The 72,089-nt window shown below is 36.0% G+C and overlaps 1 pseudogene; it reads right to left on the reverse strand.

Annotated features, from left to right (window-relative positions):
• Window positions 1–40,145: 40,145 nt before the first annotated feature.
• Window positions 40,146–41,449, reverse strand: LOC100613656 (dihydroxyacetone phosphate acyltransferase-like; annotated as a pseudogene).
• Between the last annotated feature and the right edge of the window lie 30,640 nt (window positions 41,450–72,089).

Below are 72,089 nucleotides of genomic sequence, written 5' to 3' on the forward strand. Positions count from 1 at the left end.
TCCAAAGGAAAATAAATCAGTAATCAAAGGGGTACCTGCACTTGCAATGTTTATTGCAGCAATATTCACAATAGCAAAGATACAGAATCAATCTAAGTGTCCATCAACAGACAAATGGATAGAGAAAATGTGGTATGTATATATACGCACAATGAAACACTATTTGGTCATAGAAAAAGAATGAAATCATGTCATTTGCAGCAGCATGGGTAGAACTGGAGGTCATTACGTTAAGTGAAATAAGCCAGGCACAGAAATACAAATATCACATGTTCTTACTCATATGTGGGAGCTAAAAACCTTGATCTCATAGAGATGAAGAATAGAATGATATATACTATAGGCTGAGAAGGGTGTGAAGGTGGGAGGAAAAATTAAAGAGATGTTGGAGAATAGTTACAAACTTACAGTTAGATAGAAGAAATAAGTTACAATTTTCTACATCAGAGTAGGATGACTATAGCTAGGAACAATAGTTGTATGTTTCAAAGTAGCAACAAGAGAGGCTTTAAAATGTTACCAACACATAGAAATAAGTTACTCAGGTGATGGATACCTCAAATACCCTGACTTGATCATTATGCATTCTATGCATGTAAAAAAATACTCAAAGTTACCCCATAAACATGTAAAATATTAAGTGTTAACAAAAGAAATGAAAAAAGAAAGCCAGATGTGGTGGCTCATGCCTGTAATCCCAGCACTTTGTAAGGCTGGGGTGAGAAGATTGCTTGAGCCCAGGAGTTTAAGACTAGACCGGGCAACAAACCAAGAACCGATATCTACCAAAAATTTAAAAATTAGCCGGGTGTGGTGGCATGCATTGCACTTGTAGTTACAGCCACTTGGGAGGCTGAAGTGGAAGGATCTTTGGAGCCAGGAGTTCAAGTTTGCAGGGAGTTATGCCACTGCACTCCAGCCTGTCTCAAAAAAAGAAAAAGAAAAAACAGTATTTAGTTTAGTGATTGTCTTTCCAGGGTTATTTAGTTTGAACTAACAAATGCATTTTAACTATGGCCAAATTATTGACTCCCTGAGCCATAATTTACAATGTGATTTTCATTTGATTGAACTTTACAAGGCTGCAGGATTTGGAATCCAAAATGTCAAAACCTACCATCTGCCTATGTGTTTTGAAGACAACAAGACAGTGAATGCTTTGGGTTGTGTTTCCTTATTACATGAGAACTGCTCACTCTCTTCTTATGCCTCTTCATTGTCTGAAGATGGAAACTGCGCTCTTGTAGAAGGTAGATGAATTTATGAGTCCAACGGGCTGAATCTAGATGCAAGGCTAAGCAAGATCTCTTTATTATCATTAAGATTAATAAATTATAACAATGGCTGCTAACATACATTGAGGACTAACTTTGGACTAGACAGTTTGCTAAATACTTCCTGTGGACTCAATTAACCATCGAAATAACTGTATGAGTTTGGAACTCTTATCACTCAAATTTTCTAAATATGACAGGCTAGTCACAGAGAAATCAATTAACTTGTCTGAGGTCACATAAATAGAAGTTACGGATTTGGATTTGAAATTAGGAACATCTAACGCCAGTGCCACAGCCAAGCATTTAATCTGTTACCATATTACTGCTACTTTTCTACATAGTCTACATATTAGAATTCAGTCAAGAAATGGTTGAGATATTTGAAACCATTTGTCATCAGTGATGGGGCCTATAAAATTTTCAAGGTATCATATTTGAAGTATATTTGCTTGACTCATGGGTCATTTCAGTCACAGCATAGAACAAAATGGGAAGGATGACACTGGGCAACACATCTCTTTCCTCATTCCTACTCTTTCTAGTTATGTGAACTTACGCAATTCCCTTGACCTTCTTGGCCTGCAGTTGGCCTCATCTTTATAAATGAAGAGACTAGACTAAACTATGTCTAATTCCTTTCCAAGTCTGACCTTCTGTTTCTACAAAACCATATCCTTTATGTTCACACAGGGACAAAGACATAAAAATAATAGTAAAATAAATGTGTGTAAATACCCTTACAGATTTGCTAACCTTGCACTCCCTGAATAGCATCTTCATTGCATTGCCTGAAATATCATCATGCATTTTTTCCCCTCAGCCCTTTTTGACACTTGCTAATTAGAAAAAAAAATGCCATTCTAAGCGAAAGGGGCCTCTTCATCTTCCACTTCACTGTATGACTCCTGGGCTCAAAGAAACATTTTTATGGGCATTTCTTAATATGTTACTGTTTTAACTTCTTGACCTTGTCTTGGGCACTTTATTTTCTGTCTTCAGCTTCAATATTCATTAGTAACACTGTGACAAAAAGGAATATGAATGGCATTAGGAAATTGATCCCTACTCAAGCTAAGAAAACTATGCTAATGCTCACACATTGAAATAGAGCAAAGACGTTTGATGTTTCTATACCAAGGGCTGGTTTCAAATGATTGTAAAAATGTGCTGAGACTTTTCATGTGAACAGTACGTTTAAAGACTAACTCATTTTTAAAAATGACAATAAATGTGGAGTTTACTTCTCCACCCCAAGCTAGAACTTCATTATGGGCCAAATATATTATTGGGACTGGTATGGAGCATGACATACTAAATGTTCTGACCGTTGTAACATATGCATAGATAATATATGGCTCATACAACTTTCATAACCCTCTCTGCTGATTCTCTTCTAATATCTCTCTAAAGACATCTGTGGTATCATTCTTCATTTATTTTGCATGCTGCTTTCACCCATTGTGGATAAACATGAATATAAAATTCTAGAAGTACGAATAGTTATATTTGCTGATGCTTGGTGAGGTTTTAATAAAATATACATGACACCAGTGGTATGTATCTGGGAGTTATATGGCAGTGAAGAAATCCAGAGATAATTATAATCTTTTATGCTGATGGAGGAATTAGCACCTCAGTAATAAGCAATGTGAAGTAGCATAGACAGAGTTTTCTATTCGCCCTTGAACCATTTGATGTGAATGCAAATAACACATATAATTCTATTTTTTATGGCCCTATTCAGGAAAATAAATCTAGATGGAAAGAAAAGAGGGCACCTGTATAAGTTTAGTGGAGAAAATCCTCAAGCTAGTTAATAATTGTTGCCTGCATCTTTCACCTGAATACAAGGGTTTCAAAAATAAAGTCTATTTGATGGCTTAACAAAGAAATTCACTTCCTTTCACTACTTCACCAGTGTCTTTCAGTCTTGTGTATAAAAGAAAACTCCTGGTTTACCATGAACTACATTCTTTGAAGGCATCTTATTCCATTTTGTACTGCTATAACAGAATATCTGAAACTGGGTAATTTATAAAGAAAAGAAGTTTATCATCTCACAGATCTAGAGGCTGGGAAGTTCAAGATCAAGGTACTAGTATCTGGTGACAACCTTCTTTCCCATCTTCACATGGTGGAAGATAGAAGGGCAAGAGAAAGCTAATGCTGTGTCCTCACATAAAAGAAGAGCAGAGAAGGGAGAACTCACCACTGCAAGCTCTTTTTATAGAGACATTAATCTATTCAAGAGAGCAGAGCCCTCATTAGCTAAACACCTCCCAAAAGGCCACACCTCCCAATACTGTTGTATTGGGGGTTAAGTTTCAACAAAAGTTTGGAGGGAACAAAAACATTCAAATCATAGCAGTAGGTTATTTATTGATGCTGCCTAGATTTCTTGAATTTGTAAAATTAAATCAAATGCATACGTATAATTTGTGACTTCAGAGATACAAGGGCCATTTCCAGTGACAGACATTTCCAGTTTGGTGAAGATTAAGACGTCTGAATCATTACACAAGACCATGCTTACAGCACTTAGCAGACCAGGAATAAATGAAGTCTTTGCATTGGGAAAAGAGATCATTGTATCCTAAAATCTGGCGAGGTATACAGTGCCGCGTTAACAGTGGTTGCTTTTGTGTCTTCAGCATTTTTTTCATATTTGATACAGTTGCTCTATAACTTTCTATAACAAATTTACAAAAATCACAAAGTCTATTAAAAACAAGTTAACAAAATTAATGAAGGCTTTGTGCCAGTAAGTGTATCTTTCTTTCATTGCTCAACTTTGAAAAACTGTGAGTATGTGGTATGCTATTCATTGACATGTATAAAATAAAAATACATAGTATGTACCATGTACCAGATACCGAAGAAGGTCTATGTGTGAATTAACTTGTATCGGTATGGTATTTCTGAAAAATAGTCCTTATTTTCCTGTATTTCTGGTAAAAAAAAAATAACAGAGATTCAGAAACTGTGTAACTTGTAAGCAGCAGAAAAACTAGATCTATTAAAATCTGTGATCAATCATTTTCAACATTCTTTTTTATTTTTTTCTTAGAGGACACTCAAGAGCATGCTCTACTGATGTACCCTTCTATGGGTAACTCGAGGCCATAGTGTCACCAGAAATATTTAAGTCACTTTTGCAGTTCATTTTCATTTCAGGTGAAGCTTGCTCTTTCTTTTTTTTTTTTTCTTTCTCTTTCTTTCTTTCTTTCTTTCTTTCTTTCTTTCTTCTTTCTTCTTTCTTTTTTGATGGAGTCTCACTCTGTCATGCAGTGGCGTGATCTCAGCTCACTGCAACCTCTGCCTCCTGGGTTCGAGTGATTCTCCTGCTTCAACATCCTGAGTAGCTGGGATTACAGAAGCCCGCCACTGCACCCGGCAAATTTTTGTATTTTTGGTAGAGAGGGGATTTCACCATCTTGGCCAGGCTGGTCTTGAACTCCTGACCTCGTGACCCACCCGCCTCAGCCTCCCAAAGTGCTGGGATTACTGGCATGAGCCACCGTGCCTGGCCTCAGGTGAAGCTTTCTAACCAATGTTACTTTATGTTATTGTATTTCTTTAACATTTTTACACTGAAATCTATTAACTGGGGTCAGCCATATGATTGTGGTGGATGGCACACCACTTGCAATTTTGGTCATCTAGTACTGGCTTACCAAATAATGATGGAGGAGATTTTTAAAAATCAATGCATCCCATTATTATTGAGTCAATTCTGCCTCTTATAACTTTGATATTTCACTCCTAAGTATATTATGTGGAATCACATAAATGTCTCTTGCATGGGATAAATATTTTGTTCTATTGCAGTATTTAAATGTTTTAACCATGACCCTCACCAGCTCAGATACTCTCAGGGTGTCTAACATGGAGATAAGTAGACGTAATTTATGTGTCTCCTCCTGAATAATGGTTTTTGCATCCTCACCCCCTTGTTAGCAGAAAGGTAGAGCAATAGCTAAAAGTGTGGGCTCTAAGGTTGACCCAACTGGCCTGTAGCCTGGCTCTGCCATAATGGCTCTGTGACTTTGGAAAATGACTTACCTCTGTTTACCTCCCTGCTTCATTGTAAAAGAGAGACTAAACTATGGCAATTGCCTTGCAGAGCTGTTGTTAAAACAATGAAATAAAGTAATTTACAGGACATATATGTACTTGGTATGTTCATTGTTTATATTTTTACTATTGTTGCTTGCCTTTACACGTAGTTTTGATTGTCAAAAACCAACATAAAGCAAGCAACCTTTGAAAGTGTAGCACCACTTCTCATCTCAGAGTGTTCTTTAAAGCCATCTTGATCAGGGAGTATTACATATTATTGGAAGAAAAGGTAAAAATTGAATTGGGTATCTACCCTCTGTACTCTCTGTCCTCAGCCCACTGTACATGGTACAATGAGAACACTTATAGAAAGTGTTGCAGTTTCTGTTCTCTGCTATAGCTATTCAACTCTGAGCCCTTTCAGAGTTGGAACTGTATCTTTTTTCTATTCCCACACAAAGTACTTGTTATACCAGTTGAAAATATTGAATAAGTATGTAATTGTTATAATTGATAGGGTCTGATATAATCAGAAGAAGAAATTAAAACAGAGTCACAATCTCTAGGGTCCCCTTGACCAAAAGGAAGATCCATTTGGTCAGTTTTGGGGCTTAGCATTTTATTTTTGATTTACAAAGTACCAAGAACTGTCTTCAGCCAACTGATATGAGCAAAGTCCCTCACATTGTTGATTGTAATAAACAATGATGTATTTATTTTTACCTGAAAATGTTGAGTTAATTGTAAGGTAGGAGAGTGCTAGAATGATAAGCAGTAATAATGTAGTACTAAATAGTTTGATTTTTTTTTTTACGTTTCTCATGTTGCACTTTTATGAAACAACCTACACCACGGCTGCTACTTTAAAACGCAAAGCATGTGTCTCATTAACAAAATCGAATTTGAAGCAAACCAAGGCCTTTTATTTCTTGAGTCAGCAAACTATTTTGGGGTAAATGAGGCTTTTGGTGGGAAGTGCAAAAAACATTTCTGAGAATCAAAGTCTATGATCATTTTATTTTTTCTTTGTATAATTCAAAGGCTGAATTTGATTACTTATTCAACTAATAAGTTAAAAGTAGTGCAGTACATTTTAAATGTGACATAGACTCAGATGAAGAGATATCAACCTGCACAGAATTGCTGTAAATCACATGCTGCTGTGTTTAGTTCAGCAGTTCTGTGTTTATACCTTGCCTTACTCTGTTCAGGCTGCTGTAACAACATATCATAGACTGGGGGTGTTTATAAACAATATACATTCATTCTCACATTTCAGGAGGCTGGAAAGTCATCAAAATTAAAAACCCAAACTCTGTGAAATAGCCTTTTAGCTGGATAAAACAAGAAAGTAAATACCAGAAGAAAATATTTGCAAATCATACATCTGACAAGAAGGTGTGAGGAAGTCTCCAAACACAACCGTATTATTTAAAGGAAAAAAAAATGATTACAAAATAAACCAAAGACATAGAACAGACGTTTCATCAAAAAAGAGGACATAAAAGATGGCAAATAAGTAGATGACAATATCTTAGTTATGTCATGGGAATGTAAATTAATATCATAGTGAGACAGGTCACATTCATCAGAATGCCTTAAACAAAATATCAGAAAAGAATCAAAGACTGGTGTGGTTCTGGGGAAACCAGGTCACTCGCATATTGGTGAAGGTCATATATAATGGTCCAGCCACTCTGGAAAACAGTGTGGCCTTTTCCAGACAACAACAAACAAGCAAACAACGATGTCCAAGTACCCTACAAAGCAGCAACTCAAACACCCCAGCATTTATTCCCAGAGAAACGAATGCATTGTGCAGTAAACGGTTGACACAGCAGGTTTGCCATGTTCAGAACCTGAACATTCCAAAGACAGGTCTGGCCTTACTTGGCTCCTAGAAGTTAATGCATACATCTTTAGAATACCATGACTGTTCCTGATAAGAGTGTCCTTCGGTAACTGGGGTCTTAGGCAGTTATGTCAGTAACAGTGACCTACAGTGGGCACTTTGGGCTCTAGGGTACGTGTTTGACCTTTAGGGGAGTCAGCTTCATGGAGTTCTGTGAGTCCTTCTAGTCATCTCATTGGTAGGTATTCTGGAGGACACTATCCCTGACATAACAGCCTTTACATTCATCCTAGACATTAATATTCTCGTGTCTATATTGCATGTATTGCTTATAGCCAAAAACCAGAAACAACTTCTCAGATGTACTTCAAGGAGCAAGATTGAGAGTAGTAGGTTTAGGCATTTTCTTTTTCAAGGAGTGGGTGTATGTGTTTTCCTTCACAGGAGTTCAGCAATAAACAATGATTACTACCTAATGCACTGGACCATAAGCTCCAAAAGGAAGGGTACGTTTTTTGTTGTTGATGTTGTCTTCTATCTGGATGAGTGTTGTATCATCACACCCTAAAATAGTGTAGAAGTTTAATAAATATTTGCTGTGTAAATTGTATTGGACAGAGCACCTTTTTATGTGAAAGCTGAGATTATTATATTAATTTCAGACAGAGATGTTAATAACCCTTTACTCCTATTTTAAAGTAAAAAATCACAATAATTCTATTATTCTAAATATACAGTCTTTTATTGGCTTTTCAACATGTTTAAGCAGTTTTAATAGGTTAGGGATGTGCTCTCTTTCATGTCATACACTGGAAAACGCCTGCTACTTACACCTTGTCTTTGTGTGGTGACTTTACAAAGCACCCTGAACAAAAGCAACTTCCAGGCTAAGAGTTATTTGACTATTAGGAAAGAATGATTCCAGAAGTCTTTTGGAAGACTTTTCTCCAATAGTTTAGAAAGCTTTCAAGTAAACACATAATAAAGAGGGGTTGTAATAGGATCTCAGGTATATAATACATTCAATTGAGCATAATATCAATATTAACTCTTTACATATTATGATTAATTGAAATGTTGTATTAATTTACACATGCTCCCATACTTACACACTAATTTATATAAGTTATTACACCAAGAACTGGTCTTTCCTAATAAATGAGAACTCTACTACTAAAAATTTATCCATACATTTAAAAACGATGTGTGTGTACATATATGTATGTACATATTGTTGATTGTAACAAACAATGATGTAACAGTACATGTTTAGTACAGATTTAATAGTTTTCCGAACATTCTCAATCCAATCTTGGTTGAATTAGCTGATGAGGAACCCATGAATGTAAAGGCCAACTGTGTGTGTGTTTGTGTGTGTGTGTGTGTGTATTAACGGATGTGTATATATACACATACATATATGTGTATATATACACACACACACATATGGTGGTTTGTAGAGTCACCACACGAAGAGAATGTGGAAGTATATAATTTCCCTCATATTGTTGATTGTAATAAGCAATGATGTATTTATTTTTACCTAAAAATGTTGAATTAATTATAGGGTAGGAGAGTGCTAGAATGGGAAGAAGTAATAATGTAGTACCAAATAAATCATTTGATTCTTTTTTTACATTTTTCACATTGCATTTTTATGGAACAACTGACACCACACACATACACACACACACACATATATATACACATATATGTATGTGTACATACACATATATATGTATGTGTATATATACACATCAGCTAATACACACACACACAAACACACACACAAACACACACACAGTTGGCCTTTACATTCATGGGTTCCTCATCAGCTAATTCAACCAACATTGGATTGAAAATATTCGAAAAGCTATTAAATCTGTACTAAACATGCACCGATTTTTTCCCTTGGCATTATTCCTTAAGCTATAGAGTATAGCAACTATTTACAAAGCGTTTACATTGTATTAGATATTATAAGTAGTCTAGAGATGATTTCAAGAATACAAGAGGTTGTGTGTAGGTTATATGCAAATACTACACCGTTTGATATCAGAGGCTTGATCCTCCTGGAAATAATCCCTCATGGACACCCAGAGACCCCTATATATATATGTGCATATATATATATATATTAAGCATATATATATATATGCATATATATGCCTGAGTTAAAAATTTAAAGGCCCTTTTATTGTATTGTATTAACTTAATTGCAAAATATTCCGATTTAAAGCTCAAACTCTAATGATCATTCAATTATAAACATTGCTATTACTTAAGCAAGAGAATTGCTTGATATTAGATTTTAACTTAGTATAAAATAAGGAAATTTAAGTGATGAAAAAGCCTATCTTTGAAAAGGCAATGTTGTGTAGATTAATAAAATTATATAAGAGCTACTTTAGTCTCCTCAGAAGGATATTAAAAGGAAAATACATATTATTAACTGATTTAGAAACAGCTAAAATGGAACTTATTAAATAGTAATTGCTGCTTTAACATGCTTGGAGGACTCCGGGAATATAAAGTACGAACAGCTGATTTCCAGTGTGGACATTTGTTCCCAGTATGAGCTTTGCGGCAAGAAGTCACATTCATTGTCTCCAGTCACAATCGTTGTGAGTGTTATGCTCAGAGACCGTTGACCCACACTGTTCCATGTTGCATGCCTGGCAAGCTGGCATATGTCTGTTACTGCAGAGTGGGTGGTGCTGCAGCGGCAGCCGTGCAGTAAATATGGATGCAATTTCCCAAAGCATACATTTTACTAACAGATTTGAGAGAAAACTAATGTTTTCTATGTTTAAACTGACACGGCCTTATTGTAAGTGGAATACAAAATATGCATGAAGTTTTCAAATAAATCCAGAGACTTAAAAGAAGTTTTACTTTTCTTGTTGGTTGAGAGCCTCTGGAGGTTCTCATTCACTCCCCTCTGCTATTAGAATAATTCAGTGGGAAAGTTTGTGAAATACTGCACCATCGAGTCTTTGATAGTCTACATTAAATAAAAATGAATTTCTGTCAAGATGACAGCTATGCATATTCTATGGACTCTTGTTTATTCCTCTTTCCTCAAGGCCGGGTCTAGCCCAAATTTTGGCTGGGAGAACTTGGTATGCAGGGAACTCATTTCCTTTTCTTCCTCGGCTTCTCCCTCCCTGACTTTGTCTCTTCCTGTTTCCTCTACTTTTCTTATTTCTTACTATTTCTCCTACTTCTTCCTTTTTCTCTCTTCCTGAAAACAAATTACAAAGTGGTGGTAGCGATTTCTTACCTATGCATAAATACTTTGAATGTAAATGGATTAAAATTCTCCAATAAAAAGAAATAGAGTGTCTGACTAGATTAAACAGAAAACTTCATGTTGCCTATGAGAGACTCACTTTATTCATAAAAGCACATGTAGACTGAAAGTGAAGAGATAGAAAAAGATACTCCACACAAATGCAAATCAAAAGAGAACATGAATAGCTACACTCAGACAAAATAGACTAAGTTGAAAACTGTAAACAGAAACAGGGTAATTAAATAATGATAGGCATAACAATTATAAATATATAGGCACCCTACATCAGAGCATTTAAATATATAAAGCAATTATTAAATGATCTGAAGTGAGAGGTAGATTACAAGACAGTAATAGTAGGGGATCTCAATACCCCATTTTCCACAGTGTACAGATCATCAAGCCAGAAAATCCATAAGGAAACATTAGACTTGAATTAAACTTTAGACAAAATGGACCTTACAGATATATACAGACATTCTGTCTGAATATACATTATACTCTTGTGCACATGGAACAGTCTCCAGGATGTATCATATATTAGGCCATCAAACAAGTCGTAACAGATTTTAAAAGATTGAAATCATATCAAGATCTTCTCCAAAAATAATGGCATAAAACTAGAAATAAATGACAGGAGAAATCTTGGAAAATTCACAAATATGTGGAAATGAAACAACATGCTCCTTAAAAATGGGCAAGAGAAGAAATCAAAAAGGAAATATAAAAATATCTCAGGGTCAATGAAAATGGAAATACAACCTACCAAAACTTATGGTATGCAGCAAAATTAGTCCAAACAGAAAAATTTATAGCAATAAAGGACATCAAAAATATCTCAAATAAACAATCTCAAGGAAGTAGAAAAAGAAGAAATTAAGCCCAAAGTGAGCAGAAGGATAGACACCAGAAAGACGAGAGAAAAAAATAATTAACAAAAGAGTGGGTTTTCTTAAAAGATAAATCAACAAACTCTATCAGCTATAATAAGCTAGACTAGGAAAAAAGAGAAAACTCAGATAAATAAAATAAAAAATGAAAGAGGGAGTTTTTTTTTCTGTTTTGAGGAATGAGAGAAAAATTGTCAAAAATCATAAAATCCTTAAATACAATTTACTATACAGAATTGCATACAGGTGGAGAATTCCTATTCCCAAAACCCAAAATCTTAAATTGTCCAATATTCTAAACTTTTTAAAAAGCCAACATGATACCACACTTGGAATATTTCACACCTGACCGTATGTGACTTGTCACAGTCCAAACATGGTCAAAACTTGGTTTCATGCACGAAATTTAAGAAAATGTATGTATTTACCTCAGGCTATGTGTACACAGTATACATGAAACACAACTGAATTTTATATTCAGACTGAATCTCATTCCCCAGATATCTTATTATAAATATGCAAATTGTCCACAAATAAAAACAAAAACAAAATCCAAAACACTTCTGGTTTCCAGCATCTAGGATAAAAAATACTCAACCTGTATTTTCATTCTTTCAATAAATTCTGTGAAAATCAATAAGAAAATTTCTATTTAAAAAAAAATATTGTGTGAGTCTAAAACTCTTCCAAAAATTACTCTTTAATGTGTTTGTCTTTTCCAGTTTATTGTAAGGTGCCTTTGAGCCAAGGGAAAACTTCTCCTTTGCCCCCTGAAGTTTGTTTCTTTGCAAATCAGCTAACAAAAGTCAAATTGTAACTGGATCCAGGTTGGTTTGCTCACCATTCAAATGTCAAACACAAGAGGTGAGGGCTGGTGTGAAGGGAAAAGTTGGTTCAATCAGAGAGCTAGCAAACCAAGAAGATGTGGAACTGCATTCTAAAGCATCACTTAAATTTTAAAATTTACCATAGAAATTTTAAAGGAAAACTTAGTATGGGAGACTTGCAGGAGTGGGGCAGAGGGTGCAGGGTACGTGTGTCTTGTTCTGATGGCTATTTGGGTAATTGCTCATATGGAGGTCTGGTTGGCATTATCTTCAGCTAGATGGTGGTGGACTAATTGTTCATGATTTTCCCTAAGTCAGAGGATTCTGCAGGGGCTTTGGGCTTTTTGCCTAATTTGTTTAAAGATTAGCTTCTGGAATTCCTTAAGCAAGAACATAATTAGATAAGCATGTATGGCTAGAGGGGAGTTTCTAGAGAGGGAAGGAATGAAGGGGTGAGAGGGAAGGGAAGAAAGTAAAAGAAAGTGGGTGATTAAAAAATATTTTTAAAACTGAGGTGCTGGTTAAAAGACTAATAGGAAAAACAGCATACAAAATATAATAATATGCATATGCATACATGGGAGTAAACGAAACATGAAAATATTAAAGAAAGGGCCAGAGGGTTGAAGTTTCATACCATCCTGAGACTACAGAAATAACAGGGGTTTGGAGTACACCAAGACCAGTTATGGGAAGGAGCAGAGGAAAGGCGTGGCTAGCCAAAGTCTTCTTGCTATGCAAATGAAACTGATACAGGACAGGCAAGCCCAGAAATTGAGGCTCACCCAGGGGGGTTCTTGGCTTTGCCCAGGAAATAATTCAAGGGCAAGTTGGTGGTGTTAAAAAGTAACTTCTACTGAAGCAGCAGTGTACAGCAGAAGCAGAGGCACTGCTCCTTGTGGAACAGAACTACCACATAGGCAGCGCGCCCACAGTAGCAGCTCAGAGGCAGCGCCGTGCTCATAGTTATACCCGCTTTTAATTGTACGCAAATTAAGGGGTAGTTTATGCAGACATTTCTAGGATGAGCGTTGTAACTTCTGGGTTGTCTGGTTGTTGCCATGGAAAGGGGTAGTAACTTCCGGGTGTTGCCATGGCAATGGTAAAATGACTTGGCACACGGGTGGGAGTGTCTTACAGGAAGGTGCTTCCACCTGGACCTGTTTTAGCTGGTCCTCAATTTGGTCAGGTGTCCAAGACTCACTTCTGGAGTCTAGTGTGACCTCTTACCTCAAAACCTCATGAATAGCAGCTCTTAGAAGGAATGTTTCTGCATGAGTTCATGTCCTTTGCAGGGACATGGATGAAGCTGGAAACCATCATCCTCAGCAAACTAACACAGGAACAGAAAACCAAACACCACATGTTCTCACTTATAAGTGGGAGTTGAACAATGAGAACTCATGGACACAGGGAGGGGAAATCACACACTGGGGCCTGTCAGGGGGTTGAGGGCAAGGGGAAGGATAGCATTAGGAGAAATATCTAATGCATGCATGGTTTAAAACCTAGATGACAGGTTGATGGGCGCAGCAAACCACCATGACACATGTTTACCTATGTAACAAACCTGCACATTCTGCACATGTATCCCAGAACTTAAAGTATTAAAAAAGAAAAAAAAAAAAAAGAATGTTTCCATCAGATCCCTAAAGGTGTCAGTCAGGCTATCAGTCTTTCTCTCCCAGAAGCCTATCCTTCCTAGATTCTGACAAGGGGAAGGGAATGAAGAGAAAGCCTTGCTATTTATTTCCCAATGCAGATTTTCTCTACAGATGCGAATCTCCTCCACAAAGGCAGCTTTGCTTGGGTATTTCTGTCTGCACTCCCTTTGAATAGCCATCTCAAAATATGTCAAAGAAGTATATTTTGGGGTGAGATATTTTTGGTATTATTTAGTCCCTGATTTAAAACTGTATTTTCAGAAAGTTTCATATATTAATGTAGGACTGGTAAGTATAGAGAGTTTGGGCTTAGAAGTTTCTAAATAAGAGTAGGCAAAATGGGTGGGGGAAAATGGGAACAAGCCGAGAAGGAAATTTAAGTACACTGCTTTGTGTCTTCTTCAAACAGCCTCAGCCCCGAGAATAGATCAGTTCAGTTAAACGGTTGTGTCCCAGTGCAGAAGATGTCATTGCAGATGGGCCCTCAAAGCTAGGCCTGTGTATATGAGGCAAGCAAACAGAAATTTAATAAGAGGCATTTCTACGTAAACAGAAAAAAAAAAGTTTAATGGCTGGAATGGTCTATAAACCAGTTTTGCTAGAGTAGCTGAAGTTTCTTCAGTTAGAGAGGGCAGGCAGTGGCAATCTAATAGATTTTTCTGGATTGTAGCTTGAACCAGGTGTTCCAGTGAACTTTCCGAGCAGTTCATACATCAACAGGTATGAAGGGTGTTTATATATAAACTGCTGTAGTTATTTCTCTTAAAGTTGATTTCAAGTTGTCTAGCTTCAGTTTTCAGAGCTTTAGGGAAAAAGCAGTTTTAATTCCTCATTATTTCAAATCAGAATTTTGGGAGGCAAATTAGAAATGTTAGTCTGGAGAGTCACAGTCAGATATTAGAACTAAACATTTAGGATTTAGTTTAGACAGCAGGTATTTCATAAAATCTGGAAAACAAAAGAGCTGGAATTAATAACAGGTGTACCATAGGTCTGATTTTTTTTTCCTGTTTTTGGCTGTTGTTGAAACATAATTTTTCTCTCTCCAGTGCTCCATTTCTACCAAGAAGAAATCATAGTATGAACAACTTATTTGCAAACTAAACTTTAGCTTTTTAAATACTTGACTATTCGCATAAAGTGCAAGAAGAATAGTGATTGGCCACAAAGGGTCTTTTTAAGTTGGCTTTTTTGGAAATTTTGTATACAAAATTTTGTATTAGACTTGCAAAAATTGAGAATTGGGGACGAGGCAAAGATTGTGTCTGTAATATTTGTATATATTGAATGAATTTCTCTATTGTTGACTACAAAAAAAAGATGAAGAACCAGCAATGTTTCCAACAATATAAATCATTAAAATAATTTTAGTTCCTCTTCAGTTCAGTCACATGTAATTAATTCTTTTTCTATTTGATGTTAGGTTAGCAATTTTATGAGTCCAGCTTTTTCTTCCAATGGAGTTTTAAAATTTTAACCTAGTTGTATTCTTATTCAGTGTTAACCAGTTGAATCATACTCAATTTTGAATATGTTATCAAAATTGTCAGAAACCTGTATTTAAGGGTACTTATTGTAGTCCTTTTGTGAACCTCCTTAAATATATAACACTTTAGTATTTGCCAAGAGCTTTTAGAAAAATGAAAAGTATCAGAATATAGGAGTTGACTGTGGACAACAATACTTAAAATGGCCATTGTTAAAGATGAAATTGAAAAAAAGTTTATTTCCTGTGGCCTCCAACAATTGTACACATTAACCATAATTATGATTGATAACATAGGCCAAGACGTATCAAATTTTTAGGAATCTTATACAATTTTGGAACACATATTAATAACACATCCACACAAATATATTTAATAAAGCAAGCATGAGGCACATTCTCTTTCTCTTTCTTCCTTTTTTTCTGGCAGTTTACTTAAAAGGTGAACAAAATATCTCTTATTAATTCTACATAAAATTCTCGTTTAAATGAGAAAACCTGCAAGGCCTGGTGGCTCATGCCTGTAATCCCAGCACTTCGGGAGGTTGACATGGGAGGATTGTTTGAGCCCAGGAGTTCGAAACCAGCCTGGACAACAAAGTGAAACCCCCATCTCTAAAAATAAAGAAATAAGTAAGAAAACCAAATTTTACTTTTATATAAGTGTATTATTAATACTAAAGCTAAGTTTATTAAAATCTTACAAACAGATCCATCCAATCTCAATCATCTTTGAACAAACAAGATAAGATTTCCATAAAACTTTTATAAACCCTTATATTTTTTTTCTTGTTTTGTTTCTTTCCTCAGGTATTTATGTATATTTACTTTTATGTACATGAATCTTTTTTCTTAATTCCTTCAATTTGAAATAACCTTTAAATAACCTCAAAACTTGACAAAATTACTTTTTCTTCAGAAAAAAATCCCCACATTTCTTTATTAACCTCCCTTACCAAAAACACATCCAATCTCCTTTATATACTCTGCATACAGGACTGCTTTTCTTATGTCTAGTAGTGTAAAATAAATAGATTCTTACATTTTTAACTCTTAGTAACCCTAATTTCCCATTGAAAACCTAAAAAGGAAGCAATTTTAATGTTTATGTACTAGATACTGAGCCCAGGACAGAGGGCAGAGCTGCGTAGACAATGCTTGGAGGATCTGACCCCTCCTAGAATGGCAGGAGGCAGAGCCAGACAGAATGGGGCTATATTGAGCTTGGCTTTGATCTGCAGCTTGTGGCATGGGTGCTATTGATACACATAAGTCCCCAGGCCTTACCATGGCCACTTGTCTAAGACACCTTAGAATCTAAAGGCTCAAAACCAAAGACATAAGCTCACAGACACATAAAGTAAGTATCAAAAATCTCACAGAAGCATCAGTTTTATGACTTTAAAACATCTCTTAGAGACAGAATAAATTAGTCCAACTAGTAAACCCAGGCAGAAATGCCTGAAATTCTGAATATATTTCCATTTTATTTTACCAACAATTTTAATACTAATTTTATTTACCAAAGATTTCTATGTCATTTGAATTTGAAAAGCATTTGGGCTAGTCATTTGTGAGTACTCGTTCATTTATAAGTCAACTACGTATCATGTAAACAATATATAAAACAGGTATGTATACATGTATACATAAAAATACATGAAAACATAAAACAATTTTGTACTTTGATTTTAAATTTGTCGCTACGAGGCAGGTTAAACTCACTAGTTTAAAATAACAGTTTGGTTCAGGAGAGGTGGCTCATGCCTGTAATCCCAGCACTTTGGGAGGCCAAGGCAGGTGGATCATGAGGTCAGGAGATTGAGACCATCCTGACCAACATGGTGAAACCCCGTCTCTACTAAAAATACAAAAATTAGCTGGGTGTGATGGTGTGCACCTGTAATCCCAGCTACTCAGGAGGCTGAGGCAGGAGAATCACTTGAACCAGCAGGCAAAGATTGCAGTGAGCCAAGATCATACCACTGCATTCCAGCCTGGCGAAAGAGTAAGACTCCATCTCAATAATAATACTAATAACAATTTGATTAAACTGTGTTTCTATAAATAGAACAAATTAAAACTTATCTGTCCATTGTGGATGAAGACTTTACTGACATTTAGAGAAAACAGGGTAGCAAATTTTCATCTCAAATCACAGAGAGAGAATTTGAGCATTACCAAGAAGGACTCTGGGTATGTTAGAGGAAGATTAAAAGTGAATTCCAAGGTAACACAAAATCACAGGAATTCATCACAGGGATTTTGTAAGGACATGAATTTTAGTCAAATAGGCAGTTGCCAATTTAATCTTCATTTTCCAACTGAACCACTGAGGTTAAGACAGAGCCTGTCAACGAATAGGAAGCAACAAAGCATTTTCAGTTTCCGGGATCTAATACTTATGTATGTGAAAAGAAAGTGCAGCTGGAAGGCAGAGCACCTAAATCCCCAGATATAATAATGTATTTCACTTTTACACTAAATCCCTGGTCCCTTAAAGCTGATGCAAAAACCCAGGAGGAAAACACTGAGGGGCTGGGCCACACAAGTCTTCCACAGTGAACCTTGCTGCAAGTACATTGCCCTGAAGCTGGTGGGTGACTCAATGCTAATCAGCCCATTCTGTAATCAACTCATCACTTATGGGAGTATTATCTCTTGATGACAAGTATTCCCATAGCGTCTAATTGTCCAAACTGTGTTTCTTTTATCTAAATGCACAAAGAAACAAGTAGCCCCTTGCAGTAATAACCTTTCACTGCAACTGTTGTCAACCACCTCCCAAACTGCAGCCCTTGATAGTGACTTGCCAGCCACTGCATACCAAAATGTCAAGTGCTATTTTGTCTCACAATACAAACTAACCCCGGTACCATCCAAAACCAAAGAGATCAAAGAACTCAATGCAAGAGACAGCAAAGCTTTAGACGTGTGAAAAACCTATCCATGAGTTAGGGCTCCGTGAGGAAGGCGAAAGACTCCCAGAAAAGAGTGTGTGTTGCCTTTTCCTGTGTTTCTCAAGGGGTCTGAGGGTTGCTGGAAGTCCTCTTAAGATCTCTTCATGTGGTATTGTTACCAGTGGAGGGTCTTGATTGTAAGTCATCCAGGTTCTTGGGATTTTGAACAAAGAATTGGACAGAATGCACAAACAAAGCAATGAAAGAATGAAGCAACAGAAGCATACATAGATTTATTGAAATGAAAGGACACTCCACAGAATGAGAGCAGGCTGAAGCAAAGGGCTCAGGAAGGCTGGTTACAGAATTATCTGGGGTTTAAATATCCTGTAGATGTTTCCGATTGGTTATTTGGTTACACCCTATGTAAATGAAGTAGTGGCCCACAATCAGTTTGATTGGTTGAAGAAGGAGACCAATCAGAGGCTGAAGTTTCAAAGTTACACCCCTATGCAAATGAAGACTAGGCCTGCAACCAGTCTGATTGGTTGTGAGAGGGGACCAATTGGAGGTACTTTCCATTTTTCATCTGTGGGGCAGAAGGTAGGGGTAGTGATTGCAATGGGATCTTTTTGTTATTTGGACATGGAAAGTTGGGGTTTTCCTTTTGATTCAGTTATTGGAAGTCAGTGCAAATTGGCCCTAGGTTCCCTGCCTCCAGACCCTTTTCTCCTGCCTCAATATTTAAGGTAGCATACAGGAAAGAAGGATAGAAGTAAATGGGAGAACAAGTCTTATAGAAAAGTATTGTGGAGATTTTAAGTTTTCCCCAAATCCAGTGAAGTTCTAGTTAGCAGGAGTTTCAGGGGAAAAAAAAATCTAGTTCAGTAAGAAGTTGCCATGTGAGAAATAGGATTTTAAAGAGATCAGAGAAGAATAGCAGCTTTTAATTAAGCTTATTTTTCTCCAGAGTGCTCTTAAAAATCCTTTCAAATATACCAGTAGCAAACTTTATGTCTCTTGAGAGGCTGAGCTTTCACTGGAGCTAGAATATGGCAGAGGTAGCTGAGGAAGAGATCTCTCTACCTTCCTGGCCAGGGAGAATCCAGCCTCTTTCACTCATTTGTTTCATTCCCAGGGTGGAGGGAGGTATGTCTCTCTGGGCCAGTAGAGAAAGCAAGATATAAGGAAAACAGAAGTTGCTACCACACTCTAAATATATGCCAAAGGTTTAAATCAAAGGTATACCTAAACAAATGACTCAAAACCAAAACAAATAAGCACATATGAAACTAAACCCAGGAAGTCTCTCATGGCTTTAACCAACCTCTCCAAAGAGGGAGCAGAAGCTGCAACCCTCCCAGGATGCAGAACATCCTCAAAGACATCTCAAAGAAAGGACAGGATTGTTAACTGCAAATGAGGTATACACCACGTTTCTGCCCAGCAATATTCTTTAGGATTTCAGCTTCTCAGCTGACTGTCTGCACACGAAGGCTTGACAATCCATGTGCTCCAGAGATGGAAGATTAAAAGAAACAGTAGGTAAGACAGGAAATCAAAAGTTGTCCATGGGGATAGAAAAGATATTAATGGTTACCCCAAAAGATCAAGAGTCACAAAATATAAATTCAAAACGAATAATTCAGACTCATTTTTGTAAATGTTTTTTTTTCTTCTTAGTTAAAAGACTTACATTTCTGAGGGTCTGGTTGCCTGACCAGGAACCAAATCCTGGCCCTGATGGTTAAATAGTGGAATCCTAGCCACTGAACTACAGGCTGCAGTGCCTTTTTGAAAATCCCACAAGGGATCCAACACAGCACTTTGAGCGAACTGCCCACTGTGGTGTCAGAGCCCCAACATTGGAAAATGTTTGACTCACAGGTTGGCAAGAAGAATTTATCGACAACAGTTAGGTTTGAAAAAGGAAGGTTTTATTAGAAAGAAAGAACGCTGTAGAAGAGTGCAGTGGGATGCCTCAGCAGGACAGGACTGAGCTACCGCAGTGGATTTTTCCTTAAGGGTATTTATAGACCTTAAAGCAGGCGCTTTAGGGTAATTTGGACTATGTTAGCCATGTAGGTCATGAGAAATGCTTACATTTGTCCATGTGCTGGTGCCTTAATGTCAGCAAGGGTTGCACAAAGAGTTTCACTATGCATGCATTCTGGAGATGCTTAGAAAGTCTAGTTACCTATACATTTTAGGGAAGGAAACCTGGAACCAGATGCTTGCTTTAGATCACAGGGAAGTCAAATTATGTCTGAATTCCTCAGATAAGGAGTTTTGCCTCTGGATGGTCTGCTTGATGGCCACCAGGTGATCTTCACTCTCCTCATATACAAAGGATTTTAACTTTTTAAAAAAACTGATTCCTGCCTTTCTTTTTAAAAAAATCTTTCCAAGGAAGTTTTTAAGGCAGTCTATCTCTATCTCTATCTCTATCTATATATCTATACCTATATCACAGATTTGCATTTTTATAGGTATCAATAAGATAGCTATTTAAGATGAGAACTCTCCAAAAGGTTTTCTTTAAAATATAGGTAATTTATTTATTACATAAGTGAACTACTTCATATTCAATTTGTTTCCTGTTAATCCAAATTGGAAGGGGAAAAAGACAAAGATTCTTACTGCCCTCATTCAACCTAGGCTCTATAAATGGAAGTCTAGGATGACTAATTTGATAGAATAATTCTCACTATTTTTTGTAAACGTTTCCTCCGTTGTTCCAAGATTCCATCTGTAGGCTCTGAAACAAACATTGGGATTTGTTATCCTACTCACAGCACCAAAACTATCGGGGCCAAGGAAAACTTCTCCTTTGCCCACTGATGTAGTTCACTGAAAAATCAGCTGACAAAAGGCAGATTAATAAGAAAAAAAGGCATACAAAATTTATTAATGTGCACATGTGCACACAGGTGTCATACAAAATATGTAAAAGAAAAACTCAAAGTTAGATCCTTGAAGTTTGATACCATCTGGGGGTTACAGAAAGAATACGGGCTTGGAGTACACCTGATCAGTTATGGGAGGGAGAGAAGAGAAAAGGCATGGCTAGCACAGGCTGTCTTGTTATGCAGATGAAACCCACAGATAGAAGCTCTTAGAAAGCATAAGTTTTTGTCAAACACTCAAAAGTGCAGATTCTCAGTCTTTCTCTTTTGCAGGAGCCAATCCTTCCTAGAGCTGGACAAGGGGCATGGTGTGGAGTGGGAGGAGAGAGAGACTGGCTGTTTATTTCACCAATGCAGATTTCCTCTACAGATGCAAATCTCCACAAAGGCAGCTTTGCAGAGCTATTCTCGCATGCTGGCTCCCTGAACAGGCATCTCAAAATATGTCACAGGTATATTTTAGGGAGAAATATTTTTGGTTTCCTTTAATCTGCAGCAGTAATGTCATACATGGCATATAGTGGGTTCTCAGTAAATGTTGCTAATAAGAACTGATACAAATTCAAAAGGAAAAGGAAGAAAAGTGAAGTTTGGATTAAGCAGTCATTTCTTTCCAACTCAAAATTAGAAATAATTTTGTTTTCCATTTTCATGTATATTTCCTGATGTTTTCATGGAGAAACAAGGGAGAAAGAAATAATATGTTATTGGTAGATAAGGTTGTTACCTGGTTCCCGAAGAAAACCTAAACTCAAATGTGGATGCATATTAATACGATGGGCATACCTATGTCAGAGGCTTGAACCAGAGCAAATCCATCTTGAATAGGCGCGAGGTAAAATAAGGCTAAGACCTGCTGGGCTGCATTCCCAGATGGTTAAGGCATTCTAAGTGACAGGATAAGGTAGGCAGTCAGCACAAGGTACAGGTCATAAAGACCTTGCTGATAAAACAGGTGAGGAAGCCAGCTAAAAGCCACCCAAACCAAGATAGCCATGAGAGTGATGCCTGGTTGTCCTCACTGCTACACTCCCACCAGCACCATGACAGTTTACAGATGCCATGGCAACATCAGGAAGTTACCCTATATGGTCTAAAAAGGGAAGGCATGAATAATCCGCCCTTTGTTTAGCATATAATTGAGAAATAACCATAAAAATGGGCAACCAGAAGGTCTTGGGGCTGCTCTGTCTATGAAGTAGTCATTCTTTTATTCTTCTACTTTCTTAATAAACTTGCTTTCACTTTACTGTAGGGACTCACTCTGAATTATTTCTTGTGTGAGATCCAAGAACTCTTGAAACCTCTCCTGGGGTCTGGATCGGGACACCTTTCTGGCGTCACATCTGCCACATTTTAGGAAACAAAGACAAGCTGGGCATGGTGGCTCACACCTGTAAATTCCAGCACTTTGGGAGGCCAAGGTGGGTGAATCACACGGGGTCAGGAATTTGAGACTAGCCTGGCCAACATGGTGAAACACTGTCTGTACTAAAAATACAAAAAAATTAGCTGGGTGTGGTGGCAGGCGCCTGTAATCCCAGCCACTTGGGAGGCTGAGGCAGGAGAATCACTCAAACCCATCAGGCAGAGGTTGCAGTGAGCAAAGATCATGCCACTGCACTCCAGCCTGGGCAATAGAGACAGACTCTGTCAAAAAAATGAAACAAAACAAAAACAAAAACAAAACAAAACAAAGACAAAATATTTCATTTTGTTACACCAATAAACCATGTATATATATGTATATATGATATATATATCATTTTTAAATTTTATATAATGATATATATATCATTAAAATTTTTTTTTACATTTCACAGACTATCTCCTTTCAGCTCTCAAATACTGTCTGATACTTCAAAGCATCTCAGTCATACAACATCTGCCCACATGGCCCAACTGATGTTTTGGAAAACCTTGTCAAGAATTCCAGGGAATGAATAGAGTTATCCCAGCAGCTTCTAGAAATTTTCGCAGGGCTGTATATTTCTGCTGTTCATTATGGTAGCCACTGACTCCATGTGATACTTGAGTTCTTGAAGTGTGGCTAGTGTGAGTGAAGAATTGAATTTTTGGTTTTATTTAATTTTAATTAATTGAAATTTAAATTTAAGTAGTCACATATGGCAAATGGCTACTATATTAGTCAATGCAGCAGAAGTTTCTCAATTGAATATAAAGCACCTGATTATGTCAGGATGGGTTACAATAATAATCAATTTACTTTAACTTCCTGCTATTGAAATGATACCATGAGGTTATCAATCCGAAACCATCCTCTTTTATTTCTGTTTTTGTTTTTATGAGCACTAATACTCTAGAGTTTTGAATGATGAATTAAAATAACTAGATTCTAGTTCCATGTGATTTTTACTACTTCACTAAGTGTATTTTTCATGTGTATACAAGAGATGATACTCTACCTGAATCCCTCATTGGGATTTATGATAATATTTACATTTTAAGAATTATTGAGCACCTACTAATTACCAGATGTGAGACAAGTTCTTGGTTTGCGAAGATAAATAAAACATGGTTTCCAATCGAGCTTATAGTCCAGCTTTGAATTGCCTGTGAAAATTGATTTAGTATTTACAAGGTGCTATGGAAAGTAAAGGATTATTATTTTTTGTTCTTTAGACACTGTAATGTTTTCTGTATATAAAGGCCAGATTTTCAATAGTAAAAGATATTGGAAAGGCATAAAAACCAGAAAATCACAGAACAAATTGGGAAAAGCTGACTGCATTAAGAACACAAATATCTCTCAACGAGTGGTGTCAGGTAGGTGACAAGAAGGCAAGGGACTTTTCCATTCATTGAAAGCAATAAATAAAAATTAATATCTGGACAGTGCTTTAAAGCTTATGAAGTACTGTCACAATATCTAGGCCCACACTTAAGGTGTGCAATCTCAGTTCTGGTATTGTAGAAAATGAGAAATGGTAGGGAAAGAGAAATAATTGAAATTTCTCTGAAGGAAACTGTGTGTAGAGAAGAGATTAGGCCACCAACCAGGAAGAAATTTATGAAAAGCAAAAGCCAGATAAAGTCATCTTCACTCTTTTCATAAGATAACCAGAATAAAGACAAAAATAAAATAAAGTAAAACAGCTGCACTGGGTAAGACCAATGTCCTCCTCATTTTTGCAGCCACCAATTGCATACTTGAGGCAAGTCCAAAGAACTGGAAGGTGAACATTAGTGTGTTGTGCTTACTACAAACATTTTAATGGATTTGAATGCATCTTTCAATAACAGCAACAGATTTATTGTTGTGTTGTGATTGCTCGGTATTTATGCCACTACTGATTTATGATTTTTTAAATATAACTTCATGAAGTAATGACCATTATTATCTCTATCTGACATATAAGAAAACTGGATCCCTTAAAGTTAAGTTACCTGTCCTGGATGACATAGCTATTAAGTGATGCCAAGTCTCCTTTATTTTAGATGTGTACATAATGTTTCAAAACTATTTTTATTAGAAGCAGAAATTAATAGTAAACAGCTATTTCTAAGCACAGAGTTTCAAGTTTCAAGTGTGAGACTACTCAGGAATCTAGTACAACTTTTATTTAACTACTGGGTACTCAGTGATGTTTGATGAAAAATAAATGGCTTTGTCAGATAATATGCTTAGTTTAAGTACTAGGATATCAGATGGGCATAAGATGTGATCCCTGCTTTTGATGAGCTTCTAAAAACTTCATCTCCTTCCATTGATGCCCATAATCCATTGACTGGGTTCAATGTATCCAGTTAATACAACTGAAATTACCTTCCTCAAACTGAAATATTTTTGTCTACTGCCTATTCTGAAGAAGATATCAAAAGCCCCAAATATTCTGTCTCCAAATTCAATGTTACTTTGGGATCTCTTACTTATTTAACACCACCTATTTCTTACCTATTTACTACTGTCTACTACGGCTTCTACCATATTAGCCTCAGAAAATAAACATCCTTCCCTAATTTCCCGTTGCTAAGACCAGCTGGTAAAAATGTATCAGAATCTTATAAACCTGCAGGTGTTGTCAAACATTTTCTGTAAAGGGTTAGTTTGAGCAGTATCTGTCTCAACCATGCAACTTTGCCTTTACAGCAAAAGTGTCCTGGGACAATTACATAAACAACTGGTCATGGTTAGGTTATAATTACACTTTATTTACAAAAACTAGGTGCATGCAGATTTGGCCTGTGGGCTGTGATTTGTTGATCCCTGAATACAATTGTGGTATAGTGAGAGCTCACCCCCTCCTACAATAAAAATACTTGAATTTGGGTTCTGTATTTCTGGTGAGGTATCTGATTTATCTGAAATTGCATTCATGTCATAATCTTCAGGTTAGTGAGGTACAGACACTCATACTTCTGGGAAATCCAGAAAGACAAGACACATTTTAGTGACAGAACTTGGGACAATGATATTCACTTTCTCTTTCCAATAGCATTGTTTCCTCTTTAAAAATTTTGAAAGGGAGAAATGAGACTTCAGTTCCTTATACTTGGAGGAACAATAAATAAATAAATGAAAGGGTGGGGTGGGATAGTAAGATGCTGACACCTTGTAGCAGATAATGATGTGTTGCTGTATTCTGGATTAGTTAATTTGCCTGAATCCTCTTTCAACTATTTAGATTCTCAGGCTCTAGAGAAAATGGAGGTGTACATATGCTACCTACTGGGTTAAATGGTGCTTACTTTTATTTCTTATAATCTGACCTTTATCAAGATTGACGCGGGGTGTTCAGTTTGCTTCAACAAATCTTCTAATGCCAACACTGTGTTCAGTCTCTTCAGTCCCCTTGTGAAATGCTAGGCTATAATCATCCACTCTCCAAGCCATCATCATTCTAGTTAAAGGTCTAATCCTCTTGTGACTAATCCCAGACTTCAGGAACTCTCAAAAAATTCCAACTCTCTTATAATTTTCCTCATTGCTTTCTTTTTTCCTTCCTTCCTTCCTTCCTTCCTTCCTTCTTTCCTTTCTTTTCTTCATTTGCATTTTTTGTTATGAGATATTTAATCATTGGCCATGATTATTGTCTTTACAATTCTCCTATTAAATGTTTTAACTTGCAAAAAAAAAAAATTTTCCCTGTAAATTGAGAATGAAGCAACATTGTTCTGGAATGGAAAGACACAACAACTTAGAGTACTATGAAATCTTCATTCCTTTGGGGCTTTCTGCTGCAGGAAATAAGATTAGTAGGTCACCTCATCATTAAGGAGAGAAACACATTTATCAAAGTACCAGACATAATATTAAGTCCTAGTGATAAAGTGGCGAACAAAAGAAACATTATTACGCTTTCTTACATCTTGAGGGCTGGGGGATGGGGGTGGGGGAATTCAGCATACTTACTTTGCTAAAGAGGAATCTTAACCATGTCTGCTGCCTTATGTTTTAAATTTATTTATTTATTTATTTATTTTATTTATTTTTTTTTTTTTTGCGTTGAGTGATGCAGCCTGTCAGGAAGAGTTTCCTGAAGGATATTTCATCTGAGAGCTGATGGGTGAGTGGGGATCACCAGGCAAGGGGAGAGCAAAGTGCATTCCACTCAGAGGCAACAGTGTGGGTCACCTTCTTGAGATGTAGGAGATGGAGATAGGTAGAGACAGAAAGACATAGAGGAAGAAAAAAATTGGGAGAGAGAGATGCTTTGGAGGAAATGAGAAGTACAGTTGAAGCAGGGGATTTCCCTGACCCCTTCGTGGGATCTGTGACAGAGGTGCCTTGTTTACTCAGCCCCTTGCTCTCAACTCCTCATGGAATGGAGCACGTGAGTGAACGAGGCGGGAACTGGAGTGCAGGAGCGCTTGAACTGGCCAGCCGCTTTGCAGAAGGAGCGGGCCCTGCGTCAATGTCCAGTTGGGGGTGCCTGCAACCCCCAAGGCCCCAGAGGGCTTGTTACAGTGCTCTTTTAGCTCTGCCATTCGTGGACAGCTTATGTGTTAACAGCTCATTGGGCCATTTGCTTTGTCGCGTGGGACAGCTGCCCTCTGCCAGCAAGGGTGAAGGGTCAGTGTGACAGCATTTTGTATATGCGCTTGTGGTTCCCGAGCTTTTGTCCAGCATCCAGGAAAAATGAGGTCACACAAATGAAATGAAGGATGGTAAACGCAAGGCATTTTATTCCTGATGAAAGTGGCTCTCAGCCGGAAGAGGAGCTGCAAATGGAATGGGGGTGTTCGCAATCGTCTCCTGAAATCCAGCTGTTTCCAGCCAGACTTTTCTCTGAAGTTACCTCGTCAAGCTGTCCCTCTGAAGTCAAGCCACTTCTCTCCGATTTCAATCGTAGTCCTGAATCTGGGGTTTTTATAGGCACAGGATGGGGCAGAGAAGGACCATGGGTGATTTAGGAAAAAACAACATTTAAGCAGGGAAACGGGGATATAGGTTCTCACTTTGGGCCGCAGTTTTGGCTTGAGGGTGGGGTTTTTACTGGAGACCCACCCTTTTCTGCCTAGAATTTCTTTGCCTCCTGACGCTATCACAATGAAGGCAGATGAGAAAGAATCACAAGGAGCATCTTGAAGATGAAGATGAATCAGCAGAGGTAGGAAGGTGCAGATTATCCGTTTATCATATAGGCTAAAAACATACCATTGAAGAATTCTGAGAATAATGATGTAACCAGAATTGGTCTTTTAAAAGATGACTCTGACTGTTGTTTAGATTTTACAAAATGGAAAAAGCAAGGGGGAAAAAAAGACAAACCAAAAGCAAGAAGATCAGCTTGAGGGCTACAGCAGCATTGCTGTAAAATAGGAGGCCTAATCTACTCTAAATATTTTGGCAATGGTGGGAGAAAGCAGATGCATATTTCAGGGTTTTTAGCAATGAGTTGTTATTGGAAAAGCTGAACATTGATAACATTTTTACTCTTTAACCAAGGTGAATCTTATCCATGAAAGCATCTTTCTTTCCTACTCCCTCCTGGGACTGGGAGAACTTGAGGACAATGTCAGAATTTGGAGAATGAAAATTTTTTATGTCACTGTATTAGTCTGTTCTCATGCTTCTAATAAAGACATACCTGAGACTGAGTAATTTATAAAGGAAAGAGGTTTAATAGATTCACACTTCCACAGGGCGGGGGAGGCCTCACAATCATGGTGGAAGGCGAATGAGAAACAAAGGTACGTTTTATATAGTGGAAGGCAAGAGAGTGTGTGCAGGGGAACTCCCCTTTATAAAGCCATCAGATCTCGTGAGACCTATTCACTTCACGAGAACAGCATGGGAAAGACCCACCTCCATGATTCAGTTACCTCCCACCAGGTCCCTCCCACAACACATGGAAATTATGGGAGCTAATATTCAAGATGAGATTTGGGTGGGGACACAGCCAGACCATATCAGTCACCTCCACACCATCTGTCAATTAAGAATTTCTGTATATAACAGCCTCCGTTGGGATGAAATACATTTGCTAGTAAAAGGTATAGAAGTAGAACAGAGCTTCTCAAACTTGACTCCACAGTAGATCATGTGGAGACCTAAAGAATCTGATGCCTGGGAGATTCTGATTGAATTGTTTTGGGTTTGTATCCTGGAGAATAGGCTTTTTAGCAATCTTCCCAGGTGATTTTTATGTTCAAAGTTTGAGAATGTCTAGAGTGGAGGACAAGAGGAAAACCACTACTCTGTTGTTAAACTTCATTCTTTCCTTGAGTTGAGTCACTTATTCTCACACTTGATCTTAGCCAAAAGGCTGAGCAGCAATGAGTCACTCATTCTCTATTCATTCTCTCCATGAGTCTCTCATTGTCTCCATGAGTTGTTCTCATGAGCAACTTCCCCAATCCATAAGGCTATGACAAATTCCTATTATTAACCAACTTCCAAATGATTAATTTTTAGCTGTTTTTCTCCAAGCTTAAGGCTTGAGTTCTTCCAATTTTATTAGCTTTTAAAAATTCTAGTAAAATACATGTAACATAAAAGTTGCCATTTTAACCATTTTTAACCTGTAAGATCAAGTTGCATTTAGTATGTGAACAATTTTTTTGTATCTGTCACCACCATCTTTTTTTTTTTTTTTTTTTTTGATGGAGTCTTGCTCTATCGCCTATGCTGGTGTGCAGTGGCGTGACCTCAGCTCACTGCAACCTCCACCTCTTCAGTTCAAGTGATTCTCCTGCCTCAGCCTCCCAAGTAGCTGTGACTACAGGTGTGTGCCACCATGCCCAGCTAATTTCTTTTGTATTTTTAGTAGAGACAGGGTTTCGCCATGTTGGCCAGGCTGCTCTTATACTCCTGACCTCAGGTGATCCACCTCCCTCGGCCTCCCAAAGTGCTGGGATTACAGGCATGAGCCACCATGCCCGGCCCAACCACCATCATTTTTAAAGGGCCTTTTTGAAGCAGGGCAGCTGAAGACAGACTTTGAAATAGCAAACCACAACAGTCAAACAACATCTTCGAACATAGGTGGGCCATTCCTTTTACAACTTCCCTGACCTTTTCCAGCTTGAACAAAATGAGCCAAAATATGCATGTCTGCTCTGCAATTTTCATAGGTATCAGGGCTACCATAAACATGCTTATAAAGGTATTATAAATTGCAAGTATCTTTGCATCATATGTAGAAATGTACTTGGAAAAGTGCATTCTGTCTTGAACAAATGCCTGTAACTTTCTGTATTAAAATTCCAACACCGTAGGTTGGTTTCTCCAGAAACAGATAATGATATGAAGATCTGTGTGGAAGATGCATACTAGGAATCAAAACACATAAAGGATGCAAAAAGAAGCAGGAATAAGCAAATCAAGAAATGAAAATGTGACCCTTGCTTGGAAAAATCTTTGCCAATACTAATGGGGAGCTCTGAAGCCTGTATGTCCATCACAACTGACCATTGTTGGACCAAATGACTGGTCATTTCTGATGTTTTCTAAGAAAGCCTTGCCTTATTCTATGAGAAGCTTCTTTCTTCTTCTTACTGAGACACTCTAAAGTTTTGAAGGTGAGTGACCATTTTCTAGGCATCTTATTCTTCCTCATGATATAAATCACAGGCAAACCCACTCATCTCCTCCTTCATCCTGTGTTGCTTCCAGAGATCACCAAAGTGATCCTTTTGAGCTGTCTCATAGTTCAGTGCAGATTTTCAGATGAGCAACTCTAGGCCATCTCAAGTGCATGCAGATTAAGGCATGATTGTCTTCTCTTGCAAGTAGAAATGCTCAAACATGGTTTATTTGTCCATCCACTCCAACCTATCTTTCATCCTAAAATAATGGTACTCTAAGTTTTTCCAAACCTAAGTAATGAGCTCCTTTAGGGAAGAAACTGGGGATTTTCTCTCTTTGGATCCCTGATACCTTTCCGTGGTGGGAACTAGCTAGGTTTTAATAATATATGTTGAACGAGGCCAACTGTAGTTGTAATAAGTCTATGTTTCCTGGCACTGCTTGTTTTCAGGCACTTTATCTTATTTACTCCTCACAATAATCCCATAAGGTAGTTGGATCTATTTGCCAATTAAACAATTACAGAGAAAAAATACCCCTTTTAAGATGTGCAAGTCATAAAAAAATGAAATATAATCAGAAAACAAGACTATCGGCTTCAAGGGTTGCATTTCTTGTCACTCTTGAATAGTGTTTAATTGGTATAAGGTGGTTAGAAGGAAGAGAGAAAGACAAGAAAGGCAGAAAGGAGAGAAAAAGATCAACAAAATAGAGTGAGAGTACTCATCTGCGTATTTAAGTCATATTGAAATTTAGGATAAAAACTGAAAAGTTGTATAAATAATTTGGGCAGCTTTTGAAAGGATATAGAATATGTGTTACCGCAAAAGGCCACAAAGGGTGCCATGAAATGCCAGAAAAGCAGAGGGCAGCCAATTGGGGTTTTGATTGAATCCAAAAAATAAAAAGTAGGTAAACAAGGCAGAGATCTGAGAATAAGAATGAAGTGGGTCTGGGGTTTGAAATAAGGCACTGTTGTTTGAACTTGATGCATTCTAGGAAAGCAGTGAGGGCACCTTATGAGAAAAGCAGCACCATGGTCAATGGGATGAGAGAGAATTCGGCGTTTGATAAAGCAAATTCTGAAATTGCTTCGGCTAATGTTATCATTCACTGCTGAGGACTTTGGTCTTATCTCTTCTAAAACATAAAAGAAGGCTAATTTGTTTTAAAAGAAGTGTTCTATTTGTCCCTCTGCAGTCCACTCAAGGAGCTAATGTATTTAGAGAGCTTTTATCATGGAGCCAGCTTGATGTCTCCCTTCCTCATACTAAGTAAATTTCAGTGAATTAAATGACAAAAAGCCATCTGCTTTCTATAAATAAGCTCTTCTAATACCTGGCAAATCTTAAAAGTCAAGCTGACAACGAATCTCAGTATGATCAATGATCCGAATTGTATAATTCATCTTCTGCTGAGGAATACTGGTCTTGTTGTGGTTAATAGGAAGAAGATGCATTCATGTTTCTAACTTGGAGGTCAACATTTTAGAGAAAATTCAATTTTATTTTGATGATCACTGCACATGCTGTTTCTGCTGTCAGGGTTAGGTATCTCTTGCTACAGTGCTGGGACAGTACCTATTCATTTTCAAATAGTCATCTCAAATGCATCTTCCTATGACATCTGCTGTTACTCACTGGTAGACAATTTATTATTTCCATGAAAATAACAATAAACATATTAATGAAAAATTATGATTATCATTTAATTATTAAAAAGTTAATATGTGCTAGCCACTTGTGAGCATGATTTCAATTTATTCTTCACAACAACCTTTGGGGATAAATACCAACATTGCCTTCATAATGATGTGAGGAAAATTAAACTGTACATTATAGTACTTTTCCAAGACCATGTAACTATAAAATGATGGTGCAAAATTTGGGATCAGAGCAATCTGAAACCCAGAGTGTCTGTGTTAGAGAATCATGCTATGAACGTGTAAATACAATACTTATCTCTCTTTATATTTATGCATATATTCATCTGTCCCAATAAACTAGGAATGCCATGAGGTGAGACCATATATAACACATTTTTGTTTTGGTAGCTTTAAAGATAATGACTGGATCACAGCAGTTATTTAGTTAAACTTTTCTGAGACACTTTCATGTTTTTCAGAGAGGGTCCTGCTAATAATAGGAACATTACAATTGGTTAAGAGGATTCTATGAATAATTACATACTAAGATTTTTAGAGTCATGCCTGGCACATAGGAACTGTATGATAGATATTAACTCCACGAATGAGGTTGGAAATGAGTCACAGAAGTATGTGATATCTTTCTGATAAGATGATGACTTTGGGGTAGTTACCCCACTTCTAAGAATAGTTATCGGGAAGATGCAATGAGAAGAGACAGAACCTTCTGTTCACGTTCATTTATATAGTGATGAAGGGAAAAGGAATTTCAAGGTAATTTTCTCTCTGATGATGTATGCTCGAGATATTTTGGGGCAAGGCAATAGGAGTCTGGAGCTTTGCTTACTGGGTCCTCAGAAATCTTGTGTTTCTATTGTTCTCTGCTCTACAGGCTTCACTATGTTTAGGATTGTTTCTGTGGCTATGGCCCCTCCCTTCTTCCCTTCTCTTTAGGAAATATTTATTGAGTTCCTAGTGCCAGGAACTCTGCTAGCCACTAGTTACTTTGGGATGGAAAATAGGAATAGTTCAGCCCTCACGAAGATTACAACAAGCTTTTAGCCTTTCATGGACTGTCTCTTGTGTTTTATGTGTTACTATGTTTTTATCCTTAGTAAGAACGTGATATATACATATATATACGTATACGTATATATACGTATACACACGTATATATACGTGTGTATACATATATATACGCATATATGTATATATGTGTATACATGTATATATGTGTATATATGTATATACTATATGTATACACACATATGTACATAGATGTATATATGTACATACATGTACATGTATGCACACATGTACACAGATGCGCATATATACATACGTGTACATATATGTACACGTATGTACATATGTACACATGTATGTAAATATGTATGTATATACCCATCTATGTACATATGTACGTATACATGTGTATACGTACATATGTACGTATACGTGTGTGTATATATACATATGTACGTATACGTGTGTGTATATATACATATGTACGTATACGTGTGTGTATATATACATATGTACGTATACGTGTGTATATATACATATGTACGTATACGTGTCTATATATACATATGTACGTATACATGTGCCTACATATACATATGTACGTATACATGTGCCTACATATACATATGTACGTATACATGTGTCTATATATACATATGTACGTATACATGTGTCTATATATACATATGTATGTATACATGTGTCTATATATGTACGTATATGTGTGTATATATACATATGTATATGTGTGTATATATACATATGTATATGTGTGTATATATACATATGTATATATGTGTATATATAGTGTGTGTATACATATAGTATATACATATATGTATATACATATATAGTACATATATGTATATACTATATATACATATAGGTACAGTATATGTATATACATATATAGTACATATATATGTATATACATATATAGTACCTATATGTATATATGTATATATAGTACATATATATGTACTACATATATATGTACTATATATGTACTATATATGTATATATGTATATATAGTACTATATATGTACTATATATGTATATATGTAGTGTGTGTGTATACATATAGATATATGTATACACATATACATTCTAGGCCAACTTGTTATAGAAATTACAAATCCCAAATTTGGGGGGAAAGGTTTTAATTTCCTACCCTTAATCATTGATCATATCACTCATAAGAATATTCTAGAAGTTCCAATACACTTGTATCTTTTTACATATGGACACAGAAGTGTCTGTGATCCTCCTGATATGGGATTTGTGAAATGTGGTCTGTTTTTGGAATGGGTCAGTTTCAAAGTCTATAAAATAGATGAATCTTGAAGACCGGTGAATGGGAACAGTTAAGTGTTATTCTGTGATCAAGACTTGATTGTAGTTGGCAAGATTTGGGAATATACAGAAGGCCAAAATAACATCTAATGAGAGATACTGGTGGAATATTTTCAGATATAAAATACCAGGTAGGGAGCTCAACTCTTATATGTGACTAAGGAAGACTCAATGCATGAGTCACTCAGTGCAGAATGTACCATTGATATATTGTTTCTGAGTTTTCATGTATAATTCACTTCCACAGTGCATGGTAAATGGCCATATATTAAGAAGGTCAATCAATAAAAGTAAAAAAAGGAGGAACAAGACTGAGAGCAAGGGTGCAGAAGACCAGTGAAACAGAGGCTTATGTTCAACAGGGAAAAAAATAGCCTGTTAATTTTAATGTCATCTCTGCAAAAGACATGATGAATTTAGGTCAACATAATACATTGAGGCAGATCCTTATTTCCTACCACACAATACACACACACACACACACACACACACACATACACACACACACACAGCATCTATAGGACCTGGCCTAGTTCTTTGATTAATGTACACAGAATGGGTAGGAAAAAAAGTGAAGTTATTTTCCCAAGAAAAGAAATAAATCTGACTAAACCTACATATTTTGTTTTCCTTTAAAATTTTTAAGAAATCTTTAGGAACCTGGAACCCAATGATATCAAGTGGGAGTCTGAAAGAAAATTCAATTTGAGTTAAAAAAATATTCTTAGTGGAACAATTTTAACAAAGGGAAAAAAGAGGACTCAGGAGATGGCATAATGAGAAATAGTAATAACCCTTCCAGCAATCATAGCTTGATGGGTGAACATAATCTGAGATTAGAAGGCCCACCAGGGAGCTGCAGAGTTACAGGACTGCTTGATGAAATAATTTAATACCTACTGCCTCCAATAAACAGGATGTACAAAGAATGCTCGGTGACCTGGCAGTCCTGCTAGCCCACAGCATGAGGGAACCTGCTTCAGGCAGTGATAGGTCTGATATTTCCCAAAGATTTCCTGCAAGCCCCTATTTATTCCTTTGACTATTTGTTTCAGCTTTACTGTGTGCTTAGACTGTGAATCAGGTCTATCTGAGAAATAAACACAATAATATAAAAAATTAAAAATAAACTAGATATGATTATAATTATTAACACCTTTAATTTGCATGGCATTTCAAAGTTTTTGCATCTTTTTATGTTATTTGATCTTCAACACAAGCCTAGGAGGCAGTTTTTGCAAGATAGGTGTTGATAATATAATAACTACTGTTACTCTACTACCATTTTTAAAATAGGAATGTTAACAACACAATCAGCATTTATTATTTGTTATTATTATTTGACACTATGCCAGACTCTTTCCTGTGCTCATTATCTCTTTTAATCTCACAACAGTCATATAAGGGGACTAAGGAATTGAGGCTTTGGGGGAATAAACTACACATACAACACAGAATTATTTCTTGGTGGGATCAGTATTTGAACCCAGGCTGTCTGTTTTATATATCCACTGTCTTACCTTGCACACAGTATAAAGGTTAGTATTTGTCCTTAACTCACACATCTATTGGACTCAAATTTCTCTTCCCACTATACCAATCTTAAATGCTAATAATCAGTTTAGCATTAATACAAACTGGGCCATAGGAAAGTAGGCAGCCATATTGACCTTCCCAGAATCCCTCTAGCCTAGAGAAAGTCCTTTACCCATGGAGCTCGGGGCCCTCTAACATCACCATTTCATTTGTAAAGGCTTCCTTCCTGGTAAATGGGACAAGGCACACTGTCTACAAATTAATAAGCCAGATCTCCAGGACCCTGTAGGGCAAAAGCTTGAGCTGCCAGAATGAATTTTTGATTTATTTACATCAAAGCCCAAGATAGGCCCAGATAAACGTCACACCTGTCATGCCCGTCATAGGAAAGCAACCAAGTACAGAGAGGGGATGTAATTCCAATTTTCAATTGTTGGATGCCTCCTTGAAATACCAGCAATTGGGCCAATTAGCTTCAGTTGTTGGGATGATATTAGATCCCTATCTCGTAACCATCAGAGTGAAACCAATAATTCATTTCACATAGGCACTGCAGTGCCATCAGATAGTAATGCCTTTTAGTTACTGCCAACTTGGGGCATTTTTGAAATAGTGACCTCAAGATTTAAGCTGCAAGAATTCCATTATCTATTCTCAAGCCGGCCACAGCTGAATTTTTGAAATATCCTATTAAGTTTTCTGCTCTGATAAAAATTCAGAGGCCCTTTTCATATTAATCTCCCCATGGCAAATGAAATTTGCTGAGTGATAGATTTAATTTGCTTCTATTTATGCATTACTATATTTTGGAAAAAAAGATAATAATTGCTCTCAATATCACTTTTTCAGCATTAAGAAAAAAATCATAAAGACTTAAGTTCTTTTCCCATTTATTTCATTGTTCAGACTCCACACAGTAAATAGCTTATTCTTCACATTTGGATCACTTTGGCATTTTAATTAAAATGTAATTACCATTCAAAGTGTATTAATGCACAAGTTTAGGTAATTGTCTATGTCAGGTCATTAGGTATACTTCTAAAAGGAAGCTTAAAGTAATCTAAAATATTCAGTAAAAATATACTGTCTACATATTTACCTAAGAGGTGGTATATCCTAGCATATTTTATTATTACCTTAAGGCAATCTTCCCATTTTAATTATGTAATGAAATTGAGAAGGTGTATGAAAGAGAGAGGAGGAGTTCCCAGTGGAATTTGTAATAATGAAATATAAATGTTTTCATTGCTGTGGATTTGTAGAAAATCTATAGGATCTTGAAATAAAAGAAAATTGATGGCTCATATTTCTTTCAAAAATGAACAAGGAAAAATAAATGTCTTTTAATAATAGAAGAGGGACTAATGTTTCAAGCACACATCTCCTGCCCACCATGGCCTTCCCACACAAAATATTTTTCATGACTTGGGGCCTATTCCTATGTTATCACTTGGTTTTGGTGGATAATTCTGAAACTTACAATAATTTTATTTTTCTGTATTGTTTTCCTGATTGAAATCAGTTGAGATACTTATAAAGGAGATTTCTAGGGATGCTAAAACAACATACCATACCCCAATATTAGTATCTTCCAGCAACAAAAGGTTATTTCTTTTCATTCCACAGTCCATTGCAGTTGGTTTGCACTCAGCTTCACAGCTTCTCCATCAGGAAATCAGGCTGACTAAGCAGCCCCGCTTCAAACATTACAGTTGCCTTACTGAGGATTAGTATACTAACAATTAAAACCTCCAGCCCAGCAGTGAGTAATGATGTTTCTTCCACAATGTATTGCACAAAACCATTCACATGGTTCCCATCACTTCTAAGGGGAATGGGAAGTGACATCGTGCTACATGTCCCAAGGCAGAGCTGGACATATTTGGTGAACATCACTAATACCTACCCCAAATAGCATTAGCTACATATTATTATGATAATGCAGTGATTAGCTGTACCATGATTAGATTGACTCATTTAAGACATGAGATCAGAAACTTTATAGATTCAGTGATCAAGATGGCCTTAACAATCTCCTCCACTTGGTTCAATCTTAGTCAGTTTTCTTCCTAATTGTAGCCCTTTATCTTCCTTTTCTTAGAGCACTCACTTTAGAAAACTTTCTACTGCAAGTTATCTCTCTGCCCCTTTGAGATGTAAAATATTTTAGCCTTTTGCCAGGTTTCATACCCAGAAAAATCTTTCTTAAGAACCCGAAAGCCATCTCTTGAAATGTATTATCAAGGAAGATAGTACCCCCACCTTCCACTTTCTGTAGGAGAGCAGGAGCCTAACTTCAATAAGTGCCAATTAGCAAACAGAGATGGCCTCAACACATTGACCAACCTCTCTCCCTAATGTCCTCCAGTTTTTCCACTGGCTCATTCCAGTGCTTAAAAATTCTCCTGTCTTTTGTTTTAGCGAAATTGAGTTCAGTCTCTTTTCCCTTGCAAGACTCTTTTTCTGAAGAAAAAAAGTTCTACATATGTAAGATGTACACCATGGTGTTTCGATATACATATGCATAGTGAAATGATTATTACAGTAAGGGAAATGATCCAACACTTTCCTGAATTACCTTTTTTTCTTTTTTCTCTGTTTTTGTGATAATAACACCTGAAATCTACTCTTAGCAAATTTTTAATATGCCAATAAAGTCTTTCTTCACTGTTTAACTCTTTCCAATGCAATTTGTCTTTGACCTTATCACACCATTATTCAGCATCTAGGGTGTGTATGCAAGGCCCCATACTAACTTTGGGAATTAATAGTAATAATAATTAATGATAATAGTTTTTAGAGAATTCTTAATTGTCTAGCTAAGCAAATGATGGGTACTTTACGTATTTCTCAGTTAATTCTCAGAAAAACCCTATGAGAGGTTTGCAACTAATCCTCGTTGTTATAAATTTGGAAACTGAGGCACAGATAGGTTTAGTTAAGAAATTGCCTGGAGTCACAAAGTTCGGAGGTGTCATAGTCAGAAGTTTCATTTGAATGTAACAAATTAGAGATTACACTTATCTTCATAGTTTACAGGGAGTGATGAAAAATATAAGAGATCACTGAAATATAATATATGAAGGGCGTTTAAGAACACATGTGTGTTCATGATTCTCTGTAAAGACCCAGTGAAACCTCACTTAGGGTGTGAAGAAGGGAAAAGAAAGCTAGGAAAAGATAATCCACAGAGAAGATACTATATTTGAATCTTGAACATAGCCTATTATGCCTTTCCATAGTTGATCTGAAGGAGCAGTTTATTCAAAGACAAAGAGGCATGAAAAACCACAGTGATTTTGTAAAACAAGTATTTTAAAACAGCCAGATGCGGAGTGAAAGAGGAAACTGAAAATGATATCTGTTGCATTTTTGGTTACTATGCCATCTATTGAGTGACTTCTGTACCTGGCACATTCATGTCTTATAGTCAATATTATTTAAAGCGGAAATAATATTGTAATCTATGTATGGATTAGACAATATATACTTTGAAGATATAACAGAAACCAAGCAGACATTGTTTTTTGCATTCTTGCACTTATAAATAAAAAAATATAAGAATTAATGAAAAAATGGAATGCAAGATAACTGCAGTGGTTAAGTGTAACAACATAAGTAGACAAAGGATTAGTAATGATATAAGTAGGTAAAGAAATAGAATATAACACATGAAAGGTGTTTTATTTTGTAAAGGGATGTCAGGGGAAAGATAGGAAATATCAAAGCAGAGAGAGCAACATGTATGAAGGGGCGCTAGTGGAAACAAGCACCATTTGGCTCTTGGAAGAACTGCAAGCCACACTGGATGCAGGGAAATAAGAAGGCCATGATCAAAGATAAAATCAGAGAAGTGGGAAGAGGCAGACCGTGTTAGAAATGTAAGCTAGCATAATTGAAATAAATTTAATTTTAAATGGAATATGAAAGCATTGGAAGGTTTTAAACAGGGTGATGACATGATTTGAATTTACTGAAATAGTGACAACTCTGATTGTTCAGTGGAAGAGCCACTGTATCTGGTGTCAAGAGCTGAAATAGGGACACATATTGGGAAGCTGTGTCAGTGGATGAGGTAGGAGATGTTGGTGGCTTTAACAGGGCACAGAGCCAGGGAAAAGTAGTCATATTTGGAATACGATTATTTATTTATTTATTGTTTCCAAAACTTAAACAAATTTCTTTGAAAACTTGGAGAGTTGGATACAAATGCCTGATAACCATGTCAGGGAAGATTACTTCCCAAATATCATTGGGGAAGATTACATCCCCATTGATTCCATTGACCATTTCTTCCTCTCTACAGAGGTCTGTTCTCAAAGTCTTACAAAGTAAGAGAAAATGTGTCTGCTCCTTTACTTCCATGTTTGTTGGAATAAGAGTGATTTGATGACAGTAATTATGTGCCCCAATTTTTCATAATTATTTGGTGATTATTAAAGTTTTGCAGTGGGTGGTTTTCCCATTGGAGTATTACAACCAAACATTTATCCTAATTTGGTTGTGGCAAGTTCATTCACATGAAATATATAGTCATTATTAATCCTTTTCTTCTCCACCAACAAAGCTGCTAAGGCATTTTTCTGCACATCAGAAGATAATACATCGTAACACTGAGAGGTACCTTGATTGAGAAGCTGACATGTATTTTCTAACTGCAGCCAAGTACTATTTCTAAGTAAAGTAGTTATCTTCTTTGCTCAAGAGGTATTTGCAAATTATCTGATAACATTCCACGAAAGTGTAAAGAGTCCTATTAAAAATTCTAAATGATATTTCCTTTATCTGTAACTAGAATGTTCTCCTCACATTTACAAAACAGGTAACATCCTTCTTCAAAGTCCTTTAGTGTGTTTCCTGGAAGGAAGATGAACTCCTCTGAAAAAAAAAATCACATAGGAAGAAAAAGCAACTGTAGACATCCTCTTTCCTGAAGCCAGTTGTCATCTGCACTGTTATAGCTACAAAAGAAGGATGGACAAAAGTGTTGAGCAACAGGTTCCTACAAGCCAAGCAATGAGGATAGTGATCTACTGGAAAATAACTCCATCAGCCACTTTTGAGTCTCCGGAGTCCACTTTCTGAATCACCTGGTCTTCGACAAAGCTGGTGAGGTCGGAATGCAGAAGTATGTTGGACTGGACATGTCTTTGGTAGGTTTATTATTGGGCCAAATGGGAAACCTTCTGAACACCTGGGGTGAGCCTTTCAGCTGTAAAATCTTTTCCGCCAGAGCATGAGTGTCCATGGATGGCTAGTTCTGAAGCGGAAGAGAAACTATTAGGCCCAGGGTCTCAGAACCAGGCTTTCAATTTGCAGAAGCTGCATTTTGTAGGCAGCTTCAGTAACAAAGGCATCCACGCCCTCAGATTGCTTCTGAAGAATGTATCTTAGAACCAGGTTCTATGGGCTCTGATTCATCTTCCCAGCTGTCAGAGATCAAAGTGACATAGCATCTCCAAAGTGTGCATGAAAGTTTCAAAAATTTCAGAGAGAATCTTTCTGGCTTTCAACAATCCAATTGTAGGAGTCAGTATCTTGGCAGAGCAGCTTCTTTTCTCTTCTAGGAAAAATTTAGCAGACACATAACCATTTCCTAAAATAGTTTTTACATATTCAGAGAATAGAGCCCAGTGGAGTTTATTGCCACCATAACAGCACCACATGAAAAAGGCACCTGACATTCACACAGCTCACCAACTGGTTTCATTTTCAGGAAGTCCATTCCTGCTGCTATAACTGGCACAGACAAATCATACTTGTATGGAAGAAAAGACAACACCAGAAAGTCAACGTAACTTTGATGACTGAGCAGAAGAACAAGATGCTCCTGGTTGGCTTGCTACAGTTTCTGAATACCTCCTACATTTACACACACCTTTGAGAAAATTTGTTTAGATATTTTGCTTAAGGAAAAGACAAAAACTGAATGGCTCCCAGATGCAGTCCGTGACTCATTTGATCCAAGATCTCACTAACTTCCTTTGGAATTCCTTAGAAAGTTGTTTAATGACTGTTTTAGTGCCTTAGTGTTGCTATAAAGGAATACCTGAGGCTGGGTAATTTACAAAGGTAAGAATTTTATTTGACTTAGGGTTCTACAGGCTGTACAGAAGCATAGTCCAAGCATCTGCTTCTGGTGAGGCCTCAGGAAGCCTCCACTCATGGCATAAGGGGATGGGGAGCTGTCCTGTCACATGGTGAGAGAGGAAACAGGAGAGAGAGGGAGGGAAGGAAGGTGCCAGGCTCTTTTTAACAATAAGTTCTTGTAGGATAAAACTTACTCATTACCAGGAGGACAGCACCAAGCCGTATTGAGGAGTCTGCTGTCATGACTCAAACACCTCCCACTGGACACCACCTCCAATGTTTGGGGTCAAATTTTAACATGAAATTTGAAGTGGAGAAACATCCAGCCTATAGCAATGACATAATAACTCTCTTCATAACTAAGAACACTATATTTAAGATTACTTGGCTTACATGGAATAATCCCCTTATAAACAAGAGGTGCAAATTTCAAGTCACTGACATGCCTCCTCTCCTCTACAATGTTTTCAAATTCATGCCACCTTTTGAGCTTCTTTGAGTCGAAGAGCATAATGGTTTTAGGGCTGGTGGAACCAATGGATAAATGAGAGTAGATGAGCTGGAAGAGTCTCTGGTATGGCTGCTGACTTGGGCAGAGCCTGGGACTCTTATGCTAAGTGGCTGTGGTGCTGCCACTGGGGGAGTTTCTTTCATGTAGGGTGGTGACACACTTTGTGCTTGGTCCACATGACCCTGGTCGCCTTCATCTTAACCCTGGAGTACATTTTAAAGACAAAAGTAACAGGCTTTACCGAGAGACTGTAGATTGTGTGACATTAAAAGAGAGGACTTGATACAATTTTATGTTGCCTAAACATTATCCTATTTACTGAGATGCTCATAATTCAAGGATGAGCAATAAATTATGGTAGAAATTATAAGTCTTGAGTATTTAGTCTGGAGATTAAAAGAGTTACCAGTATAGTATTGTCATTTAAAGCTGGGAGACTAAATGAGGCAATTTAAAAGGCTAAAATACATGGAGAAGAACACAGAGTTTGTTTTTGGTTCTATTTTCTATTTTATTTAAAAGTGCTATTCAAAGTACTTTGAAGTAGCCATTAAATGAAATAATTAATGTATACTTAATCATCACAAAACTATAGATGATAAATGTTGTCTTTTGTATTATACAAAGAAAAAATTATGACAGTAAGTTAAGTAAATTGAACAAGATTGCACAACCTTTGGAGAGGGTTGAAATACAAAAACATATTGGACACTCCTCGAAGCCTGCTGTATAACGTGCTACTCAAAGAATCTTCAATCTCCAGTAATAGCATCAGCTTGAGCTTCCTGGAACGTTAGGCCAAATGGGAAACCCTCTGAACACCTGGGGTGAGCCTTTCAGCCATAAAGTCTTTTCTACAAGAACATGAGAGTTCATGGATGGCTGGTTCTGAAGCAGAAGAGCAACTCTTGGGCCCTCCATACCACAGCTTGTGGGGGATTTTATAACAAATTCAAGGTGATGCTTTGGTATATCCATTTGCCATCTTCTTGCATCCCTCAGATCCCAGGATCCTCTATTGTAACTTTCACTACAGCTTGCCCTTCAGTTTGTAAGTATTAACTCATTTGAGTTATCTCTTAGATTGTAATTTCCATGCAATTGTTATTATAATGTAAACATCTAGCACAGTCTCTGGCTAGCATCAGCACTTGCTGAGTAAATGAATGAATTTTTTTTTTTAATGCCAATCTCTCTCTCAGTTTAATAAGTTAAAACCTCTGCTTTCCGGCCGGGCGTGGTGGCTCACGCCTATAATCTCAGCATTTTGGGAGGCCGAGGCAGGCGGATCACGAGGTCAGGAGATGAAGACCATCCTGATGAACATGGTGAAACCCCTTCTCTACTAAAATACAAAAAAAAATTAGCTGGGCATGGTGGCGGGCACCTGTAGTCCCAGCTACTCGGGAGGAGACTCTGTCTCAAAAAAAAAAAAAAAAAAAAAAAAAAGCACCTCTTTTTTCCTCTCCCTTTTTCATTTTTAAGATTTTTGGTCAGAAAATTAACGTTGACTGCTCTTAGTAGGCCAGCTCATCATCTGGAATTTGACTTTCATGAAGCACATTTGGCTCAAAGGAAGGAAACTATACCTCTCTCTCTAAGGCATGGTCTCTTAAAGAAAAGATAGCCTAATTAACTGGCTAGCTGGTTAAAATATATATTCCAGGACTCCAATCCAAAAGATTAGAATTACAAAGTCTTTAAGGAGCACTCAGGTAATCATGCAGCACTCCAGGGTTGAAAATCTATACCCTATCCTAAGGGATTTTCTCTAATGTACCTGATCATTCCCCTCTGTATTGATTGGGAGATCTTTGTCCTTAGCCACTTCTCTAAAACACAGACTTGGAGTTGATAGTGTGGGACCTAAACATCAGTTGCTATTCTTATAGGGGGCAAAATCTTTCTGTGAATTTTTTAACCTTTCTAGTATTATTTTTAATTCTTTTCAAATACATTAATTTTTATTCCCTCCACTTGAAGATACTTTTATTATTTTGTCTTTTTTAAATGCCAAGTGATGTACTTAACATGTAATGCACTCAATAAATGGTAGAAGTCGTCACAGATTTTGTTTATTATTAGTAGTAATAGCTTGCATGGTGTCTAGGGGACTGACCAGTTAGGCAGGGATGTGATATTTGTAAAGGTGTCCAGTACCATCCATGTTGTGAAGAAGACACTCTTTTTTAGGTCAATAATACAACATTGCTAAGGGATACATGGAATATAGATGCAAATAGCATACTAAAATGTAAGAAAGAATCTGGCTTTTAGTTTTATAATTAAAGAATTGCTTGGCTGCTTGTGTATGGGGCAGACATTTCGGCCCCATTCTGTTTCTATAACAACCATGACTATATCCAGGTAGACTAGAAGATGCTGGTTCTTCACAGTATTTCTCTAGTGCAACCTGAATAACTGGAATTAAATTCTGGGTCACATGATTGTAATTATGTCTGTTGGAATTTTATGTAGAGTTGGGATATTTGTCCAACATGACAAAACAGGCTGAGTTTTTCTGAAACAGTGAGCAAATCTTTCTTTCTCCTCTTTGCACCCTGAATGGAGTGGCAAATCCTGTCATTCTTACTCCTCTCTGGGATAATCCCCATGGCTTACTTCTCATTGAATTCTAGGGGTGGTGGAAAGGCAGCACTCGCTTATGCATTTTATTTACTTGTAAGTAAGAGCCTTTCTTCTTTGTTCAAGGGTGAATTCCTTTAGAGAACCAGAATCTGCAAAAATCTTTGTCTTTGGAACTGGAAATTAACAATTTAACTTAAAAAACATCATTGGGACAGTTTAACCAGGGTGGTGGTGGGGTTCTAATTATTTTTTTTCAAATGAAAGTAAAAATGGTGGCCAGAAGTTAAGCCAAGTATTAGATTCAAAGAGAAGGATAAAATAAAATAAAATTTATTTTTATTTTATGGCAAAATAAAATTTATTTTTATTTTATGGCAAAATAAAATTAAGAGAATAGAGGACATAGTGTGTTAAACAATATAGCTTAGTAAACATTGCTTAAGATTGAAGCTGTTAGAAGAACCTTACAGAAACCTGCAACATGTGCTTAGAGATAAAAATAGTAATTCACATTTTTGAGTGTTGTCCACTAAGCACTATTTTATGTATTTTTCATGTAATGTCTCATTTAATTTTCAAACTATTAGATATGTTGTACGAAATAGAGGTACCAAGAGTCAAAGTCAATTGTTTATAGTTCCAAGTCTACCTTTAGTGCAGCACTGTTTAGTACAACTATCTGTGACGATGGAAATGTTTTTAATCTGTACTGTCCAATATGGCAGTTACAAGACCCATGTAACTATGTAACTAATGAGTACATGAATGTGGTTACTGTAACGGAGAAAATGCCACATTTAGCTGGTGGCTTCCAGATTGGACAACCTAGCTCTGGAGCTGGAGCATGTAACCATAATGCCATACCACCAACTTTTGCCGGATAGTCTTGCAGTACTAGGTAGTGCAATCTCCATATTTGTAATAACACTTGAAAGCTAAAAAAGGAGCTAGCCATTAAAAGATGCCAGAAAACAACACTGTGGGCCTAGGAAACACAAGATAAAGATGAACAAATTAGACATATATTTTTAGCGTTCTCTTGGAATTTAGTGGATTTGAGGAAAGATTGAAATGAGATGAAGCTGGAGAGGTTAGCGAAAAATTGTACACCCAGAAGTTTAGCTATCTGGAAAGTGGAGAGAATGCCTGCTTCCCCTGAGTATGCGTTTTAATAATGACAACTTTTGACTACTTATTTATTTTAATTTATGCATTATTTAAGAGAACACTGGCTACAGCAACAAATGCCTCAGAAGGATATATCTGTTCAAACATAAGAGAAGTCTATTTTTGCTCACCTGAAATAAAGATCAACAGGCAACTCAACTCCAAGTGGTAAGTTGAGGAATCTAGGCCCCTTGTTTCTTGTGGCTTGGCCACTTTCCACGAGACCATTGTATTATCTTTTATACTTCTCAGGAAAGGAATAAAGGACATCAAGGATTCATGAAGCTTTCTGTGAACCATTCCCAGTTGCAGTGAGCATCAATTCTACTCACTACAGGAACAGAATATTACACGAGCTAGTCACATGATCACCAGAGTAGCTGGTAAATGGGGGTTAGCTATAGATTTAGGAAGAAGATGAAATGGGTTTTTTGCACAGCTCTACTTTCAGCCACATAATAGTTGTTACTTAAACCTATGATGAAATAACATTAGGACAGGCAGTTTGAATTACACAGCTGAAATATCATTTTCAGACCAAAACATACAACCGAAGATAATCAACACATAACACGTGTTTTATGTCATCACTCAATTCTTCTTAAATTTTCGGGTCCCCAGTTTACTCACTTTGATATTAATACTGGCATTTGGTACTTATAGGCCAAGGCATTCAAGACACAAGGGTAAGAGAAGAAGTATGCATTTGGCATTCAGGAGTTTGGACCAAACTGGGGTCTGGCAATCATGTAGAGCATGATGGGAGATAAGAATGAAAGAGTATTTTTGAAATAATCACGGAGAACCTGGACTAGTCATATTTTATTCTTGCTTTGCTCACCATCATGTACTTGGCACATCTTAGTCCCCATTGGGCTAATTTGGATTTTGGAAAGTGGACAATTTCCAATGCTTGTTCAGTACTTCCCAATTGACAAAAATATCTCTTCTAATGGGAGTTTGGAGTACACCTCACCTTAAAATGCTCTTGGGCAATGGAGAAAAGACCCAGACGTAAAAATAAAATAACAAATATAAAACAGAGAGTCACAGATGCTCATAGTTGAAAGACAGTGGGAATCTTCTATTTAAATACATATGTACATGTAGGCATATGTACATACCCACATAAATACATAGAATAATATGGTTGTTATGAGCAGAGGCTTTGCAGACAGAATTTAGTTTCACATTTTTGTACAATTATTAATGTATAGCTTTGGAAAAGTTACTTAATATTACCGTGTCTCAGTTTTGTCATCTGTAAAAGAGGAGTATGAAATTTACCACCTTCTGTTATTTTGAGGTTTAAATGAGGAATATATGTAAAGCATTAAGAAGTGGATTATTGAATGCACTATACACATTAGTTATTATCTTTAATACTTTCAAATTATAAGTGAGGGACATCAAATCCCAAGTGTTTCAATGAATTATCATTTTCAAATAGCATAACCTTTCCAAGTTTCATTGCCCTGAAGCCCACATCCTCTTGGGATATAAAAAATTACTAGCACTGTCTCTAGAGTTAGACTTTTTGAGTTTGAATACTAGCTCTTACCTGTTAACTGTGTGCTGGAATTTTTCTAACATCTTCAAATCTCAGTTTTCTCATGCATAAGTAAAATAATAGTTAATTCTTAAGATTGTTTTGAGTTTGGAATGATTTTTTTAGAGCATTATTCTCAATGTCAAACACAAAGTCAGCACTCAATAAATGGTGTCAGTGATGATGGTGGTGATGATTAGGTGATGATGATTCTGCTAGTTTATTCTTACATAAACGTTATTTTTGTGAAAAGAATAATTTAAAATTCTTTTAATAAACAATTCCATTTCTTAATAGGGAGAAACAATGTAGTATAACTTTTTTTTACTGTATTGTTAATGTTCTGGACTACCTGTAATTGTTATAGATGATTTTTTTCCAAACTAATTATATACCCCTAAAAGGAAAAGAGAAATTAAATCAGCATCAATACATGATTTAAACAATAAAACATCCAGAAAGTTATTTCAGAATACATTGAGTTTCAATAATTAATAACTCATTGATAGAAATAGTGCTTAATATATTACAATTGAGTCCTAGCTCATATTTCAGACACATAACTAATATTTAAATATAATATGTTATACTCTTGACATTTGTGCAGACAACTCATGAACTAGAGCCCATGATTTATTCACATCTGTTATAACACATTCTGATAATTTATTTGGAAGAAAGCCATCTGCATTAATCATTTATTAATTATTAATAAAATATAAGTGCTGCATTAAAGAATTGCTATTCAAAAATAACCTTTTCTTGAAGCCAAGGACTTATTTATTTTCACCCTGCAATTTGTAAAGATTAATCACCTTTTAAGGCATTGTCCTCCAGTTTGACCCTGTGAGCCTTTGAGGGAATACTTCTCACATTCAGATAGGAGTGCATCTGTTAGAGATTGAATTGTTTCTCCTAAAAGAGATACGTTGAAGTCAAAATTCCTGCTAGCTCAGAATGTGCTCTCATTTGTAAATAAAGTGAGGCAGATGTATTTAGTTGAGGTCATGCTGCAGTAGCATACTCCCCTATTCCAATATGTCTGGTGCCCTTAAAAGAATTTGTGAAGACACAGAGACATGGGGCGAACACCATGTGAAGATAGAAGCAGAGATTAGAGTGTATTAGAGTGATGCATTTATAATCCAAGAAATGCCAAGGATTGCTGGCCATCACCAGAAGTTAGGAGAGAGCAACAGAACAGAGTCCTGATGCCAGGCGTGGTGGCTCATGCCTGTAATCCCAGCACTTTGGGAGGCCAAGGCAGGTGGATCACCTGAAATCAGGAGTTTGAGGCCAGCCTGGCCAAGATGATGAAACCATATCTCTACCACAAAATACAAAAATTAGTCTGTGTGGTGGCGTGAGCCTGTAATCCCAGTTACTCGGGAAGCTGAGGCATGGGAATCTCTTGAACCCGGGAGGCGGAGGTTGCAGTGAGCCGAGATCACGCCACTTCACTCCAGCCTGGGTGACAGAGTGAGACTCTGTCTCATGGAAGAAAACAAAACAAATCAAACAAACAAAAAAAGGACAGAGTCCTGAGTCCTGGAGAAAAAACCTAAGCCTGCCAATACGTTGATTTTAGACTTCTAGTCTCTAGAATTGTGAAATAATAATTTTTATTGTAATTTAAGCTACCCAGTTTGTGGAGCTTTTTAACAGGACCTCTAGGAAACTAGTAGAGTGTCCTTTTACCACCTCTCCCAGCATGCCCACAAAAGTCTCCAAAGGCTTCTCTGAAGAAAACAAACACACAAAAAGCTTGCATGATGTTATTAGAGAACTCTGAGCAAAAACTCCAATGCCTGTCATTTACGAGGTTAGTAAATTGAAGACGTAGCAATGGAAATGATCTAAAATGACAAAGAACAGAATAATAATTACAAAAAAAGAACAGAGCACCAGTGAGCTGTAGAACAACCTCAAGTGGCTTACTATATGTGCAATTAGAATTCCTAAAGAAAATAAAGGGAAGAACATAAATAATGTTGCAGAAATAATTGGAGAAAAATTTTCGCATTTTATATAAACCATAAAGCCACAGATTAAAGAAGCTTAATGAACCATGAAGAATGCTACAGCAACACAAATGTCAAACACATTGCTTAAAACCAGTGTAAAAAGAAAACCTTAAAAGAAGCAGAGAGGAAAAGATACAATACATAGAGAAGAACAAAGATAAGAATAACAGAATAGGCTGGGCATGGTGGCCTGTAATCCCAGCACTTTGGGAGGTCAAGGCAAGTGGATTGCTTGAGCCCAGGAGTTCAAGACCAACCTGGGCCACATTGTGAAAACCAATCTCTACAAAAGATACAGAAATTAGCTGGGGTTGGTGGTGCATGTCTGTGGTCCCAGCTACTCAGAAGGCTGAGGTGGGAGAATCAGCTGAGCCTGGGAGGTGGAGGTTGCAGTGAACTCACATCATGCCAATGCACTCCAGCCTGGGCAACAGAGTGAGACCCTGCCTCGAAAAAAAAAAAAAAAGAATTTTTTTTTTTTGCCAGGAAACAATGTGAATCAAAAAAAAAATTTTTAATGGAGCAATGTGCTGAAGGAGGAAACACACACACACACACACACACACACACACACACTCACACACACACGACAACCTAAAATTCTGTGGCTAGAAACAATATTTTCAAAAATAAAGATAAAGTAAAACATTGCAGACCTTTAAAAATTAAAATAATTATCACCAGTAGTTTTGCAGTGCAAGAAGAAATTTAAGTAGAAGGACAAAATACATGGAAATCTGAATATACACAAATAAGAGAACATTGGAAATGATTACCAAATGGGTAAATGCTAAAGTAGTTTCTTATTTAAATCTTTGAAAGGGATAATTGGATCTTTAAAGCAAAATTAGTAACAATATCTTCAGATATTTATAATATATGCTGACCTCACATGTACAATAGTACAAAACTTGGTGAAAGGAATAAATGGATACACTCCTTTAAGGTCCTTATACTATATACAAAGTGATATACTTTTAATAAAAGATAGACCCTGATAACTTATATATATATGTGTGTGTGTATATATATATGTTTTATATATATGTATATATATGTTTTATATATATGTATATATATGTTTTATATATATGTGTATATATGTATGTTTTATATATATGCACACACACACATATATGTATACCAAAAGGAGATAAAGCTAGTAAGCCCAATAAGCCAACAAAGGAGATAAAATGGGAATTTGCATCATCTCAATTGATGCAGAAAACACATTTGACAAAATCTTACATCAATTCCTGACAAAACATCTAAATAAACTAGAAACAATAAGGAATCTTCTCAACCAGATAAAGCACATCCTCGAAAATATCTGCCAGTAACATACTTTAATAGTGAAAATTGAATGCTTTGTTCCAAAGCAATATTAAACACTTTCGTTGCTTGAATTCAACATTGTACTCAGATTCTCTAGTCAGTGTAATGGATGTAAAAAGGAAATCAAAGTTGTCATACTTGAAAGTAAAAAACAACTTTATTTGTAGTCAACATGATTTACATTGTAAGAAAATCATAAGGAATCTACAAAAAAAAAAACCAAAAATGTTAGGAGTAACAAGTGAATTTAGCAACATTGTAATATATAATGTAAATAAAATCCAATTATATTTCCAGATACTGATATAGAAATACCAGAAATTGAAAACAAAAAATTCTCTTTATGTCAGATATATTACATAAATATTCAGGGATAAATCTGACACACTATATGCGATTCCAGTACACTGAAACCTACACAATATTTTTGAGAGAAACAACAAGTAAATTAATGGAGAAGTATTCTCATTTTCCTGGATCAGAAGACTCAAATTGATAATTTAACAATTCTCCCTAAATTAATTATAGATTCAACACGATCTCAATCAAAATGCCAACAGAGCATTATTTGGTTTTAGAAAATGACAAGCTGGTCCAAAACTCCATATAGAATTGCGAAGAACCTAGATTACTGAAGACAAAATTGAATAAGAACAACCAATTAGTGAGGCTTACACTGTCTTAGTTCAATACATATTACAAAGTTACAATAATTAAGAAAAATGTAATATTGGTGTCAATAGGCAGAGAGATAAATGGTACATACTAGGGCCGAGATACAGACCAGATACATTTAGTGGAATAATCTTCAACAAAGCTGCAAAAATAAGTTAGCGGAGAAAAATGTCCTTTCAACAAATGGTGCAAAAACACTTGGGAGATTGGTATATATATATGTATATATCCATAAATATATATACACACACACACATATATATGTCAAAAATAAAGAACTTCCTTTTATTGTATTGTAGAAAAAATTAACTCAAAATCAATCATAGACTTAAATATAAAGCCTATAACTATAAAAATTTCTAGAGAAAAACATGGAATAAATCTTCATGACTTCTAGTTAGGCAAAGCTATTTAAAGATATGACACAAAAGCACAATTCATAAAAGAAACAAAATGATAAATTGCACTTGAAATGTCTGCTTTTTGAAAGATCCTGTTATGAAACTAAGCAAGTAAGGCACAAAATTAAGAAAAAAAATTGCGAATACCATAAAGGGATTGGATCCAGAATGTATAAAAGACTCAAAACTCAACAAACAAGCAACCCAATTAAAAAATGTGCAAAAGTGTACCCCTTACCGAAGAAGATATACAAATGGCAAATAAGCATGTGGAAAGAAACTCAGCACCATCAATCCTTAGGAACATGTAAATTTCAACTTCAAAGAGATAGTACAATATATGTCTAAATTGGCTAAAATTAAAATTTCTGAACATTCCAAGAGTTGCTGAGGATTTAGAAGAATCAGAACTCTCAGATACTGCTGGTAGAAATAATAAACAATAGACCTCTTTGGGGAGCAGTTTGCACTTCTAGATACTGAACAAACAGATATAAAAGCATAAATCCATAAAGATATTTGCACATAAATGCTCACAGCAGCCTTATTTGCAAGATCCAAAACTTAGAAAGAACTTAAATATTCATCAATAACAATGAAAAGGTACAAGCTATTGTAGGCATCTTGGAATCACAGCGGTGAGAAAGAACCAGACAAGGAGTACATATTCTTTCATTTACATATGTAATTCCAGGAAATACTAAATAACATAGTGACAGATGTAGATCAGTCAGTGCTTGGGTACCAGGAAGAGTGCATGGGAAGGAGGGATTATAAATGAGTATGGAGAGTTTGGATGTTATTGGATACATTCATTATCTTATCTGTGGTGATGGTTTTATATATACATATGTATATAACTATATACATATGCAGTTTGTTGCAGACAAATTGTACCTAAATAAAGCTGTTAAAAGTCACAAAGATTTACTTCTTGGGAGGTGGCTCCTTCCTAGGATGGAAAGAATGTGATGGTAAGAATAGGCTGGGCGCGGTGGCTCACGCCTGTAATCCCAGCACTTTGGGAGGCCGAGGTGGGCGGATCACGAGGTCAGGAGATCGAGCCCATCCTGGCTAACACGGTGAAACCCTGTCTCTACTAAAAAATACAAAAAAAAAATTAGCCAGGTGTAGTGGCGGGCGCCTGTAATCCCAGCTACTCCGGAGGTTGAGGCAGGAGAATGGCTTGAACCCGGGAGGCGGAGCTTGCAGTGAGACGAGATTGCGCCACTGCACTCCAACCTGGGCGACAGAGAGAGACTCTGTCTCAAAAAAAAAAAAAAAAAAAAAAAAAAAAAAGAATGTGACAGAATAGGTTTATTAGTCTGATGGTGATAGGGATCCCCATACTTGAATACACAAAAGAATGAAAAAGAATGCCTTTCCATCTAGCACATTTTGTTATCTGTCTCTTCCGGTCCTCACTTCCCCTTGTATTTGAACCATCTTTCTCCTTTTCCCCTGAAGTCCATACCTTTGTTCTATTTCCAGTAGTTTCTCCTCATTACGAGCCTCTGGTTTTTGCTGGTTATTCTATATATCCCTGAGAATTCAAGCCATTCCAGGCAATCAGACCTTCCCACACGATCCTTACACCTTATATAACAATATAAAAGAGAGCCCTGGAGCCCTTTGAACTTACCCATGTACTGGAACATCTGAAGCCCACTCTCAAAATTTACTGTAGTACTCAGAAACCCAGTTGTGGCCGCCACTGTCAGTAGGGAGCTCTTCTTTAGATAATAAGTGCTTGTTAACCATTTTTCTATTCCACAGCTTTTAGGATGATCAGAAGTTTCCTTTGTCATACCTCAGCTTGCTCCCGCATGGCAGTCTTAACCCACATGCCTCTTGTTACTCTTGGTGGTTGGCCTCACCTGTTTTTATCTGTCTTTTGCAAGAACACTTTCTCCCCTAGTTTTTATTATTTTTGTTTTTGTTGTTTTAAGATGTTGGCTTTTATTTATTTATTTTATTTTTTGGGGGAGTGTGGGGGCTAGTTCTCCTAGTTGCTTTCTGTATTAGGAGATTTGAACATATTAAGGCCAATGCTATTGCTGCCATATTGCTCTCTCACTAATCCTTCTAGCTACATTTTATGAATAATCTTTTTATCTCAGAACACTTTTAGATCTTCAGAAAAGTTTTGAGCATAATACAGAGTTGTCTCACACCCAATCTACCCTATTACAATTTTATATTAGTTAGATAGGTTTGTCGCAATGAGCATTCATACTTAATTCAGGTTTCCTTAGTTTTAATCTGATGCCCTTTTTCTGTCCCAGATGCCATTTAAGATATATTACATCTAATCGTCATTCCTCCTTTAGGTTCTTCTTGGCTGTGACAGTTTCTCAGACGTACCTTGGTTTTGGTGTCGTTGTTGTTATTACTTATCAACAGTCTTTATCTTTTCAGTAGACTATTTAATTAATGGGAAAAATTTTCATGTTTGCTCACTTCACTGTTGTATCCCCATTACATTGTGCTCATAGGTATTGTTGAATAAATAAAAGATGAAAACTAAATAATTGTATTAGTTAAATGTGGTTAGTCTGATTTTTCTTATGAACAAAAAGCTAAAATTTGTATTATATATGCCTTTAAAGAAAACATGAAAAATGAATAAATTATTAGTATATATAAATATTATTTGGTAGGCAATGTTTTACCGCATGCATGCTCAATGAGAGAAAGTGTTTTGTGAAACAATTACTTTGTATTAAAATACTTGCAGGTCACTGATGTCATCCATCATTTATACTTTACGAAAATTAAATTAAGTTCAAAATAAGGCAAGCTTCCAGGATGGTAAACTGACTTACAAATTGAATATATAACTTATAAATTACTTATGATGAAGATCAAGTTCAATTTTATTATTGTTTATCAGTAACTATCTTTAAAATAGTTTAAAATAGTTCATTACCATTTAATTTGCTTGAATTCTCTAAAATTATGTTAAACATATATGTGTATGCCCTTTATTTAACACATTTAAACAGCAGTACAATCACAAATGTGGCTCAAAATATGGGCTTGTCCTTCACTTCAAAAGAATTCCACTGTTTTCTTTTTGAAGTGTAGTTTGACGTCCAGATGGAGCAGTTTGTAGTTTCCAAATGACCATCTGTGGAAACCTACACATTTTTCAGCCATTCTTTCCTCTTAAAAGTAATGAACAATTTCTGGGGGGCAAGTGAATAAGCTGTCTGTGGTGTATTGATATAAAACTACTTTTTTTTTCCCCCACAGTAAGAATGGGAATCCTGTAGATAACAAATTATTGCAGTCAGGAACAGCAAGTATCTCAGGAACCTGGAGACAAGATGACTTTAATAAATCCTGCAATGCCTATTTGCAGTGAAAGTTTAGAAACATCAAACTTGTTACCAAAGCAATTCCCTTTCTCCCTTTTACTGAAGGGAAAGAACAGTTAGATACTTTTCCTAAAATAATATCAGTGTATCAGGTCAACTATTTATAAAATTATCATTTGTGCCTATGGTCAAATTCATATAAAATGATACATGAAAAACTGCCTCTAGATCTGTATATCAAACTTTGAGAGGGATATAGGTCGATGAGAGCAAACTAGAAGATATTATAAGTGGTAGGGAAGTGAAGTTTCACTACCTGCTACATACTGTTTACCTGCAACTTATATTTATTACTCCTTGTAGATAAAACATGAGGTATTTAATATATCATTACTATATGTATTTTATAGAAGAAAAAGGTGGAGTTAAATTTTCCAAGAATGTATTATAAGCAAATGGATTAGCTGAGTTTCCAGTCCACATCTGTCTGACTAAAGAAGCGAGAGTCTACTTGTGGTACTATGCCTGGCTGCCATAAGAAAAAAAAAAAAAAAACATGCTTGATGGCTTAAGTAACATAAATTTATTTCTCACAGTTCTGAAGGCTGGATGTCCAAGATCAAGGTGCTGGCAGATTTGGCTTCTTCTGAAGCCTCTCTCCTTGGCTGGCAGATGGCTGCCTTCTCACTGTGTCATCACAAAATCTGTTCATGTGATGTCTGGTGTCTCTCTTCCTCCTTAAGGATACCAGTACGGTTGGATTATGGCCCCACATTTATAATCTCATTTAACCTTGATTACCTCTTTCAAGACCCTCTCTCCAAATACAGTCACATTGAGGATTCAGGTATCAACATATGAATTTGAGAAGGCAGACACAATGCAGCCCATAATACTACTGGATTAGAGTCTAGCATAAAACTAGAGAAATGCTTGATGAAAAGGAGACTCTTTGGACTGGAGAATAAAATACTAGATTAAGAAACTTATTTAGATGGCTGTGACGCCAAAGAAGGATTTGACTTTCTCTATGTGGTTTCAGAGGATTAACCTAAAACTAATTTGAAGAAAGTACAAGACTATACATTTGGGCTTTCAAAACAAAAAGGATCTCTACAGGTGCCCCATGCATAAAACGAATGTTCTCTATGTGGTGACCTCTCTGTCTTCAAAGGAGCTGATGTTCAGAATATAGTTGAAACCTGCACTCTTCAATGTGGCAGCACTAGTCACATGTAACTATGAAAATTGAAGTTAATTAATTTGCATTTCTCTAATGATTAGTAACGTCTAGCATTTTTCATACATTTATTGGTCACTTGTATGTGTTCTTTTGAGAAGTGTCTGTTCACGTCCTTTGCTAATATTTTAATGGAGTTATTTGTTTTTTGCTTGTTAAATTATTTAAGTTCCTTACAGATTCTAGATATTAGATCTTTGTATGATGCATAGTTTGCACGTATTTTCTACCATTCTGTAGGATGTCTCTTTACTCTTTTGATAGTTTCTTTTGCTGTATAGAAGCTCTTTAGTTTAATTAGGTACCTCTTGTCAATTTTTGTTTTTATTGCAATTGCTTTTGGGGCCTCAGCCATAAATTATTTGCTAAGGCCAATGTCCTGAATGGTATTTCCTAGGTGTTCCTCTAGAATTTTTATAGTATTAGGTCATAGACTTAAGTCTTTAATCCATCTTCAGTTGATTTTTGTATATGGTTAAAGGTAGAGGTCCATTTAAATTCTTCTGCACATGGCTAGCTAGTTATCCCAGAATCATTTATGCATAGGGAATAAGGGAATAAAGGAGAAAGGGAGTCCTTTCTCCTTTGCTTGTTATTGTTGACTTTAAGATCAGATAGTTGTCAGTAGGTGGCTTTATTCCTGGGTTCTTTATCTTATTCCTTTGGTCTATGTCTCCTCTTTTGTACCAATACCATACTGTTTTGGTTACTTTAGCCTTGTAGTATAGTTTGAAGTAGGATAATGTGATACCTCCAGCTTTGTTCTTTTTGTTTAGAATTGCTTTGGCAAATCATCCTCTTTTTTTTTTTTCCGGTTCCATATGAATTTTAGATTAGTTAGAATAGAAATATTCAGAGAGAGAAAAATATTTTTTAAGACAAAGCCCACAGTGAGCTGTCCTTTAGTGCTGCAGAACCCCCACCTAAAAGAACAGCAATTACTTGGATGGTTTGAGCTGATGTCCTCAGCTGAGGGTTCTCATAGAAGCAGCATAGCTGGCCATGGGCTTAGCCCTCAGATGTGTATATATATATTACTATTTCCTATTATACTGTTGTTCAGATTTAGTACTTGTAAATAGACACAGTAAGGAGAAATTACACATTTGTTTTTCTTAAAAAGGTGATTTTTTCTAATTCTGTGAAAAATGATGTTGTAATTTGATAAAAGTAGTGCTGAATCTGTACATTGCTTTGGGCAGTATGGCCATTTTAACAATATTGACTCTCTGCTCCATGAGCATGGGATGTTTTTTCATTTGTTTGCATTATTAATGATTTCTTTCAGCAGTGTTTTTGAGATACCATCTCATGCCTGTCAGAATGGCTATTATTAAAAAAAGACAAAAAATAATAGATGTTGGTGAGATTTTGGAGAAAAGGGAATGCTTCCACATTGTTGGTGAGAGTATAAATTAATTCAGCCACTGTGGAAAGCAGTTTGGAGATTTCTCATAGAACTTAAAACAGAACTACTATTTAACCCAGCAATCCCATTACTGGGTATATATCCAAATGAAAATAAATCATTCTACCAAAAAGACACAGGCACTCGTATATTCATCAGAACACTCTTTATGACAGCAAAAATATGGAATCATTCTAGATGCCCATCAACAGTGGACAGGATAAAGAAAATGTGGTACATAAAAAAGGACAAATTCATGTCCTTTGCAGCAACATGGATGCAGCTGGAGGCCATTTCCTAAGTTAACAGAAACAGAAACAGAAACAGAAAACCAATTGCTCTATATATTCTCCCTTATTCTCACAACTGGGAGCTGAACCTGGAGTATGCATGGAGATAAAGATGGAAACAAGACACTGGGCACTGCGGACTACTGTGGGGGAGGAGGGGTGGAGAGCAAGGGTTGAAAAACTACTTTTTGGGTAATGTGTTCACTACCTGGATGGATCATTCAAACATACACCTAATCTCAGCAGCATGCAGCTTGCCCATGTAACAAACTTTCACATGTACCACCTGAACCTAAAATAAAAGTTGAAAAAAACAAATAAAAATGAATAAACTAAAATTAAATAATATTAAATATTTAGTCCTTCAGTTGCCCCAGTGAAATTTCAATATCCAATAGGCATGTAAAATATTAACTAAAAAATTATCACTGAGATCGACAAATATAGGTTCATGTTTTCTTCCCTTTTTCTTCTCTTCTTAATCTTAGCAATGCTTATATCGCCAGAATATAGATGTTTTCACACTTGTGACATGGTAGATGGAATTTTTGAGGCTATTTTTTTTCTTTATTTTAATTTGTTTACATTTCTTTTGAAACAAGGTCTTACTCTGGTGCCTAGGTTGAGTGCAGTGGTGTGTAGGACATTTTTTTTTAAAATAAGCACTTCCCTTTTACCGTCTTTGGATCTTTCCTACCTGATAAAAATTTAAAGGCAAAGTCATCATTGACATACAAGAACTTCTCAGTCCCTTTCCTGAATCATCAAGGATAAAACATCTAGGGAGGGGAGGTTTGATCATTGACTTGAATCTGTCATTATCCAACTACAGTTACATAGAATCAAAAGTTAGTAAACTTTTTTCTCATTCATGAAAGTGATAGAGAAGTTTGTTTGCTTCAGTTATATCTTATAAAAAGTACAAATACAGAGGAGGAAATTGAGATGCAGAAAGAGAAAACAACCAGTAAGTGTATGTCAGATTTCAAACTAGGATCCATATCTCCCAATTCAATCATATTGCTTTTTTTTTCAAAAACTATCTCATTCTTCCAATCAGTGCTTTAAAAAAATAAATCTGTACAGTTAAGTCACTGCCCTTTTCCCCTTCTCTGATAACTATTGAGAAACAATGAGTATGTTATAATTTCCAGAGTCAGATATTCAAAGAAATATTTTAAAAGATATACTGATGCCATGAAAAAAATTATCCTCAAATATTATTGAGCATCAATTACATTTAACAGACAAAGTTCTATCACTACTATTTTGAGAAAATATTATGAAGTTATTCAAAATGTTTTTGTATTAAAATCAATTTAAAATTCCAATATAATGTAAAACCATGTATTTGTTGAACTGATTGTATATATACCTATATTTATATCTTTATATATATATCTATATGGATATACATTGATCTATATCTAGATATATAGGTAGCATTATTAATATGCATATAAAGTAGACTTTGATGTCATCCTCTATTTATTAACATTATTAAATAAACATTATTAAATTATAATAATTATAAAATTATTATAAAAAGGAACATTTTAAAATTATAATTATGCAGATATTCATTTTAATTTTGATTAAAAAATAATCAAATTATATCATATGGAAAGTCACTATTCTGACTGCTATAAAGGTTCTAGAAATTATCCTGGCCTTCTAGGAACTTACCTTCTAAAAAAAATCCAACATTTCAGTTTCTCTTTCATTATAGGACACTGTAAGTGCTATTATAGAAATATACACAAAAGCTAGTTTATTAAAGAACAAAGGCTATTTCAAACAGAAAGAATTCATAACAGAGCTGACAATTCTTTTTGGACTTGAAAGCAGAGTAGGATTTCAAAGGAAAACACATTTTTGAAAGGCGAGTGCATGCATTTTTGTAAGGTGATCTTGATCTCACTACATATGGTACCCAGGACAGTGCTCTCAACCTTGACTTCCCATTTAAATCACCTAGGAAACTTTTAAAATAGACACACCACGGTCCCTGCCCCTAAGACTATGATTTGATTGATCTCAGGAGAGGCCTGCTTATAAGGATTTTTAGGAGCTCTCTGGGAGATTTTCATGAGCAGCCAAGATTGAGAACCATTGCCTTGGATGATAGTCAAGAGATTGTATGAGGGCAAAATTGGCTGTTTTACAAGGCTGTTGTAGAAATCTACTATTTATAAAATGATGCTACTCAAGAGCCTTCATAATAATTTAATAAATTCATTCTTTTGTAGATAAAGGGGAAACCAAAAAATTTACTGCCTTATGTAAGATACAAATAAAGTGCCAATTCCAGTGCATAGCACATAAAAGATGAGGGAAATAAACTAATATTTTATTGAGTAGCTCATGTAAGTTTAGGACTGGGTTAGATATGATCACAAAAATAATCTTAATGTATCCTCATATAAACTGCTTTATGTTGACTTGCCTATTTCCTACATAATAATTTTATGTATGTTTATATGCATGCATACATAGACACCAAAGTATAGAACTCTTAAATACTAACATTATACAAACAAGCACTTTGTTTCCAGGCAAATGTTATGAAAACACTTTGCTTTTTCAGTGTCAACAGCACTATTGATGCCACAACCTGACATAGCCTGGGTTAAAACAAAGGCCAGATCTTCAAATGTCACCAAAGATTATCAACACATTGTAAGGTAGCATGCTTATCACCAAATCACAGCATTCACATTGGTGGACTGCCTGGTGCAATGCATTCAGACAACACTTGCTCCAAGAGTAATATTTGTTTCATTAGCAAAGAACAGAACATAAAGAGGGAAAACTTAAGCTCCTAAGGAAATTATTTTAAGTTTTATCTGAACAAACGGTGACAGACACCTACAAGACTCTTTCAGTTCTGGCCCCTGTTCATTCTTCAACTTAATTTCCTGCCACCGTCTTCTTCCCTTACTGGCTCAGAACACACTGGGCTCCTTCACCACACTTGTCATCTTCACACACTATGAAGATAATCACACTCTTTTTACCTCCAGGCTCTTTCATGAGCTGTTTTCTCTTGCATGTTATCATCTTGGACAGGTTGTCCCCAGCCGCTTTAATTTTAAACAGACTCCTCTTGTTTTCTGTTGGCGTCTCTGTTTTTTTTTCCGGGGAATATATTCAAGTTTTAATTATGCTTTTCAAGTATAAGCCCCATGAGAGTAAGGAGCTAATTTACTTTGTTCATTACAGTGTACCAAGCACTTAACATCAATTTCATTTTAGTAGTCACAAATAGTTTTTCAATGAATAAAATAAAGGAATAAAGAAATACAACTCCAGCATACATGTAATATAGAAAAAATCTAGCAATTGAAGTGAGCTTCCATGAGTAGACCTTTGCCCAAACTGTTTATGGATTATAGGAGGGTATAATGCAATGTGCAGTTTCTCTTTCAGCTATGACAAAAATTCAATTAAAATAAATTATTTAAAGGACAGAAGGCAATTAAAACAGCTTTGGCCCAAAATAGTTAATATCAAATGATTTTATCAAACGTGGAAAATTACAGGTTCTGTTATTAGAGGATAATAGAATTCTTGTAAATTATTCAAAAGGAGCAAGACAGCAACATGTGAAATTAGATATGAAATTAGAAAGTGACTAGTTTTTTTAATGGTGATATTATTTGTTTTAAAGTAAATACCAAGCATGATGGATAAATTAATCTGATTCATGGATATAAAAATCATGCCTGGTTCTTAAATAAAGATATAATGAAACTGAGTTATGACCTTCATGGTAGACTACCATGAATAGGCATTTCTACAACCCTGTCTCATGTCTCTGCATTTGTGATATGAATAATTTGAACTGTAAAAGTGAGATAATGGAAGACTGTTGAAAAGCAATGATACATCTGTTATAAAATAAGAATGTCACACATCGTGAGGGCAGATCAAGAGACATGATCCTTATGATATGGAAAAAGATATTAACTGTGGAAATGTTGTTAATTACTTTCTAAATGTCATTCATTCATTATATTCATGCTATATTAGCAAAAGAAATATCTATTATCTCTTAATGGTTACTGGGCCAAATAAATACCATATTGATGAAATAATTAAATCCTTTTAATAAGAGCATTTTGATTTTGTTAAATTTATTTTTAGATATTAAAATTTTAAATGGGTTAAAATTTTAGAGATCTGAGTAAAAAGGTCAATGTTAATTTGTGCTTATGAGAGTGTGTCTCACTTCAGTTATATAAATAATACAAATGATAGATACATGCAGAAAAGAAGTCAGAATGAATATGCATTAAAAGCCAATATGCAATGAGCATTTATAGAATGGTGATTTGGTTAATAGTACCGAGCACGTTCTTGCTTTTCATGGATTACCATTCACAATTCTAATTTGTGAGACAAGTATTTTATGACCTATTACCATGAGTATTTTCTGATGTATTTATTTAAATCACAGAACTTTTGTGAGATTACTGTGCAGTAGCTGCAATGCCAGGAGAAGACTGTCAGCTCCCCATGGCTTGGCAGTCTTCCACCTTTACTTATCTATGAGAAACGCCAGATACTTTAAATTCAGGTATATGAGAAACTATGTCAGGTCTATTAGAAACTACATGAACAGAGGGAAGGAATAGTACATTTCTTAAGAATGTTGTGTCTCCTGGATTATTTTAGTATTTTTTTAAATTCTGATTTTACAACAAATTAGTCATGGTTAGGAATTAAAGTTGGGTAAACCCAGAAAAGTAAGTATTTACTTAACTCTTATTAGCTGTAAGGATGTTTGCTGGATCCTAAGGAAGGGGATAAATGTAATGAGAATAAGGATGTGTCTATTAAGTTGATGCATAAATTCACATCTGTATATGGCAAAGTAAATTTTATTACCAGAAATATAACACGTATGTAAGGCTTAAAAACAATGTCGGCATTTATGAAATGTTACTTTAAACATTTTCTGAAGTGTTTCCCATGGAATGCTAATTCTGGAAATGCCTTGTTTTTAATTATATTATTGGCTGAATGTTTTAAGGAAAAAGGACCCCTCATCAATGTATATTAAATCTCATTTTTAGCTGGGCATGGTGACTCATGCCTGCAATCCCAGTACTTTGGAAGGCCAAGGTGAACGGATTGCTTGAACCCAGGAGTTCAAGACTAACCTGGGCAACATGGCAAAACCCTGTCACTACAAAAATAAAAATAAAAATATTATATAAAAAATAAAAAAAAGTGTATCTGCAGTTCTAGCTACTTGGGAGGCTTAGATGGGAGGATTGCTTGAGCTGGGGAGACAGAGGTTGCAATGAGCCAAGATCACACCACTGTACTCCAGCCTAGGCGATAGAGTGTGACTCAGTCTCAAAAAAAAAAAAAAAAAAAAATTACCCATTTTAGTAATTCACAATGCATATTATTTTGGGACTTGCAGCAATTTTTGACAAACTAAAATCTATTCAAAGATATTCATCACATTTCCTCAACTTCTTAGGCATATAACACACACACACACACATGCACACACACACGCACACACACACACACATACACACACAGTACCTAAAAGGTTATATAATAATTGGATATATATATATATATATCTTAATTATTTTGGGACAAATAAGCAATAAACACGTTTTATACAACTCACTTTGAAAAATACTGCTGGAATTTTTAAATTTTTATTTTTAGCACTTTTGCAATAAAAATTCTGACATAGACATTATTAACAGGAGTAGTCATTCAAATATTTTAATTTTTTTATGAGCACTAGAAGCTCTAAGGAAGGAAATGTCTTTGTTAACAAATTATTTTCTTTAAAAAACAGAAAAATTAGTAGATAATTTACTACTTGTTCTCTACTATGATCAATAGCTTTTATATTGAATATGTGGAGACATCCATTTAATTCAACATTTATCCAAGACATATTTTTGTATCTCTACTCATGTACTTAAAGCATAATAACAAATGAGAAGGCTCCTGCACTCATGTGGCTCCCAGACTTATGAAGGAGATTTAAACTAATACCAACATTCTGTAGTAAGTGAGAAGGTAGAGGAGTGCAGAGCGTTCTAATAGGACGTCCACTTTAGAGACATTGGGCATGGGAAGGGTGAAGGAGCACTTGTTGAGAAGGAGAACTTAAGCTGACTTTTGGAGAACTAGTGAAAATACCTATGCTGAAATTATGAGAGGAGGTGTAAAGGTACCCCCAGCGAAGGATAGAGTATTGTAAAACCACACTGTGAGAAGCAGGAGAAGAGAAAGAAGAGGACTAGAGCATTAGCAGTTGGTATCACAATGAATTGGGTTTATCTGAAACTTATGGACACTAATAGAGTGGAGAAATAATGGGGTATATGAAAGGAGAAACCGGAAGAAGTCACATCAATGAGTATCTTGTACTCCATGCTAAGATGTTTGAAGTTCATACTTAAGACAATGGTGAATCAATGAAAAGCTGAAAAGCAAGTGAGTGGTGTGACTATAAAGAAGGAATTGATTCCCAGTGTTTCCTACCGTCAATGCCTAGACCCCAAAATTGGACAAATTCTAGAAGATAAGGCCAGGTGGAAACCTTCTGCAGTGAATATTTCTTAGTAAACTAATTTGGGAAAAAAGTGCTCAGTGAAAATGTGGAAATGTGGAGAATGTTAAAAAATTATTCTCATAGTCAATGATACATTGGTATGGCCATATGCTGGAATGTGGGAACAGAAGTAAAAGTGACTTTTATTAAGCCCCTGGAGTGTGTGTCACACAATGCTAGGTATTGTTTCAGAAATAAAGATTAGCAAGAATTTAATTTATCCTTCACAGTTTTGACCACATAAGATGGCTGCAAGTGTGTTAAATGAGATAGTTTTTGAGTGCTCCTGAAACCTATTTCTCGCATAGTAACACTGATAGTTTACCATACTTTTGTATTACTTCTTTACTCTGCTACATACATTGGAATACTTTTAAGCCTGCAAACAGCTGTCGTTTGCCTCTCTTTACTCAATGCATACGCTGATCACTGACACATAATATGCAATAAATGAACACATGCTTAAGCAATTCATACAATCAAGTATCTAGGCTGATACCTATCAAATGGCTTTCAATAAAAACATAGTGTTAAATAGATAGGATAAATTCATTATTTATATTCCAGGTTTTTAGTTTCTTCATCTGTTCAATTTACTTCTGTCTCTAAACATTTTTTTTCCCCTCACTTTTAACTTAAAGTTGTCCATATTTGCCTCACAAAACATCAGGGGCATAACGTGAAGATCTGGGGAAAGTAGAAAGGACCTTCTAATTCATGATAATTTATTAAACTTATCCTAAAGACATGATATAGTGTTCCCCTTATGGAGTTTAGAGGCTAAGAAAGAAAGTAGGCATCAATCTCTAAGTTGCAAGGAGGAATTCAAGGTAAAAGTAACCCTTTAATATAGGAACTAAACTAGTTTTAGTAGCAAAAACTTTTTATTGAAAGGATTGTGGAAGAAAGGGTCAGGCTTTCCTATCATTTCTAATCCTATGTATTATAAAATTTTACCATCTTTACCCATTGTTTGATTTTTAGTTTAATTAAGGTTATTATCTTAACAAAGATGTAGTCTCTTAAATATATTTTGACATTTAAGCTCAAAATATGATTTTTACATCTTAAAAATGTGATATCTGTTGGTTTTACTATAATAATCATTAAAAATCTCATTATGCAATTGCATATTTAGGTAACTCATATTTTTTTATAGTGACTAATAGGATAAATAATCTTACATGTTTGAGTTCCCAAAAAGCAGACAAGAAGATAGAATTAGACATACAAGGAAGAGATACTAGGGAAAGGAAAGGTGGGGAGACTCTTTGGAATAAAATGCAGGTCTGGCTTCCACTGAAGGAGAGACAGAAGGTAGTGGTGTAATGATGTTAGGAAGACTCAGACTTCAGCACAGGTCCAAGAAAGTTTCAGCAGATCACTGGGTAGTCCTCAAGCTAAGATCATCTATTGAAGAAGCTCTTCATCTCACTAGATAACCCCCAAGTAACCCCATCATGCTCCATGACTGACTCAGAGAAACCCCCCCGAAGCTTAGCTTGATGCAAACTTTGTGGAAAATCCAGAAGAGTAGCAGCGAGTGTCTTCATATCTGCAGCAGGAGATAAGAGAAACGTGTTTTCGTGACTTACATTATACATAGATCTTTGTTCTCTTTTTGTTCTTGTGGGTCCAGACCCATAATGTTATTTTATAATTCTATAAAAAAGGATATAAATATTTTAAAGATACAGCATACGTATTTCCAAATTGTAAACATTATTAGGGGGCAGAGTATAATGTGATCATAAATACAAGGCTTAAATGCATGTTATTTTACACTTGTCATAATTGCATGGTAATGTTATTCATTTTAAACTGCGTGAGTTTGAAAATCATAAAATTATATTCAGGTTTGATTCCAAAGATGTTTTGTTTTTCTTTGTGGGGGACTACTACTTTGGCGTTATCTGGTGCACAGTAGAACCGGAAACCCAGTTCTCAGCATTTGGGCCCAGAATTTTTATTCCTTTATGATAACAGCATTTGCCTTTTCTTATTGCCTGACTAGGCTTAATGCCAGCCCTCTTTTGAAATTCCACTGGTCCCAGCCCCTCCCACTTGCTTGTTCACTCATTCAGCATTGTGCTAGGGTAGGGGTGGGTGAACATATGGAGGATCCCGCCTTTAGAGAATTAGAAACAACAGCAGCAGCAGGCCTGCTGGTGGGAAGCAGCATTTTGTTTGTTAAAGTCAACCCTCTTCCCACTGAAGCAGCCCCAGGCAGAGGGGCCATGCAGCCAAAAATGTCAGAAAACATGGAGTGTCCCAGACCTTCACCCAGATTGGCATTTTAGGCAGGAAGACAGCCTTTGCCTGGGGAATGTCACTGCCGAGTTTGATGATTCTTGGTAATTAATCAACAGCTTCAGTGAAGGTATCCGGCTGTATCAGGAAGAGTGAACACAGATAATACTTCACATGAGTATAGAAGAAATTTAGAATGATTCTCAGCAAAGATGATAGCACACCGTCATCTTCTCTCCAGAGGAGCAAGGCCCTGCACCTACAAAGAAAATCAATATTCCTGCCATTGCTCTGTCACTAATTTTACATATAACCTTGGGCATAGGTGGGTCTCAGATGCCTCCTCTGTAAAATGAAGCAGGGGAAATGAGATCCCTAAGAATCCTTCCAGATTTAACATTCTGTGTGACCCTATTAACATCTCCCATCTCCAGGAGACTGAGGCAGCTTGCTTTCTTACTCACCTGAACTTGGGGTCATTTGAATTAATTTCTCTGTCTCTCTTCACCTATATCTCTTCATTCAGCTTTGCTAGAGTTGTGATTATTAAGGAGCTATCTGAAGCAACATCCGCGGGTAAGTATGTTTCACTCAATCCTCAAACACCACGCTTCTTTATGCTTTTTATCTTCAGGATGTGCCAATTGTCTGTCCAAAATGCTTTCCCCAAAACTCTTTTTTCCTCTGACTTATAGATTCCCACTTTACTTTTGAGGTAATCAAACAAAACTCCTGGAAACATTTCTTTTAAATCCATCTCCATTTAGTGCCTCTCACACTCTTCCTCCGTGTTCTTACTTTAGTGTGTATTTATTTTATACTAATATTTATTCTCCTCTTTTGGAGGTTACTGTATTCTTTTCCTTTCTCTTCTCTTATTTATTTCAATTTAATTTTCTGACAGTTGAGATAAAACAATTCACTCAACTTATTCTAGCATATACGAAGTAGCGATTTTTGTTGTTTTTGGATGAATAAGCTTGGCTCTCATGACAAGAGAGAGTGTCAACTACTTAATGTAAATGAATTAAGCTGAGCAGTTTTTTTTGTGTATGCAAATCAATTCTCAAAATAATTCACTATGACTAATGCCTGCATTTCTATATCTGGGTTTTCAGGTGTAGCCAATAATAGAAGTCTGGATGACATAAAGTAGTGAGGATTTTAGCTCATTTTGCTAGTGTTTTTTTGGTCTATCAAACAATTAAGGTTGAGCATTCCTTTTCTGTTTTTTAAATGAGAATTATTTCCTTCTGTCTATTGTTTTTCTTTAATAGTTACAGATATAGTCAGACTTTCTTTTTATTTTAGAGTAAGTAATCATAAAAGTGAATAAAATATTTCTACAAAAACTGTATGTCTTCAAAATTTTTGGCAAAAAGTAGTTTTTAGAAATTAACAAAATTCCTCCCCACATTTAGGGTCCCTTTTTATTCCTAATGTTAAACTCTGTTCTTTTTCTCTTTTGTAAATTATTTTTGCAGAAGATTTTCTACTTCTTAGTCTTGTGAAAAAAAAATTTTTTTAGTTTACTTGATTGTCTCCAATGTTTGTTTTCTATTTAATTCAATTTTATCTTTATTATTTCCTTTCTTTCTACATACTCTGGATTCACTCATTGGTTATTTACTTCTTTTTTCTGTTCTATTCTTTCTTCTTTTTCTTTTTCTTTTTCTTTTTTTTTTTTTTTGAGACAGAGTATCATTCTGTCTCTCAGGCTGGAGTGCAATGACGCAAACAGCTCACTGCAACCTCCGCCTCCCGGATTCAAGCGATTCTGCTGCCTCAGCCTCCAGAGTAGCTGAGATTACAGGCACATGCCACCATGCCAGGCTCATTTTTTATATTTTTAGTAGAGATGGGGTTTCACCACGTTGCCCAAGCTCGTCTCGAACTCCTGAGCTCAGGCACCGATCACCCGTCTTGGCCTCCCAAAGTGCTAGGATTCCAGGCATGAGCCACTGCATCTGGCCTAGTTATTTCTTTAATAGAACTTCGAGCCCATGTCCTAGGCCTGTCCTTGCTTTTTGTCGCTTTCCTAAGCCCCACCCCATCCCATATGAGACATGGGAGAATCTGGGGATAAGCATTGGTGATTGATAAGAAAAACAGGGTTTTGTGAAGATAGTGTTGTTATAGCACTCCATGAAGCTCTTAGAGAGGGAGGGCAAGCTACCATTCATTTACCAGCTAAGATTTTATAGGTGTTTATGCTGGATTTGGAGGACAGAGGTTATTTGACTTGCACAATACCAATTTTACAGATGGAAAAATTGAGTTTTAGAAGGCTAAAGAGATATTTATGAGTTCACAAGACTAGTATTAATGGTGCTGTGGTTCAAGCCACATAACATGAAAATATGCTGAATATGAAAACAAAATGGAAGCTAGATATGAGACAATATTTGCTATAAGAACAGAAGACAAGAAATAAGTCCAGAGATGGAGAAATACAGAGACTGTGTCCCAAGAAATGGGTGAAGCTAGAGGGTCTAGGATAATTGTCTTAAACAATTGGCTGTAATGTATAAAGCTCCATGAGGTAAGTAGATGGGTCAGTGCTAGGTTAGGGTCTTGCAGTATAGCTTGGTCACAGTGACACCGAATTACTAAATTGCTTTTCTTTACCAAAATTGACAGTTCACCAAATTGTGTTTGTAAGCTGCCTTTGGCTTCAACAATTTTTAAATGCCGGAGAGTTTGAAAAACAAACACAGGCAAATATGTACTCATAAGATTCTATTGTTCAGGCTAAATGTGAGGTTAAGGGATGAGTTTTTCAATGGTGATCCTAAAACAGGTTCTCTGAATGATGTCATCCTAGAGCAGCAGAAATAACTTCCTCAGAACTTTCTGTGGTTCTAAACATATGAGCCATATATAGCAACTAGAACAGATAGGTTTCTATATTCCACACATTGTATGAATGCACATACACTCGTGCACAAACACATACATTTTTTTTATCTGGTTCAGAAATTTATTCCCCATATGCTCCATTCTTTGACTTCCTAATGGTTCATTTTATGATATGATATTGTTTCACACATTAATGAATTGAAAGACATAAGAAGCAATCCGTCTGCTGTGAATTCACTCCTAAAGCCCTTCTCATTTCTTAATGTCCATGCATTTGAGCCTCTACAACCGAGTGCCAAAAAGAATTCTTTTCTTTGCTTTGTATTTTTACCCGGTCTGCATTTCTACTTATCCCACCCTCAAAGAAAACATTTGGATTTCATTCAGAGTTCTGAAAGAATATTTGCATTGTAGATTTCCTTTGAACACTTGTGGCAAAAATGAAATGGTACTGATTCCCTAATGCTCCCATTACAGAACATTTGTGAAAAATTAATTAGAAAAAAATTAATATTGTATATGCTCCGTTTGTAGACCCAGATTCTTTTTGCAATTGATGTGATGTCATGTAAATGTGAAAAAGTCATGATTTTTCAGAATAGAAGCAGAATGATATAAATATTCATTTGTTTATATTTATTTGTATTAATAAAAGGGCTTTTCCTCTTCTGCTTATAGGTCTCCGTGTTTTCCCTTATCAAAGCATTTAGTAATAGTATTCATTTATAAATAAATAAAATACATGCATTTCATTATAGGAATCCATTGATGGACAATCATATATGGTCCCTGCCCTCATGGAGCTTATAGTCTAATGTGAGATATATTGACTAGGTAACTGTAGGTAAGAATATAAAGAATATGCTATTTCACTATATAAACTGCAGCTTTAAGTAGTCTATGGCATCATTGAGGATTTCTAGAGAAAATGATCTCAAAACAGAGACATGACCATAAATCAGATTCTTCCTAGCCTCTGTAAGAGAGGGAGTACAGACAACTTTAATTGTCTGCCCTTTAGGCAAGCACATTACCTACATGTCACTTCCATTAAAGATCATAATTTGTAAGAAAAAAGAAAACGGACTGTGTCTCATGAGTTCCCTAATCCAGTACAATGAGAAAGCTGAGACCTACAGATTTTAAGATTTTAAGATCTACCGTGTGGATTATCTTTTTTTCATTAAACATAATTGTAAGAACAAGTTGCAATATTTTAGTATTCAGGAGAAGGATGAAATAAAGTGATTGTGGGAATGTAAGATAAGTCAGTGGAAACATTATTACCTACCTGTTACATGTACTGATCAATGGTTTCAAATAAAAAAAATTTAAAGTGTTACCAAAATTTTATTCCAGTACAAATGCATGATAAAAAGGCATATTCCAGAATTTGAGGGCAGGTTCAAAGAAGCACGGAAATGTATATGGCAGGAATGAGGGAGGCAACTAGCCAGGAAGAGTGCAGCAGGTATTGCCTTATAGGTGTTGAAGAAGTTTTACTTGCTGGCCTGTTTATTATTAAACTTCCTTAACTTATCTTCAAGAAATTCCATTGCCATCATGTTGCTTTGGAAAAAGGGTTTCCTTAGATGTCTAGATAATGCTTTTACAAATCTCTAAGTAACCATGTAGAATGGATGGAATGTAATGAACTTAGAGATGGACATTCCAAGTTAGAGAAAGGTCCATTTCACAAAGAATAAACTATTGAGATTACTATAAAATTGTATAATTTGTATTAATATTCATTAACAGGGCATTAGCAAAATGAATGCCAAAAAGAATGATTTTAAGTAACTAGTATCCGACTGGACCAAGTTGAAAACATAATAAAATTTATAGGCTACTGTATCTAGGGAGAAGCTGGGAAATTTCATAGCATCAAAGGATAAGCTGAAGAAATGGGATCACCAGGAGCTGAAGTGAAGCACATGGTAGGAAAAGAATATCGCCATCTTAATGAGATTCCACCACGTTAAAATATCAAGTTTCCAATTGTCAGAACTGTCCACTGTCACCTGACCAAACCGCAAATGTCAGCCCCACTTATATCTTCAACAGAGCATAAGGACCC

Source organism: Pan troglodytes, chromosome 18, assembly GCF_028858775.2.
Source record: "Pan troglodytes isolate AG18354 chromosome 18, NHGRI_mPanTro3-v2.0_pri, whole genome shotgun sequence".
Taxonomy (NCBI): Eukaryota; Metazoa; Chordata; class Mammalia; order Primates; family Hominidae; genus Pan; species Pan troglodytes.